At 40.0% G+C, this 72,089-nt stretch overlaps 3 protein-coding genes across 7 annotated transcripts in view; 1 reads left to right on the top strand and 2 right to left on the bottom strand.

The window, feature by feature from the left end:
* Nucleotides 1-17,774: 17,774 nt before the first annotated feature.
* zc3h4 (zinc finger CCCH-type containing 4) lies at nt 17,775-36,701 on the bottom strand. 4 transcript variants are annotated; one of them, XM_061877570.1, is made up of 14 exons: nt 36,346-36,701; nt 33,020-33,335; nt 32,834-32,941; nt 32,566-32,764; nt 32,067-32,206; nt 28,366-28,444; nt 25,172-25,296; nt 24,945-25,058; nt 24,709-24,820; nt 24,514-24,623; nt 23,981-24,441; nt 21,040-21,287; nt 20,766-20,948; nt 17,775-20,696 (listed from the first exon to the last, which is right to left on the bottom strand). In XM_061877570.1, the coding sequence occupies exons 1-14, from the start codon at nt 36,423-36,425 to the stop codon at nt 19,060-19,062; spliced, it is 3,912 nt and encodes a 1,303-aa protein (XP_061733554.1). In that variant the 5' UTR covers nt 36,426-36,701; the 3' UTR covers nt 17,775-19,059. The 4 variants fall into 4 exon arrangements, with proteins under 4 accessions (XP_061733554.1, XP_061733555.1, XP_061733552.1 ...); XM_061877571.1 differs by having other exon boundaries at nt 21,040-21,284; XM_061877568.1 differs by lacking the exon at nt 36,346-36,701 and adding an exon at nt 35,311-36,326.
* Nucleotides 36,702-37,362: 661 nt separating this feature from the next.
* On the top strand, nt 37,363-61,956 carry sae1 (SUMO1 activating enzyme subunit 1). Its single transcript, XM_061877572.1, has 9 exons — nt 37,363-37,576; nt 37,973-38,084; nt 50,183-50,356; nt 50,503-50,648; nt 50,717-50,816; nt 52,124-52,229; nt 57,130-57,274; nt 57,375-57,444; nt 61,719-61,956. Exons 1-9 carry the CDS (start codon nt 37,476-37,478, stop codon nt 61,809-61,811), a joined length of 1,047 nt encoding a protein of 348 aa, XP_061733556.1. The 5' UTR covers nt 37,363-37,475; the 3' UTR covers nt 61,812-61,956.
* A 6,479-nt stretch (nt 61,957-68,435) lies between these two features.
* Nucleotides 68,436-72,089, bottom strand: part of LOC133536890 (uncharacterized) — an 11,923-nt gene continuing 8,269 nt past the window's right edge. For both annotated transcript variants that reach the window (XM_061877563.1, XM_061877564.1), the window contains one exon: nt 68,436-69,403. In XM_061877563.1, the coding sequence (XP_061733547.1) occupies nt 69,302-69,403 (102 nt within the window). In that variant the 3' untranslated portion in view covers nt 68,436-69,301. The remainder of the gene's footprint in view (nt 69,404-72,089) is intronic.

Below are 72,089 nucleotides of genomic sequence, written 5' to 3'. Positions count from 1 at the left end.
CCATCCAGACCCACACCTCCCGCCACCTAAACAGTTTTTTCCCCTCGGCCATCAGACACAAGAACAAGATCTGATAGCTCACTTACAGTTCATCTTATTACCTATTCTGTCTTATATGTCATCTATGTTGCACGATTGCACCAAGAAAAATTCCTAGTCTGTGAACCCGTTCTCAAACAATGGCAATTAAAACTATTGTGATTCTGATTCATTTACACCAGGTGGCGGTTAGCTACATTTGTAACCACAGCTGCCCTGGGGTAGGCTGATTGAAGCGAGGCCCCTCCGACCACCACCTATCATTCATTCACCGGGGGCAAGGGTGAAGTGTCCTGCCCAAGGACACAGCAGCAGTAATTTAGATGTCAAGAGGCAGGGAGCGAACTTGCAACCCTCAGGTTTCTGGTACAGCCGCTCCACCCACTACTCCATACAGCCCCCAGATGTTTTGTAATGGGGTATCACCTCATTTACCCTTAGAAAATCAAAAAAGAATCTTGTAGTATTTACTACTTTGTTAGCTAGAAGACTCAGTGTTAAATTGCCACACCCGCTGGATTGAACATGTTCTGTATTTTCTCAAACTGGAAAATATTAGCTGACATTGAATTGTTCTGCAAAGTTTTAAGAACCGTAGGGTGCTTTTCTGACATAGGTAGGAAAAACTGATATTTCCAAATTACAATACGAAGGTCCTGCAGTCCTGGGTTCAAATCCAGGCTCGGGATCTTTCTGTGTGGAGTTTGCATGTTCTCCCCGTGAATGCGTGGGTTCCCTCCGGGTACACCCGCTTCCTCCCACTTCCAAAGACATGCACCTGGGGATAGGTTGATTGGCAACACTAAAATTGGCCCTAGTGTGTGAATGTGTTTGTGAATGTTGTCTGTCTATCTGTGTTGGCCCTGCGATGAGGTGGCGACTTGTCCAGGGTGTACCCTGCCTTCCGCCCGATTGTAGCTGAGATAGGCGCCAGCGCCCCCCGCGACCCCGAAAGGGAATAAGCGGTAGAAAATGGATGGATGGGATGGATGAGTCACAATTGAAATATAGGTGGTTGTATGTGCTTGTGGGTCGCTATGTCACTCTAGGGACATTCAGGAATGTAGCTGTCGGTGGTTTTATGTTGTTATCTGTCTGTGGTTTCTTACTTTCTTTATTATTAATTATATTGTTTATTATTTTAATTAGTATTTTGAATGTTTTAATTTTGTTTGTTGGGGGGTGAAGGAGGAAACACCACATATGATGTATTTTTGACAACTTGTTCCAATCAAGTGTCTGAAAATCCATCCATCCATTTTCTACCGCTTATTCCCTTTTGGGGTCGCGGGGGGCGCTGGCGCCTATCTCAGCTACAATCGGGCGGAAGGCGGGGTACACCCTGGACAAGTCGCCACCTCATCGCAGGGCCAACACAGATAATTTGTAATGTAATCTGTGATATTTCTACTCAAATAAATTTTTTTCTGGCAGATTGAAACAAAGTATCAGTTTATAGTCCTCAATTAAGGAATGACTATTACCTTTCTAGAATAAATACAGAAGGTTAAAACATTGTCATGTCTGTAATGTACAGAATATCAGAAGCATTTATTCAGTTAGAAATATCAAAAATTACATTACCAAACATCTTCGACAATCAGACTATGATCATAACAATCCACATTTTGTGTTATTGTGCCAAATTGGTATCTAAACATGGTGTAGCTCATCTCCTCCTATTGCCAATGCTTCTGCATTATGAATATAAATTCAATAATCCTGCAAAATCTGGCAAAACACAACAGCTATTTTTAAATTGTCATTAAAACATATTTGTCTTTTTTGTGTAGAGCTGTTTAAAAAGTATAATGTTAAAAAAAAAAAAAAAACATTATTAAAAATAAGTAATTGTCCAGTCATGGTAATAAACAACTTGAAAATTATCCGTCTATGGTACACTAAATTATATCTACCTGCAATGATTTTTGAGTTAACTATGAACAAACAGATTCATCGCGATTCAATATTTTTTAAACATTGACAGCCCTAATCAAAAAATATTTAGGGGGAATTATTGACGGAGTAACTTTTATTCTTCAATGAATTTTAAAAAATGACTTTTCTCAAAAAATACTGGTATTATATGGGTATATGTTGTATCGGCTGATGCAGTTCTGTTGTAGTTGTAAAAAAAAAGGCATATATATATATATATATATATATAAATATATATATATATATATATATTATACATATAAATAAAGGTAGCTATATATATATATATATATATAAATATATATATATATTAAATATACATACTGTATTTACACACACACACACACACACATATATATATATATATATATTTATATATATATACACACACACATACATACATATATATATACGTATATATACACACACACACTTATATATAAAATTATATACACACGTACACACACACACACATATATATATATATGCATATACACACACATATATATAAAATTCTATACAGGTGCTGTTTATATTATTAGAATATCATGAAAAAGTTGATTTATTTCAGTAATTATATTCAGAACGTGAAACTTACATATTATATCAATTAATTACACACATAGTGATATATTTGAAATGTTTATTTCTTTAAATTTTGATGATTAGTACTGACAATTACTGAAAATCCCAAATTCAGTATCTCAGAAGATTAGAATATTAGTTACGACTAGTACCAAAAAATATTTTTTAGAATAGTGGGCTAACTGAAAAGTATGAACATGGAAAGTTTCAGCATGTACGGCAATCAATACATGGTTGCAGCTCCTTTTGCCTGAATTACTGCAGCAATACGGCGTGGCATGGAGTTGACCAGTCTGTTGCACTCCTCGGGTGTTATGAGAGCCCAGGTTGCTTTAATAGTGGCCTTCAGCTCTTCAGCATTGTTGGGTCTGGCATCTCGCATCTTCCGCTTCGCAATACTCCATAGGTTTTCTATGGGGTCAGGTGAGTTTGCAGGCCAATCAAGAACAGGGATACCATGGTCCTTAAACTAGGTACTGGTAGATTTGGCACTGTGTGCAGGTGCCAAGTCATGTTGGAAAATGAAATCTTCACCTCCATAAAATTGGTCCGCGGCAGGCAGCATAAAGTGTTCTAAAACCTCAGGAAACACAGTGGACCAACACCAGCAGATGACATGGCACCCCAGACCATTACCGATTGTGGAAATTTGACACTGGACTTCAGGCAACATGGATTCTGTGCCCCTCCTGTCTTCCTCCAGACTCAGAGACCTTGATTTCCAAAGGAGATACACAATTTACTTTCATCTGAAAACATACCTTTGGACCACTCAGCAGCAGTCCAGTCCTTTTTGTCTTGAGCCCAGGCGAGACGCTTTTGACGTTGTCTCTTATTCAAGAGTGGCTTTACGCAAGGAATGCGACGTCTGAAGCCCATATCTTGCATATGTCGGTGCGTGGTGGTTCTTGAAGCACTGACTCCAGCTGCAGTCCACTCTTTGTGGATCCCCCCCACATTTTTGAATTGGTTTTGTTTGACAATCCTCTCCAGGGCGCGGTTATCCCTCTTTCTTGTACACTTTTTTCTACCACATCTTTGTCTTCCCTTCGCCTCTCTATTAATGTGCGTGGACACAGAGCTCTGGGAACATCCAACCTCTTTGGCAATGACCTTTTGTGTCTTGCCCTCCTTCTTTAAAGTATCAATGGTCATCTTTTGGACAGTTGTCAAGTCAGCAGTCTTCCCCATGATTGTGTGTCATACAGAATCAAAACGAGATACCATTTAAAGGCTTTTCCAGGTGTTCTGAGTTAGTTAGCTAATTAGAGTGTGGCACCAGGTGTCTTCAATATCTGACCTTTTCACCATATTCAAATTTTCTGAGATGTTGAATTTAGGGTTTTCATTGGTTGTCAGCTATAATCATCTCCTTTTTGGCAAAAAACACTTGAAATGTATCAGTCTGTTTGGAATAAATGTATACATTCTACAAGTTTGACTTTCTAAATGGAATTCATGAAATAAATAAACTTTTTCATGATATTCTGATAATATGACCAGCACCTGTATATATTGACAAATACGGGCGCCGATTATCAGTCGATGTCTGGTTTAAACCCCATCGGGACTGTGCAAGGAGAGGTGGCACTTTCCTGACTTTCGCACTACATTTTTATTGCAATTTTGTGGACTATTTTTAATTTGCACTGCAACCACACAACTTCCCTTTTGTGAGATAAATGTTAAAAAGTAGCTCCTATGTCTGTGACAAAGGATATATTTCCTTTATGAGGTCATGAAAAGTTCCTTTTTCCTCAAAAGAGTAGCAAAACAGCGACGGGGATGATGGATTTGGACCATCATGCTCTAGGGACACATTTGACAGTTATGGCAACACTAAAAAGTCACTTTGGGAACCATGGGGCACGGTTTGGACAAAGACTGTGCTGAGTGACAAAGATAAAATTACACCTTGGAAAAAAAAAAGAAGCTCCCATAAACGTGGACAGAGTTTCCACAAGTTTGTTTTTCTTCAAGTGAGACAACAAAGAACGATGTCAGCGAGCATGCAGGATGTCATGAACGCGTCATTACGGACATGCACCGAGTGAGAAGCAGTAAATACAGTTGTGTTCAAAATAATAGCAGTCCCACATCAATAGCAAGATAAATCACTGTTTTTGTCAGAATTTCAACTTCTACACTGCAAGTAAGTTTCTAGAAGGTTTAGTAAAGGTATAGAAAACCAACAGACCCAACAGGCATGTCGTGCATGCTGCTGATTCTGTGAAACAGAATCGTCTACTGAAAATGGGGTGTTCAAAAAAATAGCAGTGCGTAGTTCAATTTAAAAAAAGGTGTTAAGTTGCCCTTATTTAAGGATCACGGCAACTGACACTGCAAATGCAGACTGTGCTTTTGTCCTTGAAAGAGTAAAATGGGTCGTTTAAGACACTGTTTAGAAGAAGAGCGTTCTTTGATTCAGAATTTAATAAAATAGGGGAAAACGTATAAAAAAGTGGAGAAAAGGATAGGTTGTTCAGCTAAAATGATATCAAACGCTTTAAAATGTCAGCCAAAACCAAAAAGGCGAGGAAGAAAAAGAAAAACGACAATTGGAATGAATGGGAGAATAACCAAAATGGCAAAGGCTCAGCCAATGATCAGCTACAGGAGGATCAAAGAAGATCTAAGAAGGCCTGTGAGTACTGTAACAGTCAGACGGTGTCTTTGTGAAGCCAAGCTACCAGCAAGAAGTCCAAGCAAAGCCCCATTGTTAAAAAAAGGACGTGTGCTAAAGCGGTTACAATTTGCCAAAGAACACATTGACTGGCCTAAAAAGGAATGGTGTAATATTTTGTGGACTGATGAGAGTAAGATTGTTCTTTTTGGGTCTGAGGGCCACAGACAATTTGTCAGACGTCCTGCAAACACTGAATTCAAGCCCCAGTACACAGTGAAGACGGTGAAGCATGGTGGTGTAAGCATCATGATATGGGGATGTTTCTCGTACTATGGTTTTGGTCCTATTCATCGCGTACTAGGGATCACGGATCAGTTTGAGTACATCAGAATACTGGAAGAAGTCATGTTGCCGTATGCTGAAGAGGAAATGCCCTTGAAATGGGTGTTTCAACAAGACAATGACCCCAAACACACCTGCAAGCCAGCAAAATCATGGTTCTAGACAAACAGAATTCAAGTAATGGAGAGGCCAGCACAACCCCCGGACCTTAATCCCATTGAAAACTTGTGGGCTGACATAACAAATGCTGTTCATAAGGCAAAACCAAAAAATGCAGAGGAATTGTGGAAGGCAATACAATTGTTCTGGGCTGCAATAGCTGTTGACCGGTGCCAGAAGTTGGTGGACTGCATGTGCCACAGATGTGAAGCAGTTGTCAAAAAATGTGGTTATGCAACTAAATTGTAATTAATAATTCTAAGGGAAGTTGAATCTGCAAGCCTTTCTTAGTTTATACAGTACATTTAGGTTTTGTAAAGAAAGATGTAAACACTGCTATTTTTATGTTTTATATCTCTTGACTTTCTTTAAAGTATTGTCAAATTAAATTAATTTTTCCAATTTGCTGGTTTTGAAATAGAGTGTGCTGTCTCCCTAATGCATTTGTGTTCATGAAAATACAATGTATTTGAAGAATTTTGAGGTTTACTTGTGAAAATAATTCTGGCTCCCGTCCGCCATCTTTCCCGCCCCACCGTTCCCACCCCACCCCCCTTCCATGGCTTCGTCCGCGAGGGTCGTTGGGAGGGTCACAGCCCTCCTGTGACAAACATTCCAAAATAGACGAGAGGAGGAAAAGACGAGGGGAAGCCGACGCCTCTCTTCTCGGCCGGCATCCATTCCTCTCTATGGACGACTTCAATTGGCCAAGAGGGGAGCGGTGGGGCGGTCAAGATGGGGTGAAAGGTCACAGTTAAACGATTTCGATGTGTGTTTGTGTGACTGACAGTCCACAAGTGAGCCGGGAACCGTCATAACTGGAAGACAAACAATCATAACTCTGGAACGCCTCCAGCTCTGTGTGTGTGCGGAAGAGAGATATGAGAATAACAAGCATGTTCCTCGGAGCAGGAGGAGCTCAAATCCTGTGTCGGCGTTGTGTGTCTGGGAACATTCCAGGCCGAGGTGGTTTCAAGTTGGCACTTCACAACAGGAAGTGGAGATGTTGCTGTTGGCGTCGCAGAGGACGCCACGTTAAAGTGAGTCTTGGAGTTGTGTAGAAAGTGCACACAGCCTGGAGGAAGCTGTTCGCACGTATTACATAAACAACTTTGGATACTTTTTTGGGGGGAAGAATGTCCACAACTGCATGAAACTGTCCAGTCTGGTTTATATAGCTGGGAAGCGTAAACCCTTAGAAGTGACCCTCCTCTCTATCCACCAATCAACACGCAGCTCTGTGTGTAGCTCCGCCCCTTTAGGTAACACAATGGAAAAACAACAGTGTGTAGTTGAGCAACCTTATATCAGCTCACTTCACAAAATATGTCAAAAATAAATAAACTCCATGTTGAGAAGCAAATGTAGACCGGATGCTGTGACTTTGACAGGAAAGTGCATCAAGTTTTGGCTTCTATGATGCATCAAAGAGGAGAAAGGGGTGTGTATGAAGCCATTGTCTAACATCCCCACAGTGACGCCTTTTGGAGAAGACATGGAAGTGGGCCTTCTCCCAGGAGAATGAGAAGTCTCTGCCAGACAGGACAATCACATTGATCACTTCCAGTTCAGCAGACTACTCATGAGGCCACGCCCCCTCACATGGAAAATGTTTGATTTCCAGAATCTGACATAAGGATACCAGTGTTTGACATAGTTGTACCTCCATTTAAGAGTGCCCCAACTTAAGAATGTTTAAAGATATTGAATTGTCTCACAGCTAATTGTTATGCTCATTGCTCATGCTTATTTGAGGTACAAGCATCCCCGCCATTAAGCCTTGTTCACACTGCAGGATAATTCAGATTTTTTTATCACATATGACCTGTTTTTGACCTGATTTTCACAATTCAATGTGAACAGTGCAATTCCAAATTTTCTAAATTTGACCCAGGCCTCTTTCGTATGTCAGGGTCTGCCCTTAGTGTAACTGAACGTGGTGCGCTGACACTGCATTTTTTTTACTGCCACACCTTGGAATTTTTTTTTTTTTTTTTACTGGAAAACAAATTAAGGTAATATATTGTAGGCACCAGAAGAAATCAAAGTCAGACGCTATTTTTAACTTTGATTACCAATCTTATTATAACAAACGGCACAATTCCAACAGGTTTTACCTCCCGTGCACACACTTTCATCTCCGTGAGTCTGCGCTTCCTCGGACACACAAAAACGCTTCCTCATTCTCCGCCAATCATTTTTTAGGAACAGTGTGTTTGCAAACATAGGAAAAACTGACATCAAATCCAAACCACACGAACACAAAACATTAACATTAGCTGGTTGTTACAGTATGAATTTATATACAGTACAGGCCAAAAGTTTGGACAGACCTTCTCATTTAATGCGTTTTCTTTATTTTCATGACTATTTACATTGTAGTTTGTCACTGAAGTCATCAAAACTATGACACCTGTGAAGTGAAAACCCTTTAAGGTGACTACCTCTTGAAGCTCATCGAGATAATGCCAAGAGTGTCCATCCATCCGTCCGTCCGTCCGTCTTCTTCCGCTTATCTGAGGTTGGGTCGCGGGGGCAGCAGCCTACGCAGGGAAGCCCAGACTTCCCTCTCCCCAGCCACTTCATCCAGCTCTTCGCGGGGGATCCCGAAGCATTCCCAGGCCAGCCGGGAGACATTGTCTTCCCAATGTGTCCTGGGTCTTCCCCGTGGCCTCCTACCGGTTGGACCTGCCCTAAACACCTCCCTAGGGAGGCGTTCGGGTGGCATCCTGAACAGATGCCCTAACCTCCTCATCTGGCTCCTCTCGATGTGGAGGAGCAGCGGCTTTACTTTGAGCTCCTCCCTGATGGCAGAGCTTCTCATCCTATCTCTAAGGGAGAGTCCCGCCACCCAGCGGAGGATACTCATTTCGGCCGCTTGTACCCGTGATCTTGTCCTTTCGGTCATAACCCAAAGCTCATGACCATAGGTGAGGATGGGAGCCTAGATCGACAGGTAAATTGAGAACTCTGCCTTCCGGCTCAGCTCCTTCTTCACCACAACGGATCGATAAAACGTCCGCATTACTGAAGACGCAAACCGATCCGCCTGTCGATCTCACGATCTACTCTTCCGTCACTCGTGAACAAGACTCTTAGGTACTTGAACTCCTCCACTTGGGGCAGGGTCTCCTCCCCAACCCGGAGATGGCACTCCACCCTTTTCCGGGCGAGAACCATGGACTCGGACTTGGAGGTGCTGATTCTCATTCCGGTTGCTTCACACTCGGCTGCGAACCGATCCAGTGAGAGCTGAAGATCCCGGTCAGATGAAGCCATCAGGACCACATCATCTGCAAAAAGCGGGATTAGGTCTCTGCCAACAGTGTTCAAAACAGTATTCAGAGCAAAGTACCAAAGATTGTCACACACACTAGGTGTGGCGAAATTTGTCCTCTGCATTCGACCCATCCCCTTGTTCACCCCCTGGGAGGTGAAGGGAGCAGTGGGCAGCAGCGCTGCCGTGCCCGACAATCATTTTTGGTGATTTAACCCCCAATTCCAACCCTTGATGCTGAGTGCCAAGCAGGGAGGTAATGGGTCCCATTTTTATAGTCTTTGGTATGACTTGGCCAGGGTTTGAACTCACAACCTACCGATCTCAGGGCGGACACTCTAACCACTAGGCCACTAAGGGTGGCTATTTTGAAGAAACTAGAATATAAAACGTTTTTTCAGTTATTTCACCTTTTTTTGTTAAGTACATAACTCCATGTGTTCATTCATAGTTTTGATGCCTTCAGTGACAATCTACAATGTAAATAATCATGAAAATAAAGAAAACACATTGAATGAGAAGGTTTGTCCAAACTTTTGGCCTGATCTGTATACAGCCTGTTATGTGTGCACTATTGACAAGTGATGTACCGAAAACTTCCATCCACCGAAAAAAGACTGATCACCGAAAACCGCGCTATCAAAACAGGATGTAAACAAAAACACACGCCGATGTCTGGAGCGTTGTCAGCATGTCTGTGATGTGGAGGTGATTTTTATATATGTATATATATTGCAGATATAGCTGCAGAGAGCAATCCACAAAATGTGCAAATATTAAAAGGACAGTGGCAGCTTTTAAAAAGAGAAACTAGATCAACAGTGCCAAGTGTGACGTCATGCTGGCTTCAGCTTCTTTAGTTGGGGACATGGAAGGACAGATGTACAGTCTCTAAACACGAGTACATTTTATAACAACAGCAGAAGAAGATGCTAGATTTGTTGCCAGTTGTTTTTAATAATAATAAAGTCAAAAGTCTGTAAACACTTGAAAATATATCAACAAAGTACAACAGCAACGATTGAAAATATAGCAAAACGATTAAAAAGAAAGTGTTAATACTAATTCATAATAACAGATTTGTTGTAAATGTATGAATATATTTTTTGAGTCTTAAAAAAAAAAAATCAAACCATTGCAAATTACCTGATGACATGGTGACCACACCCATAACCACGCCCCCACCGCCACAGGTATCTTGGCAGTTTCGGGGAAACCCTGTATGTGGATATAAATCCGATACGTATGCGATGCGACTGCAGTCCGAATGCTTTGGTCAAATTTATCAGACCAATACATCATCGAAAAGCAGTAAACGTCGTAATTCTTCACCAAAATAGACGGCTGCAAAATAAATAGTTGACAAGTGAGCAGATAACAGGTGAAAATAACGTATCAGAACGTCGACGCAAAAGTCCCACAAACTGCAAGAGATAAAATGCTTGCCCTTTTTGTTTACAATCTTCTATGCGCAACAATTCTGTGAATAGTTTGACTTGGTATGCAAAAATCCCTTAAACAAACCAAGAATGCGCCAGGACTTAGACCTATTAGACTTGAAGCCATGTTTATTTTTGTCAACACTGCGGCACATTTGACATCATGACATCATGTCTGCACGCGTGCCAGTTTGTGTTCACATGAAGACATCGCATTTTTTTGTTAATGTGAACGACTACATATAAAGATCGGATTTGACCCAACATTGGAATTGGACAGCCTACCCTGCACTGTGAACATAGCCTTAAATGGTGTCACAACTCGCACAAAGACTCGCCCAAAAACATAAAAACTTACATGCTCGCTTTAGATTTTAGCTAGAGATCTACATTACTTTGTCTTTTCAACCATGGAAATGAGGAAAGTGAGTGTGAAGGACAGTGCTGAGATGTGGAAGATATTGATTCAAAGAAATCATCAAAAACAGGACTGAGAAAATAGCTAGGCTAACTTGGTAGAGCAGTTGGATGGTACATGTTGGGTCGTGGTGTGCCAAATCACTATTAAATTTTCAAACACAGTGTTACTGTTCAAACTGTGTGTAACATTACAGTGGCCAAAAATATTGAATACACATGTTAAATAAAGCCTCCGCCTTGTTTTTCGTGATTATTTAGGCCTACTACGCTACTGTATTTTAATGTTGGTGAATACGGTGGTACTTGGACAGCAAAGTGTTTTCTGAGGTGGTACTTGGTGAAAGGCATCTGAGAACCACTGATCTAAACGACTGATATGTATTTACCCAAACGGAAAAGCTGCTGAAGGTGTGTTTGACAGAGAAGTCGTTAAGTACCTTTCACAATTGAATCAATATAAAACCTATTCAGGTACCTAAGAAACGACACTCAACAATACCAATTTTCAGCACTTTTGTGTAAATGTTATACTAATGATAATGTGGTCTAGTTGTCTTGTGTTTTCACTTCAGAGTTTCATTTTCAAATATGTCACTACAACTCTATACAGAAGGTGGTGGTATGCATTATAACTCTACTTCTCAACACGGGCTATACGTACCTGGTCTGCCAGAGAATAAGAAGACTATGTAGAAGAGCGAGCATTCAAACACTTAGATAGACTAGTGATAAATTTAGCAAGTTTTCAGGTGTTAATTGGGATTTGGGAGACCAGCCATTTTTTCCAATGACAAAAGATCTAACCTTTACCGACATAGCCCTCTATTTAGGCAACAGAAGAAAGTTCATTTGCATTTTTTAACATATTCTTTCTGCTTTTCATCTTTTCAGCTCACTTTTTGTCTCTTTTTAGTTTCCATAAAAAAATAGTTTATGACAATATTTATTTTTTGTTAAGTGAGGTAATTATACTTCTTTGTTCTCTTTGCTCAATGATTCTCATTTATTTCCCCCGCACCGCCACGGAAGAGGAAAATATTTCACACTCTCTCTCCGCTTGGCTTATAAATAGTATAATTTGTCTATAAAATTGTCATAATTGCAACTCTGCAAAACATTGTATCGTTATTTATATTAAAAAAGAGGAAATATAGATCAACTTAGAGCAAACAACTTTATTAACATAAATGGACTCTGATGCGTCATCTATGTTGCTGCTCCTCGATCTTAGCGCTGCTTTCGATACCGTCGACCATAATATTTTATTAGAGCGTATCAAAACACGAATTGGTATGTCAGACTCAGCCCTGTCTTGGTTTAACTCTTATCTTACTGATAGGATGCAGTGCGTCTCCCATAACAGTGTGACCTCGGACTATGTTAAGGTAACGTGTGGAGTTCCCCAGGGTTCGGTCCTTGGCCCTGTACTCTTCAGCATCTACATCCTGCCGCTGGGTGACGTCATACGCAAATACGGTATTAGCTTTCACTGCTATGCTGATGACACCCAACTCTACATGCCCCTAAAGCTGACCAACACGCCAGACTGTAGTCAGTTGGAAGCGTGTCTTAATGAAATCAAACATTGGATGTCCGCTAACTTTTTGCAACTTAACGCCAAAAAAACGGATATGCTGATTATCGGTCCTGCTAGACTCCGACCTCTATTTAATAATACAACTTTAACATTTGACAACCAAATAATAAAACAAGGTGACTCGGTAAAAAATCTGGGTATTATCTTCGACCCTACTCTCTCCTTTGAGTCACACATTAAAAGCGTTACTAAAACGGCCTTCTTTCATCTCCGTAATATCGCTAAAATTCGCTCCATTTTGTCCACTAAAGACGCCGAGATCATTATCCATGCGTTTGTTACGTCTCGTCTCGATTACTGTAACGCATTATTTTCGGGTCTCCCCATGTATAGCATTAAAAGATTACAGTTGGTACAAAATCCGGCTGCTAGACTTTTGACAAGAACAAGAAAGTTTGATCATATTACGCCTGTACTGGCTCACCTGCACTGGTTTCCTGTGCACTTAAGATGTGACTTTAAGGTTTTACTAATTACGTATAAAATACTACACGGTCTAGCTCCAGCCTATCTTGCCGATTGTATTGTACCATATGTCCCGGCAAGAAATCTGCGTTCAAAAGACTCCGGCTTATTAGTGATTCCTAGAGCCCAAAAAAAGTCTGCGGGCTATAGAGCGTTTTCCGTTCGGGCTCCAGTACTCTGGAATGCCCTCCCGGTAACAGTTCGAGATGCTACCTAAGTAGAAGCATTTAAGTCTCACCTTAAAACTCATCTGTATACTGTAGCCTTTAAATAGACCTCCTTTTTAGACCAGTTGATCTGCCGCTTCTTTTCTTTCTCCTATGTCCCCACATCCCTTGTGGAGGGGGTCCGGTCCGATGACCATGGATGAAGTACTGGCTGTCCAGAGTCGAGACACAGGATGGACCGCTCGCCTGTATCGGTTGGGGACATCTCTACGCTGCTGATCCCCCTCCGCTTGAGATGGTCTCCTGTGGACGGGACTCTCGCTGCTGTCTTGGATCTGCTTGAACTGAACTCTCGCGGCTGTGTTGGAGCCACTATGGATTGAACTTTCACAGTATCATGTTAGACCCGCTCGACATCCATTGCTTTCGGTCCCCTAGAGGGGGGGGGGGGGGGTTTGCCCACATCTGAGGTCCTTTCCAAGGTTTCTTCTAGTCAGCATTGTCACTGGCGTCCCACTGGATGTGAATTCTCCCTGCCCACTGGGTGTGAGTTTTCCTTGCCCTTTTGTGGGTTCTTCTGAGGATGTTGTAGTCGTAAAGATTTGTGCAGTCCTTTCAGACATTTGTGATTTGGGGCTATATAAATAAACATTGATTGATTGATTAATATTGTTTTAGTCAGTAACAGACAAATTTAAAGAGCATCAATTAACCTGAAATTTAAAAAAAAGTTTTCCTTATTGAAACAAAATGTTTTTGACCGACTTGAGCCATTTAATACTGAAACATTTAATTAAATAATCTAAATAAATAATGACAAATTCAATTAATCAGCAACATTAATTCAGGAGCACGATATGTAATACACTAACCTACGAAACAAAAATGAACAATACAATTTTTTGCTGATTTTTTAAATCAAAACGAGGAGGTCAGGATGAGTGGCTACAATGGGCACGCTTTTAAAGCATGACACTGCATGATACTGATAAAGCATATTTCCTGGTATTGCCCCTCTATTTGAGAAGCACTGACTGACAAAAACAGTTGGACAGTAAGTGTCTAACCAAACATCTGTCAACCAACCAATGAATGACTTTCTGGAAAACATGCTCCTTTTAATCTTAACAGAACATTCAGTGTCTTGCTTTGTCCGGCAATAAAATGTTGACGTAATCCTCCGCTGAACTGCAGTCCTACCTCTAAACTCTAACAGTTGTCTTCAAAGTGGCAGAAAAAGAGGTGACATTTTGACTTTTTTATGACTTGAGAATGTGAACATTAAGATTGTTAAAAAAGCTTTTTGTCTTCCTAAACTCAATTATGTGTGTCAGATACAGTATATAGGCATGCATTTACACACGCACGCACGCACGCACACACACACATGCCAACAAACTGATGTCACTGCGCAACAGGCCACAATCAACAGACATGTTCTCTGTTAACCCTCTCCTAGAGGCAACCACTAAACACTCACTGACCACTTCATTGGGCACACAATGATGTAATGCTCAGTTTTGATTGACAGACACAGCATGATGCAGTACTTAACACAACTGTTCTTGTGCCTGGTGGCAAGAGATAAGCTGTACATTTCCTTTCAGCCTCCATTTATACACCACATTGGTGGGTTCCCAATCTGAAAGTGCCCACCAATTTAGGAGGAACTCTACAGTTTCTGTTGCGGCACATACGAAAAAAAGTATTGTAGACAGCAGCTCTCATGCACTGCAAAAATGTGTAAAAACAAAACATAAACTGAACACATTTGACTTTGCTGTGCGACAACTGCACTGGAGACACAAGAAGACACTGTTCCCAATCCAATGGTGCACTGCAGTGCCTTAAGCCCTGCTAAAATGTTCTGAGAAACTCATCGTGCTCAGGAAGTTGTCTGTCTGAACAATGACAACAAAGTCAAAGCAGATTAAATATAGTTCAACTGCGGAGAAAAAGGCACAATGTTTACGATGACGACACTCAAAAAGAAGTGAGATTTGGCTGCTTTGAGAAGCCACACACTGCCAACACCTAAGATTCCTCGAAGGTGAGCAGCTTCAGGAGTCACACTGGGTTTGTATTAGAAAGTCAATCACTTGTGGTGTAAATGAACAACCCAGAAAAGTAAAACTACCTTCCTGGATCACATGACCCACTCCCTAAATGGAATTTGCAACTATTTATACACCGGATCACCTGACTCCCCCTGCAAGGCCGCGAGCATGGAGTTCTTTCATCAATCGCCAAATCCCTAGCAAAGGTCTTAAGAGGATCACACGTTCTAAATATATGTACGCACCCGACAGGTAGCCTCGGCTAAGGAGATTATGAATCGAAGATGTAGCAGGCAGACATATGCGTCCATATAGCTCTAAATTCACCGCATACATGCCCATGAGTTGATTTAGCTGAGAAAGTAATCAAACGAGCAAATGAAGAAACTCTTAGAATGAGTTTCCCATACATTCATTTACTTGTGCATATCGCCATAAATACATTTGGATCGCCACAAGTTTTGATTTGGATCGCAACAAATTGAATTGCCAAGTATAAACTTGGATTTCCACGAATGGATTTGGATTACCACAAATAAAAAGTTGAAATGCCACAAATATATATTTGGATCACCACAAATATATAATTGGATCACCATATATAGATTTGGATCGCCACAAATACAATTTGGATTACCAAAAATAAAAAATTTGAATTGCTACAAATAAAAATTTGAATTGCCACAACTAAATGTGGATTGCCGCAGCTATTGATTTGGATCGTCAAACAAAGCTTTAAATCGCCGCGTTTACAGTGCATCTGAACTTCGGGAGATATTCACAACTCTTCACTTTTTCTATATTTTGATATGTTACAGCCTTATTCCAAACATTAATACATTTTTGTGCTCAAAATTCTACACACAATACCGTATAATGAAAATGTAAAAACGTTTTGTCTTTAATTTGGGAGGGGGGGGGCGGGGAATTTTTGCAAATGTATTGAAGATAAAACGCTGACTTATCCCCTACTCATAAGTTTTCCTAAGTACATACATAAGGGAAATTTTGGGGACAAAAATGATATCAATCTAGTTTGAAATAAGGCTGTAACATAGAATGTGGAAAAAGTAAAGTGCTGAGAATACTTTCTGGATGCACTGTAGATTTGGATTGCCACATATATAAATTTGGATCGCCAAATTTAGATTTGTATGGCCATAAATACATTTAGATTTTCACAAATACAGATTTGGATCGGCACAAATGATAGATTTGGATCACCCCAAATAAATTTGGATTTTAATAAATGAATTAATCAGAAATATAGATTTGGATCGCCACATTTGGAATTGTTATAACCTGTTAGGCATGCATTATGTCTGCACTTCTAAGCACAGCCCATATGCACCTTGTCTGCCAGAGAATAAGAAAAGCAGGAGGGATCGGTGTTGCCAACTTAGTGCCTTATGAAATACTGAAGAGTATTTAGACCCCTCTCGATATTACGAATGTAAATATAACGTTAAATGTATTTAGATTTTGTTGGTACCGACCCTTATGTATACTACAGAAGTCTTTCTTGGGTCATTCATTTACTATTTACTATGTATTTAAATACATGTGGTCATGAAAGGTGAAGTATTAATTGACATGCAGTGCACCTCCACAAGTACAGGGCATGTGTGAGGTGTGGCAGCGTGCACCTCAGCCTATGACTAGCGGGAGTCATGACTAGCGATGGTGCTTCGAGAGGGCCTGGCTAAACTCTTTTGTCATGTGCAAAGTGCAGTCCGGGTGCTATTTGAGGAACATGATCATATTATAGGAACAAAACCACCACCATTAAAAACAGCAAACACAGAAAAAAAAATGTAAAGCCTTTTTAGAAATTAGATTTACATGCAATAGCCAATTATGCTAATTAGACAATGTCATAACATTTTTGCGAGTCCTGTGGGAAACGATGAGAAAGATGCAAAAATACAATGACTTTAAATTATTAACTGAACATGATCTTTGCAGAGGCAGACTTTTTGGTATATGTAATTTGATATTATTTAAAATATGATAGGAGGCTACCCAGTGAGATACATAGTGGTCATCTGAGAAATTTCCTTCCATATTATCTTTACATTACAAAGGCGTTTGACTTTTTGGCTCCTCTCTGATTGTGCCCAAAGGTACCTGCTGTAGTGGCCAGTGGGTGCATCTATAGTATGGTGATTTCCATAAGGGAGGAAATCTCTGAGGTGCAGGATGAATACTCACCAGTCCTACTGGAGCCAGCGTGGCAGGATGGGAGGAGAACAGGAAGTGTCAAGTGAGGGATCACAGCGAGTAAGAGAAACAAGGCGCACGCCGCTGGAGACAAAAGATCGAAAGGCAAAGTCAGCCAATCACAGGCAAGCGTGACGTCCTCGCCTGTTGACACGACACTAATGAAGTACACAACACAAGATCTCCAGAGAAGTTTACGTTGTTAACCTCAGCATCAGCACATCCTCTGGAGCCATGATGTTTCTGTAGTCGTACGCCACAGTTGACCAAAGATTATTTGGTACTTGGCTAAATAGGGTGATCACATCATCACATAACACTGTTGGTCAACTAAAACCACAAAGATATATTTGGAAAAAAATACCTTTTAAACAACTGGGGCACACCTCACTGCGAATCAAATGCCACATGCATTAAAGAGTAAAAAAACTGTGTTGAATCTGTTGGAATTATTTATATCTTTATTTAAATACTCACCTACAGTGTACAGTTAGAAAAGTCCACCCCTCCATAGACAAACTGGTCAAACTGATATTATTGCAAAAGAAAACCATGAAGCAGATTTACAAAGCCTGGAGAAGAAAAAAAATCAACAATAACATGGTTGACACGCCTGAGACTCTGCCTTTTGTTTGAATGACAGAACAAAAAATAAATGTTTCCTCTCTCCCCTGCTGACGCCATTACATCTGAACAATTACAACATTTTTACAAATGGCAAGTATAGAAGTATAGAGTATAAAAATAAATTAAAATTACCTTTTTTTTTTTTTTTACAAAGCCCTGTCTTCTGCAGGTCATTCCAGAGCGTCGCTTACATGAACGGTTTGCTCCAAGCCGCCACAGATGCAGATGCTGTGTCTCACTTAACGCACTTCCATAATTAGCATGTTGAGTGTTAAAGTCCATTCACTTGTGCACTCAAAACGCTAGTATGGAAGAGCACCAATTGAGAGACGGCCAGACATAATTGTGTTCTTGCTGCTCAGCGGCGGTAAAACTACGTTTGTGATTGTCACACTGCCAGCGAAAACGCCGCAGACAAGATGGTTTCCACTCGGGAGTAACAGGAATAAAAGTGGCTGAAAGCTGACGTGTGGACGCTCCTGTCAGACCTCAGCCACCTCGACTAAGCACCTGTGACGCTCCTTGGTGAGGAAAAGAAACAAAAAGGTTTCCTTTCTCAGCTACATACCAAATGGGCAAGTAGGATGGGGGGTGGGGGGATTGAGGGAAAGAAAGATGAAAGATCAGTTGTTGAGGCCTTCTTTTGAAAGCACTGACATGGAGGAATGACACGTAAACTGCTGATGTGACAAACATTAAAAGATTTAGCATTCATGGACAGTGCATGGAAGTAGAAAAATAAATATTAAAAAAAGGAAATGAAGATTTAGATATATAAAGTAAAGAGTGACTAATAGTAACTAATTATTGAAGTCATATGATAGTAAAGATTGGGGTTTTCAAAAGTACTGACATGAGGCCAACAGTTTGACGATTCTCCAAAATAAAATCTAAACTGTGGAAGTGAGACGTGAGGTAATGACCTGATGCTAAAACGCAAGTTGTGCTGTTAGAAGTGTATACAATAACTGATTAAAATACACTCTTCACTATCCCACATCTCCGAGGTCTTTCACACCCTGGTGTGTGTGTGTGCGCGCATGTTGGATCAACAACATGTAGTCCAGTCACATGTCCTCTGCCCACAGAGACACATGCGGGTCACTGGCAAAAGGGCGAGGCCGTGGGGTCGAAGCCTTTGAAAACGTCCTTCAAAGAGCCGTTGTCTATCTCGGCAGTGCTCTGCTCCGCCTGGGCCGGGCTGTTGCCTCCGAACGGGCTGCCTGTGCCGCCGGATTTGCTCGCCTGCTTCACAACGCCAAATAGAGTCGACACCGGGAGGTTGTGGACTCCCGCGGGAGCCTGGTCTGCGGGTGCTCCGGGAGCACCTTGACCACTGGCAGGTCCTACCTGGGCGGTGGAGTTGGGCGAAGGGGCAGGTTTGGGTCGGGGTCTGTTATAGCTGTTATACCTGTCAGTGCCTTGCTCTCCGCTTTTTTCCGGCTCAGGCTGGTCCAACGCAGATTTCCGAACAAACAAGGGCTCCTTGGATTTGGGTTTACTAACTACGGAGTCTCCGAGTCGGGACTCTGTGCTGGCCGAGTTGGGAGAGTTGTTGGGGCCACTGGCGGTACCAGGGCTTCCTGGTTTGTTAGTCCTTGGGTCATATAGACTGATGTTGCTCAGTACATTGGCTCCCCCTGGTGCTCCAGGTGCAACACTGCGCCCTGCTCCACCAGATGAGAGGAGCCTTGGGTCATAGGGGGCAATAGTCTGTGGGGGGGGACTGGATGTGGACACTGCAGAGGTTAAAGGGGGAGGGGGGACAGGTTCAGAAGGCTGTTTGAGGGCCGACTTTTGCGGCTGAAGGCGAGGGTCTACAGCTGATTTACGTGCAATGCGGGGATCAACTAGCTTTTCTGTGGGTACGGGGGGAGCAGGAGGAGGTTGTCCCAGCAGTGCCAGAGGGGGGACCGGGAGGGGAGGTGAGGAGGACTGAGAAGGATTAGAGTTGACAGTTTTCAGTATACGAGACAACAGCTCAAAGTCTGGGAGGGAGGACGACGAGGAGGGAGGGGGGTCCAAGGAGGAAGTGAGCAGTACAGGGGGGGATTGTGAGTGGAGCTGCGGTTGGCTGCGGGACAGACGCGGGTCAAGGGAAGGTACTGGAGGAATACCTGGTGGAAGTGGTAGGAGGTCCTGTTTGGGGAGGGGAAGAGGAAGGAGGTCCTCTGGGGACCAAGTGATGGTTTTGGAGAAACCCGGCATGTGTAGAACAATGTCCTTCTTGATGTGGCTGAACTGCTGCAGCTGTGAGCGAGGGTCTCTCAGAGCCATGCCCATGAGGGGGTCCAGTGGAATCGGTACCGGCTTGTCCCGAAGAACTCGCTCTGTCTCCTCTTCCTCTGCCGGCGCTGTGAGAGGCGGTGGTTTGTAGACCAGTGGTGCTTCTTGCTTGGAACCGATAGCCGGGTGGGGGACGGAGCCTGCAGAGGCAGCAGCCAGACGAGCTAACCGAGGATCTGCCGGTGGCCCAGACGAAGACAAAGGGGGTGTGAGGTGGGTGGAGTCAGCGATTTGAGCAGACTCAGCAGCACGGGCCAGACGTGGGTCGCGAGCCAAGCGGGGGTCTGCTGGGCGAGCCGGAGGGTTACCAAGGGACCCCTTCTGGAGGCGGGGGTCACTTGGAGCCTCCGACTTTTGAGGAGCCTGGGTCTGTTGTCGGAGGGTCTTCAGGATGGATGTCACGCTGCCACCACCATCCTCATCTTCACTGGAATACCAGTTCCCTGAGTCACCTGCACAACAAACACTAATGAGTGGTTTTCAAAAATGGCCGAAAAGACGGCGGACATGTCAACATTTACCTTCTGTGTCTCTGCTTTTGTCTGTGCCTCCATCCGCCATGCGGCGAGCTCGATCCTTCTCCTGTTGCTTCTGTTGGATCCTCATGAAGAGGACGCGCTGTGCTGGAGGCAGGAGGTCCGAGACAGATATTCCTCCTTGGTTGGCTCCATTAGCAGCATCTTCTTGGTTGCTAAATTTGCTTCCTAAAGGTTTGTTGGGTGTGAGGGACAGAGACGTCAGACCTCAGAAAATGAAACGTCATTGTCACTATGAATTATTGGAAAACTTTCTCACCTTCTTCCATCACTCCTTCCATCTTGATACCCTCCTGCTGATTGAAGAAATTGTTGAAGTAGTTCCCTCCACCCTGAGGAGGAATAGCGACCCCATGTGGAGGGCAATCTCCAGATGCAAATCCTCCCATCATGGGTGGCCCCTGGTTCTGCATGTCAGGGGACATCATTCCTGGCGGCGTGGGGAAGCAGGGCGGGGGAGCCCCAGGTGCGGGGGTCGCTGCCTGGTTGCTACTGGGTGTCTGGCTTCTAGGAGAAAGCACAGCAGTTGGTAACTCCGTCATTGTTAAAAGGTTCTGGTCTTTCTCAGTTTCGGATAAACCAGTGTCTCCTTTCCTATCAAGACTGTTTTTGGCACGCAGATCATTTCGTACTGGCCGTCTCATCTTGTAAAAATTACATTTCATTATTCGCGCTGCATGGGTTCGCCATGTGGGGGCGTGGAGAGAAAGAGAGGGTAAAATGTGTTTCACTTCATAGTAGATATAGGAATTGATTTTTTCAAAATCTGATTAGAACTTTTTTTAATTATGTGGCTAACAAACGGACAAATAAACCGGGGCAAAGTGTGGCAAGGTAATAAAACGCGCCACGTTCATCCAGAGTGTTGCATGTCAAGACAAATGGTGCCGAGGAAAAGCAACTGCTACTCGCCCAAGCAACTTAATAAGCTACAATCACCTGGAAAAGATGAAGCCAGCTAAGATCAACGTCATTTTAGCATTATATCTGTGTTCAATTACAGAGAGTGTGTTTATATCGCACTGTAAGCTCAGCTTTTTCCCTAGTAGCACCGATGCTAATAAATGAAAAAAAATTGTAGCACATACATTTTTTTGTAGCACAGAAAAAAATTAGTAGCAATATGAAATGTCTAAAATATCACAATTTCATTAATAACACTTAAACAACATACATATGGGCACTCATATATATATATAGACACAATGCCATGATAAAAGCCTCCTGCAACGCTCACACAAAGAGAAAATCCCTAAACTGAACTGTGCTAGGACTGTCGCTAACACAAGTGTAGGGCTGGGCGATATGGATCAAAACTCATATATCGATATAGTTTGGCCTATAAACTAACCCAGAAATGGAAATATCCGTTGATGTAACTAAATAGCTTCACCATGCCTTGACTTTAAATTTTTGGTACTGATGGGGATCCCAAATACACAAAAACAACTACCAACAAGTGAGAAAAGTAGGTTTTGTATAATAAATTCCCAACTTTAGAGGTGTTCTGAGCTAAGAAAAAAGAAAAGCCTTGAAAATAATATAAGTCAAATTTATTTCCAATCTTCTTTAAAAACATTTAGTGATGCTTGGATTTTCAGTTAATAAAAACATAAAAGAACAACATGTGAAATAAAGTGCCCTGGTTTAAGAGGACATGTTTAAACATCAGTAGCAACACGAAAATAATTGACCTCCTACAATAAACACTATTATAGGACATACGCAAAAGATTTTAGCCAGGAACACCAACCTGCTTGCTGCTTCACAAGACTGTGTGACAGGCTGTTTTCTGAAAATTACTTTGAAAAAAATAAATAATTATGGTTACTTATTATTTTGACAAACAATTAATTAAATTAAATTACTAACATAATTACTCTTTAATAACAAATGTAATTACTTACTAGGGAAAGTAAGAATTGCATTACTTAAACAAAACTTTCAAATAACAGGCATATTGCAGAGGAGTACGTTTCAGTGTGTGCGTGTGTCCCTTTAAAAAGGCGGCGCCTGTTGCCTCGTGACGTCAGCGAGTTTAAGTTAAAACTGTTTTGTTTGCTTAGCAGGTTTGCAGCGGTAGTTTGTCGACTTTGACGGCAGCTCTTTTGAATCTTTCACTGGTTTATGTTACCTGAGCTTCATAAATAGGCTGAATGTGATTCCACGGCTGTATGCTCTTGTCAACAAACTGGGTATTGTTTGAATGGCAAGTTTGTCACTTCTATCATTGATTTGTTGTTCCATTTTCCCTCCGACCTTTGTAGTTACTAGCGCAGCGCAGTTTGTGTCAAGTTTTAAGGTGGTGAGAAGAATGTTCTCACCACCATTTCCTCTAACTAGGTACGTGTTTCTTCTGTGATGGGAGGGCTGAGAGCCCAAGTGTGTAAACTAGGAGGAGCACTGCTCCCCTCTATGCATGGCGCATGAGGAAGGGGTACAGCTTTTAGCACGCACTGAGTGATCACTTCCACGTCAATCACTTGCCATATGGTTATGCCGGTTTTGAGAGTATTTTAAACATGTTATACAGGTGGGCAGACATTTCACTCTAGGTTGGATGAAATTTGGATGGATTTCTTTTAGGAACAATGCGATGAAAGGGTTGAAACCCCTATTCGCAAATGTGCGACAGGTTTTTTTTTTAACTCGCACAGTTTATTTTTAGACACATTTGCGAGTAAATCTGTCGCACTGTACACATTAACAATCCCACTATTTCATTTTACACAGTACGGCATTTAAAGTATTTTATTTTTATATACCCCAATAATATTGTACCGTGGCTTTAAGTACTGTGATATTTTGATATCGTTGCATCACTATCCATGAGATACATTATTAGATAACACAATTTCTCATTGTCATTTACAACTCAAAGCTAAGATGTGGATGTTTGGTTTAGCTAGCTTAGCATATGTTGACCTTTTAAACTTAAAAACAGCTATATTAACTAATAGGTTAGTGTTTTTCATACTTTCCATCGTTCTGATTAATTTTGCTTTATCAAACTTTCCTAACATTCCACACTACAAAAAAGTAAAAAAAAGTATGTATGAATAGAGCAGACATCGTATCGGATAAATATCAGCCAATACTCAAGGCTGCAATATCGGTATTGAATGGAAAGTGAAGAAGGTAGGGAGACCCCTATCAAAACAAATAGTCAAGATGAAGCAACTTAATGAGCGTGGACTCACCTGACAGCAAGTTTTTGAGCGAGTTGTCCTGTCGGCTGCACTTTGATCTCAAAGAGGGAGGGGATCTTCTTCCCGCCACCACCTCCACCACCACCAGCAGGAGAAAGGCCCATGTGTTGCGGAGGCCCATTGGGATTTAGGGGCACTCCTTGGTAAGAAGTTTCTTCAAGGTTTTGTACAGGTGGAGCACCCATGCAGGGGTTGGGAACCGATCCAGGCTGGGATGGAGCCACGGGGGCGGTGGACACTTGATTGGCAGCAGGGACACCCCCAAAGTCACCGGCCGCAGGGCCTCCAAAATCTCCCGCTCCGCCATTCCCATCAACAGGGACCGAACGAGGAGGAGTGGGGAGGAGGCCGACACCAGGTGGAGGTTTGGGGAGAGGGTTGATTCCTTGCTTCTTCAGCTCCTCCACTTCCTTCTCGTCCTCCGCTCCAGCCTCTGCATCCTCTGCCAGCATCTAAAGATAACAACATGAAGTGATTAGGTTACATGAAATGTAATCGTCTGCTCGTGAGTGAGTGGGCGTTACTTTGCTCAGCAGCTCCTGGGTGTCTTCATTTAGGTTATCATGGGAGAACATGCATTCGTCACCGTTGACACATTTTCCTGTGGTGTGGAACAGCTTGCAGGGAAATTCACGTAAAGTTTGCATTAAGGGGAAACACAAAGTTTATGAAACATTTTTCATCAAAAAGGTTGCCTGTAAGGCATCAATAAAGGATATCATGCATGTAAGGGCAGTGGTCGGCTTTAGCACAGTATCCAGTGATGTAAAACTTGCACAGCTCCTTCTTCTTGGGCAACTCAATGTCATGACTGAAGTTGCAATGGTCCCCCTAGTGGTTGAAGAAGGAATACAATAAATCTGCTTTTTGTGGACTGGACTTTTGTGCCAAAGCTGGCAACCATATGTAATGATAAAACATATTATATTAAAAGTGTTAGATGTTTTTATCATACCCAGGTGCATCTCCCTTCAATGTAGTACTTGCAGATGGCTTTCCCTTTCTTGTCCTGGTACTTGTCATGCTGATTCCTCTTGCCCATTCCTGGTCCAATATCCCCTCCTCCATCCTGAAAAGCACACAGAAGAAAATTACATGTCAAAACAAAGAAGAGATTAGACATTTGTTGTCATTTCGGAGTAATAAATAAAGATGTGTGAGTCAAGTAGATAGAGATCATACTCCGTTGTCCATGTCTCCATTGTTGTCATCATCGCCCATGTCACCCCGTCCTCTCCCTCTGCTCCTCATTTTGCCCCTCATCATGCGTCCTTTGCCTCGGCCTCTCCCTCGACCGCCTCTGCCGCCTGGACCGCAAACAGATTCAATAGTCTTAAATAGAATAAACTTCCGCAGGATTCAGATGTAAAACAGGATAAAAGTATTTTTTCCACCACAGATTTCATAGTTTTCCTAAAAAGAATATTCATAGGTCTACAAAGCAGCAAATCCCTACGGTAAAAAAAATGTGTGGCTCCATCCTAGTTTAAGTCTCCACTGTGTTCAAGAGGTGTATTCTCTTAAAGGAGACCTATTTTGCAAAAGCCTAATCTTGCCTTTCTTCATACTTCCTTGAAACGAGCTGTTTGAAATGTTCCCCTTTCGTGATGTTTTTCCCCATTGGTGACGTCAGCGTCATATAAAAGGTCGAAATTTACCCAAAGTAATTTGTGCGAGCCCGATGGCGTGATCAATAAGCTCCTTCTTTTTCCTCTATCCTCTTGTTGTGGAACTGACTAGCTCGTACATGCACATGCACATGCACATGCATCCTCCTTTGTTGTAATTTCTAGTACAAAGTAGCGTATTGTTCAGCCCACAAAACTGCGCATCCAAAAGGGCGGCATAGCTTGGTTGGTAGAGTGGCCATGCCACCAACTTGAGGGTTCCAGGTTCGATCCCCGCTTCCGCCATCCTAGTCACTGACGTTGTGTCCTTGGGCAAGACACTTTACCCACCTGCTCCCAGTGCCGGCAAGACACTTTACCCACCTGCTCCCAGTGCCACCCACACTGGGTTAAATGTAACTTAGATATTGGGTTTCACTATGTAAAAGCGCTATATAAATATAATTCACTTCACCCTGAAGAGACAGTCAGAAAGTAGCTTGAAAATGGTCTGCAAAAAATTATCTGTGCAAAATTTGGACCTAAGGACCACCATTAAATGTTATGTAGACCATAAATAAGTATTTCGAAAAAAACAATATTATCCATTCCCGTGCAGTTACTGGACTGAATGTTTTAATTTTTAATACCTTGTCTTTGGTAATTGGCAAAAAGATTGAACCAAATCCTCTAAGAGGACTATTTGTAGTAGAACCTCTATCATCTTCTCTTAGCAAATTCAAAAAGAACTTGGTAGCATTTACTACTTTGTTGACTAGAAGACTCATTATGTTAAATTGGATGGCTGCAGCACCTCCCTGACACACTCGCTGGATTAGAGAGTTTCTCTTTTTCCTTAAATTGGAGAAAATTAGGATTACATTTAATCTTTGTTCTCTGAAATTTCAGGAAGTGGATAGATGGTTTCCTAAAATATGTAAAAGAAACTGATCCCAAATTTAACTTCTATTGAAAAGCAATTGAAAAGGAGATAATTGATGAGCCTTTTGTGTGCTTTTATGTATTGCAGCGCCATGTTGGGGACATTCAGGAGTGCAGTTGTTTGTGACTTCATATTAATATTTGCTTGCAATTATTTAATTGATGCAGTTTCCCCCCTCAAGTTTATTATTAGTTTTTTAGTTTTGTATTTTATTTTACATATAATTTTGTGGATTACTTGTTTGTGGGGGGAAAGAACATTTGACATGTGTTTAACTGTATTTATGGACTGTGAATGTCATATTAATATTTGCCTGCAATTATTTAACTGATGCATGTTTTCCCCCTTAAGTTTATTATTTGTTTTTTTATTTTTGTATTTTATTTTATATATAATTTTGTGGGTTACTTGTTTGTGGGGGGAAAGAACATTTGACATGTGTTTAACTGTATTTATGGACTGTGAATGTCATGTTAATATTTGCCTGCAATTATTTAACTGATGCATGTTTTCCCCCTTAAGTTTATTATTTGTTTTTTATTTTTGTATTTTATTTTATATATAATTTTGTGGGTTACTTGTTTGTGGGGGGAAAGAACATTTGACATGTGTTTAACTGTATTTATGGACTGTGAATGTCAAAAATTCAATAAACACATATTTACAAAGAGACTGTAACATGCATCTCTCGCATAACAGAAAGCAACACTAACATGATATAAATCTTTGGTATTCACATGACTTAAAGGGGCTGTTTGCAACATTTATACAGATGCCTAGAGGGTGCTAACTTTAAAATGTATTATGCACAGTATATCAAGCCCTCTTATGGCTTCTAGGACATAATGATATACACAACGTACGTAACAGGTGCACGCGCATTAGCTACGGGTGTTGTTAGCTAATAGCAATTTAGATAGCAAGTGTTAGCTATCATCAAATGGATATTGTACCATAGCAACAAATTGTTTGTTGCTTCTCTTGGACTGCTTTTGTATATGTGCGCGTGTTCTGTCATGCCAAATTTCATCCCCCCTACAAAAACCTTCCCCCCCATTTACTTCCGGGGTCATGATTAATACAGACGATTTGTTAACGCGATAATATAAAAAAATAGCGCTATATTATAAAAATACAGACTTTTTGTTAACGCTATATTATAAAAAATACAATTTTTTTTTTTTTTTTACAAACAGGCTATGGGATGACGCATTTACTTCCGGGGTCATGTTTCCTCACGTTTCCTCTTACGTCATCCAATAGCTTGTGTTTGTAAATTGTTTTTATAATTTTTATTTTTTATAATATAGAGTTAAGAAAACCTCTGTATTTTTATAATATAGCGTTATATTTTTATAATATAGCGTTAACAAAACTTCTGTATTAATCATGAACCTGGAAGTAAATGGGGGGGTGGGGGAGGGGTGGGGGGTTTGTAGGGGGGAAGAAATTTGGCGTGACAGCTCCCTGCGCATACTTGAGGACGAGACAGGGTGTGTGACCGACGTAAACAACAAGCATTTTATTTGGGCCAGTAAAAAATATTACATAAACTTGACAAATCTGAAAAATATAGACAACTGTAAAACAAAAGTGTTCCGTTAAACTACTAATGCGCTGTTTTTGTTATATTTTTTTGCTTTGAAAAATTTAACTATGAGCAAGTTTCCCAAAAAGCCCCTTTAACTAATTACAAGAACTGTTTTAATTAACTATGCAGAGCCTCTGAATGTTTATATCAAAAACATGTAAAACTGTGATTTGGCTTTAAAAGATACTTAAAAAAAAATTTTTGAAAAAAAGAGTACAAAACAGGTTTGATTTACCTCTTCCTCTGTCTTTGGACTTCTTGTACTGATAGTCATCATAGTCGTCGTCCCCCATGTTGTCATAGTCGTCATCAAACTGCAGAAGCACATGAACAATATTATTCCATCCAGAGTACGAGAGATACGTCCAAACAAAGTGTTCAGCTTTGGAGTTGCAGTTGGTGGAGTGTCTTATGAATATGGACACAATAATGCGATCGCTCCTCTACAGTTACATACGGGGTGCACACATGCACGTATGTGTTTTTGTGAAGGCTGTGGATGATCAGTGATCATAAAACACACTCATGCAAGCAGCGTTGCAGATGGCATTAGTTCATCCTTTGCAGTTATGTTTTACACTTTCATAACCAAAAACATTAAAAATAATCAAAATCAAATTAAAAGTGTCATTTAACTAGAATCACAGATAACGAATTGTAAACATGTGACCATGTAAACAGAAAGAGCATGCTGTTGTTGATATAATATTTTTAGAATTTATGGGGCTGATAGATGAAACGATATAAATACATATCGCGAGAGACGCGTAGTTAATATGAAAACCCTCATTTATCAATGTATCTTAAGCAACAGCCCTTACTTCCTGGAAACGGACTGACAGCAGCGCCGGCGCATGCGCACTAGCGTCGTTTGGCTTGAAACATGGCGGAAAGCAACTACACAGACTTTGCTCTGTGGAGTTCCCCTCGGAGTAAATGGAGCGCTTCATTTAACTTCATTTTCCCTCGCTTCATTTCCTCGTAATCTCAGCGTGCGTTCAGGAGCACACTGCTGCTATTAGATGACGATAGGTTTGGACAATATTAGAAACAAAAACATTTGTCCCAGGCTAAAAGTATACCGTGTAGGAAAAAATATTTTATGTTGCTTATTTTTTTCTCAACACACCGTCCTGCCACTGTGACAGAGTTAACAACGTGACGAAACATGCAGCAGGCGGTGTATCAGGAACATTGCCACGACTTGTTTATAAAGTATTAAATGTGTTTACTGGAATATGCGCTTGTCCTTTAGTTAACTGCTAACTTTTTCAGTATTCCAAACATAAATACTTGCTAAAATGTTTTGTCATCTCTTCGAAATAAACGCAGGCTGTGAAGATTGTGTATTTCATGTGAGAGGTATCACTTCTGTTTATTTTTGTTGGCCAAACTGTTGTGCAACACATGGTGTTGTTAAAGAACAGAGCTTGTTTATTAGACTTTATATTCATTAGTCAAACTGCTTCGTGTTTATATTGATATCAAAAAGTTAACAATTTTTTTACATTTTGTGGGTTTGTTGATTTCACAAATGTATTACTTTAAAAACTATGCATGTGACAGCATTGTGTTGTTTTATTGTGTATAGTTAATTCATATGACATATTTCTGTTCAAACTCTTATTGGATCTGTCCCGATACAGCAGTGGTTCTCAAAAGGGGGTACGTGTACCCCTAGGGGTACTTGAAGGTATGCCAAGGGGTATGTGAGATTTTTTTTAAATATTGTAAAAATAGCAACCATTCAAAAGTCCTTAATAAATATACTTCAACAAAATATGAATGTAAGTTCATAAACTGTGAAAAGAAATGCAACAATGCAATATTCAGTGTTGACAGCTAGATTTTTTGTGGACATGTTCCATAAATATTGATGTTGAAGATTTATTTTTTTGTGAAGAAATGTTTAGAATTAAGTTCATGAATCCAGATGGATCTCTATTACAATCCCCAAAGAGGGCACTTTAAGTTGATGATTACTTTTATGTGTAGAAATCTTTATTTATAATTGAATCACTTGTTTATTTTTAAACAAGTTTTTTTTATATCTTTTTTTCCAAATAGTTCAGGAAAGACCACTACAAATGATCAATATTTTTGTATTAAATTGTATTTTTTATACAATTTAATAAATCAGAAACTGATGACATAGTGCTGTATTTTACTTCTTTATCTCTTTTTTTCAAACAAAATGCGTTGCTCCGATTAGGGGGTACTTGAATTTAAAAAAATTTCACAGAGGGTACATCACTGAAAAAAGGTTGAGAACCACTGCGATACAGCATGTACATAGACATACATTTAGTACATGTACATATCTTAAAAAATACCTTTCTATCAAAATATGAAAATCAAGATAAAGGCATAATGTAATAACAAAAAACTGACACGTTGATACTATTAATTAACAAAAAGACTTTAAATAAATGGATAACGTTTATTTTTTAGCCTTTTTATTAGACAATATAAATTACATGATAGCGCCACATTCACACCCCAACACTGTTTTACCCAACATAATGAATTGAAAAACCTAGATTAATAATTGTAATTTCACTATTAATAAAAAATAATCTCAATTATGATTTCGGCCATAATCTCATATATGACTATACCCTTTTTATTTACATGGACAAAAAGTGCAATTACGTTTTACGGCCATCGGGTGACATTTGGAAAATTCTTACATTTGTTTTTATTTCCTACGTCCAAAAGGTGCTAACTTAAACAATTTTCACTTTAACTTAATTATATTATTATTTTGTTTCTGCCATATTACTTTGTTTATAATGTTTGTGTTGTTTTCACATGTATATTCAATTTCTACTTGAGGTACAAGCAGTGTTCTTATAAACAAAAATGTTTGTTCTTCTAAGGAAATCATTTTGAATTTGTTGTGTTTTTCTGATAAAACTGGATTAAAAGATTTAAGTATAAATAATTTTTGAACATTTTGAGCACATTTAAAAATACAGCGATAACGATAACCGTGATCAATTTGGTCAGAATAACCGTGATAAGAAATTTCCATAGCGTTACATCCATACAGAGAACAAAGAAATTGTCGATAAAACAGGGAAAGTCTCCTCGACATTGAGGCAGTTATTTTTTTTAAAACCGACTGGAGTCAGACCAAGACGCTTGTTATCAGTAATACAACACCAGCTTAGGTTTCTCTGTTTACATTTTCACACACTGCACTATTTTGTTACACTTTAAGCATTTCTTACATATTTTTTTTATTCACCATAATCATTTTAAGAGGTTATTGTTCTAGTATTGTGTCCAATGTGATTTTAGAATTGTGTTTACATTTGTTTTCCTTGCCTGTGTTGACAAGTCTTTACGGCCTTGACAGCTAAAAGCATTATAAGAGGAAGGCTACATTTTATATAAAAAAATTTTCATTTATTATATTTTTCTCTCGGTCCTTATTCTTGATAGGTCATAGAAAATATAAATAATTATCGATATCGACCGATATAAAATACTTATATCGTGATACAGTTTTCAGCCATATCATCCAGTTTACAGAAAGGCACGTAGGAGAAAAGGAGCGCTTGATTTGCATACCCTAACAGCACAATATAGACAATCTCCCCTTGGAGCAATTTTTTTAAATAGTTATTGTTGCTATTTTTTTTAGTGTTATCAGATTTATCTGTATGACGTCATAAATCGTCATAATTCCAATAATCACCTTGCACCCCTATTAGATTTATAAGTTGTTTAATTTTATTACTAAAAGCACAATGTAAACACCTGTTTTGTATGAATTGCAACCTAAAATGACTTATTTTGGTGCTACACAGAAAATACAAGATATATATAAATGGTAGGTGAAAATACCGCTAAAGTAAAAAAGATTTCAAACAGGCAGGAAATGTTCAGAGAAGTATTATTACAATTTAGGAAGATTATGACAACACTCACGTCCATGTCCTCCCCATAACCATCTCCATCATCATCCCCCATCTTTCCACCTCGTCCTCTTCCTCTGCTGCCTCCTCTTCCTCGTCGTCCACCCCTCATTCCGCCTCGGCATCTCATGTTCCTCATGCGACCTCTGCCCCCTGCAGTAACAAGACAACTTAGTCACATCGCTTCATCAACAATAGTGCAGCTCACATGCTAACTTCGAAATGTTTTTGATTTGACGGGCTGCACTAAAAACAAATGCTTCCATTTTACTTCAAGGTTCACATTGCCCCGACGTCAACATGACAGCCGACACTTCCGCCTTGCTTTCCCCTTCCCCGTGCAAGCGTCGCCTCAGCGAGTTGGCTTCACTGCCCCGGTTTTCCATCGTCCACACCGAATCAACGCAACTTTCTCTGAACAATACTCCATGCCAATAACATCACTGATGCGGCTACCCTATCACTATAATGCAGACCAGTACCACCCACGCCGTTCGAATCCTCGCACCCACCTCGTCCGCCTCGTCCGCCCTCCTTGGACTTGCGGTACATGTGAAGTTCTTTGGTATAGTCATCGTATTCTCCATCCCCCATGTCTTCCTCTTCCTCTCCTTCGTAGTTGTCTTCTTCGTAACCGTCGTAACCACCGTAGCCCTGCTTGTCCATCTTCATGTAGCCGCCCTTCTTTGAGCCGCCGTAGCCTCCGTGCGACTGGAGAGATGGGTTGACCAATCAAGTGAAGAAGAAGGTGGACAGTGCGGCAGCGTTTACGAGACTTACGGTGGGCGGGTACTGGGGGCTGTACTCTCTGTACTTCCTCTTCTCGCTGGGAGAGTAGTCAGAGTCATCGCTGAGGTCCGAGAAGTCGTCATCGGACGACGCGTGGCGCTGTAGGAGACAATTGGGGTTGGTGAGGAGGAACCCGCTAACAATTACAAAAACTTGGGTCGTCATGACGACTCTTACTTTGTGTTTGGATTTGCGTTTCTTCTTGGCCCTCCTCTTCTCCCGCTCTCGTTCCCTCTCCTTCTCCTTCTCCTTCTTTCTCTTGCGCTTGCGACGGTGTGACCTTTCCTCGTCCGGCTCGCTGCTCGCGTGGCGCTCTTTACTCCGCGCGGGTCGCTCCGCGCCTCCATCCCCTGCCGCGCCGCCACCTGCACCTGCTTCGTCGACCACGTCATCGCCACCTCCCACTACTCCTGGGGCGGACGCGTCGCCTCCCATCACTACATCTCCCCCATCGTCTTCCAATTCGCCCTCCTCCAGCTCCCCATCCTCGTGCCTACCCCGACAGGAACGACATGAACGTTAAATTTGTGTATTTTTAAAGCAACATGTCGGACAATAATTCAAAGAGTTAAATAAACTATCAGGATATAGAGTAGATGAATAAACTTGCAGTCATTGACTTTAACAACTAGTCTTGTGTCTTCAAATATTACTTTATCAAACAAGCATTTATGTCTTATTCAATGTTTCTCATTATTGACTGAAGGGACAGACATTGAGGGACATGACAGCCACACACTACTGGCATGGATGAGGGCAGAGGGGTTAAATTAGCAACAAATTGACAATTACAAAGTTTGCTTTCCCCTGCGCTGTCTGCAGGAAGGCTTTGACTCAGCTTTTGGTGACTGCAAAAAACACTACAGAAGGCTACAAGCATGCTCTATGTCGATATCTTTGATCTTAACATCTTACTATCCATCCCTTTCACTTGTATAATGCCCTTCCTTCAAAGCACACTTTGTCACCTGATTGCCCTCCTATTGACGGTGCAGTTTCCATCCATCCATTTTTTACCGCTTATTCCCTTTGGGGTCGCTCGTGCCTATCTCAGCTACAAACGGGCGGAAGGCAGGGTACACCCTGGACAAGTCACCAACACATCGCAGGGCCAACACAGATAAAAGACAAGATTCACGTGCAGCTTGGGATTCAGTATTTTGCTCAGGGACACTTTACAACATGTGTATCTAATAGGAAGTTGCAAACTTAAGCCTGACATAACATAAAAGTTCATAACTTTATCAATTCACTTACACAAAACTGTAAGCATTAGGCACTTTTGCCACCCTGTCACCTATGTTGCCCTATTTGTCTTCCAACAGTTCTCAAACTTTTTTTTTTTAACCAAGTACCACCCCAGAAAAAACTTGGCTCTCCAAGTACCACCATAATGACCAACATTAAAATACAGTAGCGTAGTAAGCCTACATATTCATTAAAGTGAAGGCACAAGTTTTATTACTCAGTATATTTAATATGTTCGGCCACTGTAACATTACACACGGTTTGAACAGTAATACTGTGTTCGAATATTAGATTAAGTAATTATTTGGCGTACCACTAGATGGAGCCCCTTACCACATTTTGAGAATCACTGGTTGCGGATACAATCGGCCGAAATTAGTTTCCTCAAAAGGGTGGCTGACATCTCCCTTAGAGATAGGGTGAGAAGTTCAGTCACCTGAGAGAAACTCCGAGTAGAGCCGCTGCTCCTTCGCTTGGAAAGGAACCAGCTTAGGTGGTTCGGGCATCTCATGCGGATGCCTCACGAGCGTCTCCCTAGGGAGGTCCTCGTTGCACGTCCCACTGGGAGGAGACCCCGCAGCAGGCCAGGGACCAGATGGGGGGATTACATCTCCTCTCTGGCCTGGGAACGCTTCGGTATCCCCCAGGAGGAAGTTGCTAATGTTGCTCTGGAGAGGGAAATCTGGTGTTCTCTGCTAGAGCTGTTGTCCCCGCGACCCGATTTCAGATAAGCGGTTGAAGATGGATGGATGGTCTAATGACAAATAACTATTTCAAGCTAAAGCACTAGGATTTGACTCTTTTATGAAGGGGTAACTTCAAATTGACAAACTAAGGGCCTCTCTACATGTTCATGTCACCCGCAGGCCAAGAAAACCAGCTAATAAGTAGCAAGTAGTGCAAACACCTGGCTTTTCAGATCCCTGCCCAGAGACTGACAGCTGGGTTGAATAGTCAATGATTTGACAAACACACAACTGGACTAAAACGGCGCAGTGGGGAAGCTATGTTTCATAGCAATGACAGTAAACACAAGTGTTATTAACTACTCCAAATAATCAGAAATATATATTTTACAGTCAACTGAGCCCAAGATTATTCCTCTCTGCCCGACACACCATGCACATTGGTTAAAGAGGCATTAATAGCTCCAGAATGTGTCCAGAACCTAATAGCGGTTACAAAGACAAGGGCCACGATTAAAAATGGGGGATACTTACTGTGACAGGCTTTCTCCATATTTTGTAAACACAACCATTAAAAGTCCTCCCCCTAACAACTTGGGGTCACTGGAGGAGTTAGTGGGTGTTGGAAATTGGACTAAACTACACATTGCAATTTGCCAACTGGGAACTGGGGGTTAGGTCGAAACTCAGCTTGGTGTTTGACTTCTGGGATGCTTTGCAGACATTTTACACAACTTTGGTACATATTTGGGGCTAGTCTATTTGGAAGTGTTAATCAAACAACACAATCTTAAGACTAGCTAGGAGTTAGTTAACATGCCCTTCCAATGAACCTTAACGGTGACGTCATAGAAAGGACTCCAATCTTGGGAATTTAAGAGTGTTTGACTAGCAAATGGAATTGCCATATTTCTGCAAAATGTTTAATTATCATAATGTAATGTATAGTGCCAATACCGTATCCTCCAGTAAGACGTTTGTGTCGTAATTGGTTAGTAAAGATATGTTGGAAGAACTTTGAATATACGTGCGCAGCGTGGATAAATCCGTGGTATGCGACGTAACGCGCGACAAAGTCAAGGATGTTTATGAAAGCAGTTAGCTGTTAGCTTAGCGTCGAGCTAACGTGGCTAAGTGGCACACACCTATCAAAGTAGTGTGTTTGCCACACCCAAATGAAATCTACTCACACCAAATAAAATCGTTTGTTATTTAACGCAACACGTTCGACCATGTCTTATATTCGTCGAAGTTGACTGAAGTGAAAATAACGTTTCGGAGGTTCGGGCCTTCTCATATTGGTCGTCATTATCCCTCCGCGTTGAGTCGCTTAACCGTCCGAGTGGGATAACGTAATAAAATAAGGGAAAACGTTATTGTCAGACGTTATTTGGCCTCCCAGTTGGCGACGTCGTGTCAGGACAGTTCGTTACCTCGTTACCGTTTTCCAGAAAAAGGCGAATTTAATCCCTCTGACAAAAAAAAGGAAAAATGCATCCCGGGCTTTTGTGTTAAAAGCACAGGACAAATGAATAGTTTCATTGAAATATGATTGTAGAATTACTCGACCTTTCGTCAGTCAGGAGACTGTTGTGTTCGTGGTTGGAAGTTGGGGAGTTTGGATGGACAGTCATGCTTTCCACCGCCATTTCCTCTTAACCGTTAGCTAACATGAAGGTGCCAAAAATTCAAACTCGACACTGCAAACTACTGGCTTATGCGTCACTTCACAGAGATCTACTAGGTTTTGGATTTAGTTGAATTTCAGTTCATAGTAGGCAGTGCTCCATAACAGTTGTAAGAGAAATTTGCTGAAATTGAGTCCAGACGTTCTCCGTCCTACTGAAGCGATGTGAAATGACGACTGAAACACTTAAAATGGCTGACTGTCTTCATCGCGGAAAAATGGGCCGGGCTTTTCCGATCATGACGTCACCACATCTACGGTCTCATGTGCCTCTCACGGACATTACCGAGTGAAACTGAAAAAATAAATCCTTTATTTTGTCTCACAGGCAAACAAAATTGACGGCCAACACAGTACATGTCGATACACGGTTAATAATCATGCATACCCTAATAGAGTTAATGAGATCACGTATATTCAATAAAACTGAAACTGTTAACAAAATATTCGTAGTTGCATAATTTCTCTCTGCGATATAACAACGTGAATAGCTTAATTAGGCACTTTGAAATACCACAGCCAAACAATGACATACAAATATATGATCATTATCCAAAATAATCATTTTGTTTGGACTAAAATCCTGAAATTGTTCGTAAGTCTACGCTCAGGGATAAATACACCTGGTAACGTTAACATAGAAGGCACCCGCTTAGTAAATCAACGTTTATAATGTTTTGTAAAAAGTAAAGTAATAATACATTTAGAAATGGGCATTTCATAGATTTTAGTAATTTATCTTTTATATTATTCGTATTTTTTATGCACGTCAATTATAGTTTTTTTAAGATGAAAGAAAATACATCTCAAATACAAGTGGATCTGGCTAAAATGGCTTTACGGTTCAGTGTAATGTAATGTAAAAAAACAACAACTTTGTATTTAAAAAAACAGTACCTCCCTCTGGCGTCATCACTCTGCGCCGATTCGCGGCTTTTGAAACAATTGCCAGTGTCGCTTCGCCAAACTTTCAGGTTTATCGTAACTCTTTCTTTCATTGGCGGGAGGTGAAATGATCGACATGATCGAAAAGGAGGATCCGGTCATTACAGAGGAAGAGGCTGCTCAGTATGATCGTCAAATCCGTCTGTGGGGCTTGGATGCCCAGAAGAGGTAACACGTTAGTTTGTCATGCTAATGCTAAGCGGTACACAGCCACTCTAGTCTTTCTTGATGATGGATGGTTTTTTGAGCAACGTTTGTTTTTTGATCGTAACATTCCAAGTAAGCAAACGTGGATACACTACATATTTTCTGGCAAAGGGTGTTTTATTATAGCCATGTGGCTTTTATTTTGAAAACCACACGGCCACTCTAGTCTTCCTTGATGATGGATGGATTTTTGAGCAACGTTTCTTTTTTGATCGTAACATTCCAAGTAAGCAAACGTGGATAGACTACATATTATCTGGCAAAGGGTGTTTTATTATAGCCATGTGGCATTTATTTTGAAAACCTGTGCGAAAACAAACGTATTGACAGGTAAAATCGTTTGTATTTCCCCTGCAGACTGCGAGGATCTCGGGTTCTCTTGGTTGGTTTAGGAGGTCTGGGTGCTGAAGTGGCCAAAAACCTAATCCTGGCTGGGGTGAAAGGACTCACTATGTTGGATCACGAAAAGGTACGCACATTCACAATAACCAACATGTCTTTGAAATGGTACTACATTTGTGTTATTAACTATTTTTGTGTAAGGTAATGCACAATTTAAGATTGTTTATTGTCATATGCACAGTTAAACAGACAGTTTGCTGTACAATGAAAATCTTACTTTGCAAGTCAATCAATCAATCAATGTTTATTTATATAGCCCCAAATCACAAATGTCTCAAAGGACTGCACAAATCATTACGACTACAACATCCTCGGAAGAACCCACAAAAGGGCAAGGAAAACTCACACCCAGTGGGCAGGGAGAATTCACATTCAGTGGGACGCCAGCGACAATGCTGACTATGAGAAACCTTGGAGAGGACCTCAGATGTGGGCAACCCCCCCCCTCTAGGGGACCGAAAGCAATGGATGTCGAGCGGGTCTAACATGATACTGTGAAAGTTCAATCCATAGTGGCTCCAAGACAGCAGTGAGAGTCCCGTCCACAGGAAACCATCTCAAGCGGATCAGCAGCGTAGAGATGTCCCCAACCGATACAGGCGAGCGGTCCATCCTGGGTCCCGACGAGCGGTCCATCCTGGGTCTCGACTCTGGACAGTCAGTACTTCATCCATGGTCATCGGACCGGACCCCCTCCACAAGGGAGGGGGGGACATAGGAGAAAGAAAAGAAGCGGCAGATCAACTGGTCTAAAAAGGAGGTCTATTTAAAGGCTAGAGTATACAGATGAGTTTTAAGATGAGACTTAAATGCTTCTACTGAGGTAGCATCTCGAACTGTTACCGGGAGGGCATTCCAGAGTACTGGAGCCCGAACGGAAAACGCTCTATAGCCCGCAGACTTTTTTTGAGCTCTAGGAATCACTAATAAGCCGGAGTCTTTTGAACGCAGATTTCTTGCCGGGACATACGGTACAATACAATCGGCAAGATAGGCTGGAGCTAGACCGTGTAGTATTTTATACGTAAGTAGTAAAACCTTAAAGTCACATCTTAAGTGCACAGGAAGCCAGTGCAGGTGAGCCAGTACAGGCGTAATATGATCAAACTTTCTTGTTCTTGTCAAAAGTCTAGCAGCCGCATTTTGTACCAACTGTAATCTTTTAATGCTAGACATTGGGAGACCCGAAAATAATACGTTACAGTAATCGAGACGAGACGTAACAAACGCATGGATAATGATCTCGGCGTCTTTAGTGGACAAAATGGAGCGAATTTTAGCGATATTACGGAGATGAAAGAAGGCCGTTTTAGTAACGCTTTTAATGTGTGACTCAAAGGAGAGAGTTGGGTCGAAGATAATACCCAGATTTTTTACAGAGTCACCTTGTTTTATTATTTGGTTGTCAAATGTTAAAGTTGTATTATTAAATAGAGGTCGGTGTCTAGCAGGACCGATAATCAGCATTTCCGTTTTTTTGGCATTAAGTTGCAAAAAGTTAGCGGACATCCATTGTTTAATTTCATTAAGACACGCTTCCAACTGACTACAGTCCGGCGTGTTGGTCAGCTTTAGGGGCATGTAAAGTTGGGTGTCATCAGCATAACAGTGAAAGCTAATACCGTATTTGCGTATGACGTCACCTAGCGGCAGCATGTAGATGCTGAAGAGTACAGGGCCAAGGACCGAACCCTGGGGAACTCCACACGTTACCTTAACATAGTCCGAGGTCACACTGTTATAGGAGACGCACTGCATCCTATCAGTAAGATAAGAGTTAAACCATGACAGGGCTGAGTCTGAAATACCAATTCGTATTTTGATACGCTCTAATAAAATATTATGATCGACGGTATCGAAAGCAGCGCTAAGATCGAGGAGCAGCAACATAGATGACGCATCAGAGTCCATCGTTAGCAATAGATCATTAGTCAGTTTTGCGAGGGCTGTCTCAGTCGAGTGATTTGCCCTGAAACCGGATTGAAAGGTTTCACATAGATTGTTAAACGCTAAGTGCTCATTTAGCTGCTCTGCAACAATTTTTTCGAGGATTTTCGAAATAAAGGGAAGGTGAGACACCGGTCGGTAGTTTACCATGAGGTCTGGATCGAGGTTAGGTCTTTTAAGGAGAGGATGAATAACCGCTTTTTTGAATGCAACGGGAACAGTGCCCGAGGAAAGTGATAAGTTTATAATATTTAGCACTGATGGACCTAATAATACAAAAAGCTCCTTGATAAGTTTCCCAGGAAGTGGGTCAAGTAAACACGTTGTTTGTTTTATTCCATTTACACGTTGTAACAATCCTTCTAATGTTATTTCATCAAAACGAGAGAAACTATTTTGGATATTTGCAGTATCCGCCGTATATACAATCGTATCTGTGTTACTATAACCCCGTTGTAGCTGGGACGCATTGTCTTTAATCTCCTTTCTAATAAGTTCAATTTTCTTATTAAAGAACTTCATAAAGTCATCTGCCGAATGGGTGGAGCTACTGGAAGGAGTCCCTTGTTGGGTTAGCGATGCTACTGTACTAAACAAAAATTTTGGATCGTTTTTATTAATGCGGATGAGATTTGAGTAATAATTAGTTTTAGCTAAGGTAAGCATGCGTTTATAAGTTATTAAACTATCACTCCATGCTTGATGGTGCACCTCAAGTTTAGTCGTGCGCCATTTGCGTTCCAGCTTTCTACATAATAATTTCTGAGCTCTAGTTTCTTCAGTAAACCATGGCGTACGCCTTTTTGGAGCCTTTTTTAACTTCAGCGGTGCTATACTATCAATGGTTTCGCGCAGGGCGTTGTTAAAGTTGTTAGTGAGGTTATCAATAGAGCCCACATACTTTGGGAACGGTGCCATTACCGAGGGCAGTAGGTCCGCAAGAGTCGTCGTTGTGGCAGCATTAATGTTGCGGCTGCTATAGCAGTTATTATTATTATTAGCTTGCCGAACATGAGTCTGAACTTCGAATTTTATAAGGTAATGATCGGACATTACTTTAGTATACGGGAGTATCATAACTTTGGAGACGGTGATACCTCTGACAAGCACTAGGTCTATCGTATTACCGCTGCGATGCGTCGGTTCATTTATTATTTGTGTAAGACCACAGCTATCAATTATAATCTGGAGCGCCACGCACGGTGGGTCCAATGGGGTATTCATATGGATATTAAAGTCCCCCATTATAATTATATTATCGGCGTGCGTCACTAGATCAGCAACAAACTCTGAGAATTCACTAATAAAGTCCGAATAGGGCCCTGGGGGGCGGTAGATAACGGCCAGGCAGAGGTGTGGCAGACTTCATAGAAAGCACCTCAAACGATTTATATTTATTATTTAAGTTAGGACTAAAGTTAAAGTTTTCGTTGTATATTAGTGCGACACCCCCTCCCCTTTTGAGGTGACGGGCAATATGCGCATTCGTATAGTTAGGAGGGGATGCCTCATTTATCGCAAAAAAGTCGTCTGGTTTAAGCCAGGTTTCGCTAAGACCGATGACGTTAAGGTTGTTGTCTCTAATGACCTCATTGACTAATAACGTTTTGGGAGACAAAGATCTGATGTTTAGAAAGCCCATATTATAGGTAGTGGGCTGTTTTAAGGAGTTGTTGATAAAATTATCCGTAGTAGCAATATTAATAATGTTGCATTTATTATGCGCAGTGTACTTAAAATAATTACGACCATATCTAGGAATTGATATGACGGGAATTTTCAGATTGTCTACTTGGCGCTGCGATAAACTGAACGCATCATAATTTGCCACCTCAGTAGAACGCATGTCTAACTCTGACGAAGTCATAGACACAGTAGAAAAAACATTTTGTGAGTTGTGTATTATTCTACGAAAATTGCTATGTGTACAGGGATCATCCAGCCTGGCGCTGGCTAGCTCTAACTTAACTGACTCCATACCCAGGCTAGCAGGCTCTGTAATTGCCTGTGACCGGGCTTGCTCTAGTGCAGTTAGTCAAATGTGGCTCAATGCGAAGTCTATGTTCCGAGACAAGAGGATAGCGCCTTCCTGGTTAGGGTGAAGGCCGTCTCTCCTCAGCAAGCCAGGTTTGCCCCAGAAAGAGGGCCAATTATCAATAAACGTAAATCCCTGTTGTCTGCAGAAGCTATCCAGCCACCTGTTAAGAGAGACTAATCTGCTATATCTCTCATCATTGCCTCTCCCAGGCAGGGGGCCAGAGACAATTACTCGATGCCTGGACATCTTTCTGGCGAGATTACAAGCCCTGGCTATGTTTCTCTTTGTAATCTCTGATTGTCTCATCCTAACGTCATTGGAGCCAACGTGTATTACTATATTCGTCCACCCTTCAACAAGTCACACAGTACTTAGCTAAAAATAAAAATGTATATACAAGGCTCAGTTAGTGACATAACATTATTGCACATTCTGATTGACAGGCAACAGTATAAATATGGAAGTGACCTTAGGTCACAGCAGCAGTTAAAGTGTCTTTAGTGATCAAAGGTGAAAAGTATCTACAGTGATGGTTCACAGTTCGGGGGTGGTCAAGGTAGCTGTCTTTTGTTCAAAAAGACAAAGTAAAAATGGGGTAGGGGGGAGCTAGCATTCACAGATGTGGGTAGAAACTGTTTGTCAGTCTCGTTGTCCTGGATTTCAGGCTCCTGTATCGTCTGCATGATGGTAGGAGACTGAAGAGACTGGGCTGGGGGTGTGTACTGTCCTTTACGATGTTGTGTGCTCTCCTGGTGGCCCTGGTAGAGTACATGTCCTGTAGTAAGGGGAAGGCTGCTCCTAAAATGTACTGAGCAGTTTTAATCACTCGCTGGAGTGCCTTCCTGTCCTTAGCAGTGCAGTTTCTAGTTTCAACAACATGTTGTTGCAATGTATTTTAATGCAGTGGTGTCCAAAGTGTGGCCCGCGGGCCATTTGCTGCCCTGAGGCCCAAAGGCCGAGGCCTTTTTTAACGGCATGCGGCACATTCGAAAAATACTTTTGAAAAAAACATTTTTAAAAATGGAATAAAAGAGCATACGGGTGAAAAGTAACTACAAAAAGTTTCTATGTTGATTTTAATAACACAAAGCTGCCACGCAGACTGTTGTTTTGAGCTGTCATTGCACAAAAAAATAATGAATCAAAATCAATGTTGTTATGAATTAATGAGTTACTCAAAGCTCAAATTATTTCACATCGAACATGGGTGTGTCTGTGTGTGTGTGTTTACCATATAAATACCAATGTTTTCTTTGACAATAAAGACATAACAAATTATAAAAACTTAAAATAGAGAAAAAGATCAAAAGTTGATCTAGAAACTAAGCTTTGAAAATACAACAAAATGATGCATGACTTATTTTCATCACTTTTACGAGTGGGGCCCTTTTGGATCCCCCAAAAATTTCAGTGGGATATTTGTAAACTATCATTGCTCAAAAATAGTAATGAATTAATGTTGTTGTAAATTATTTATCTACTTATGACTCCAATTACTTCACAACAAATATTCCACTTCAAAACAAATTGGGAGGGGATATTGCACATTTTGTGTTTTTGTCATATTTCTGAGTTTATTTTATTTTGAAAACAAATACACTTACAATATGATACATCATAATTTCATATCATTTTTCTTTACAAGTGTCCGAAAAGGAGTAGGAAGAAAAGTTTATTTGGTCCTACTCCTTTCCCACTTCAGAGCACTTACCAACACATATGTTCACTTACTGTCTTCTTTGTGTAACACAATTTATATGCAGGGGTGTCCAAAGTGCGGCCCGGGGGCCATTAGCGGCCCGCAACTAATCGTTTACCGGACCGCCACCCATTCTGAAAAAATTGCAAAATTGATAGTATTGCAAAAATAAATAAATAAACATTTAAAAAAAGTGGAATGAGGTGAAATCTAATGATAAAAAGTGGCAAAGTTGACACACAGCTGCCATGCAGGCAGTTTTTTTGTTCCTTTTGTCTTTATTTTCTTTTTTTTCCATTGCTCAAAAAAAAAAGACAACAAAATCTATGTAATAATGAATTATTACTTAAAAATTATCACTTTAAAATGGTTTATGTGGAAAAAATATTGCATATGTTGTGTGGTTGCCATATAAAAACATCAACGTTTTGACAAAAGAGCATAAAACAAACCAAATAATAGTTCAAACTTAAGAGATATATCGGAAGTTGATCTTGAAATTTAAGTGTTAAAAGTAAAAGAAAATTAATAAAAATGTATCACTTTATGAGTGGGGAACCTTTCGGATCTAAAATATATTTAGTAGGATTTTATTTAACTTTTCACTGTGATTACTCAAAAATATTAAATAATTAAAATCAATGGTGTCCTGCATTATTGATATTTGAGGGCTTTAATTGCTAAATAAAGGAACTCTCCTGAAGGAATCAATAAAGTACTATCTATCTATCTAAATACTTCATATTTCAGTTTGACTATAAAAACAAAGTTGTCTTTTACAGAAAAGGCATAAAACATTATTTGTTTTACTTTATATCAACCTCAAGTTGATATAGAGATTTACTGTAAGTATTAAATAAAAAAAAAAAATAATAATTTGACTTATTTTTAACATTTTAGTGACTGAGACCCTCTATGCTCCCCAGGAGCCCTAGGGATAAAAAAAAAAAATCCATATATTTTGTTATGGTTTGAAAACTAAAAATTAAAAATGGCCCCCGCATGCTTAAATTTTTTCGTGTGCGACCCTCTGTGGAAAAAGTTTGGACACCCCTGTTGTAATGGATCATTAAATCAGTCATGATTAACATACTAAGATGAAGAATATATTGAATATATCGTCTAGGTGTTTTTTTAAATCCTCTTTCCTTGTAATTTGTAAACACTTTTACTCCGAACAGCCTGGATCATATCAGTACAAAGTTTGACCTCTTTGCTCAATCAATTCTTTAATTTAATTCCACATACGGATATGCTGAATGTTTCAGTGTTATATACCTACATACATACATACAAATGTTTTAAGGTAAGTAATTTTTTTGTTATTAGTTGTTACACATTCATGGGTAGAAGATTATATGTTGCTTTGTGAATACAATTTAGCTATTTGTAAATGCACCAAATCATAGAATTTTTATATTTTTGATTCAATATATACATGACTTGTATGTTTTCTATAGCCAACAGTATGTATTATTCTAACTCATCTTTTTTGTAACCCGCAAAGTGCACTTTTGTAGTTATTTCCCCATATGTCTGCACAATAAGAAATATGGTAGCAATGAGTAAAAATGGTATAAAACTTAAATAAATAAAAAAACACTTTATAGTCCTGAAGTTCATCTAGAGATTTAAGCGTTTAATAAAAAATAATAATAATGCATGACTTTTTTTATTTTTTTATTATAACTGAGACACTTTCGTGTCCCTTGGACCAAACTTGAGGGGAGCCCTAAAGTTTAAGAAAAAATGAATGTTTTTTTTTTTATTTTTTATTTTTTTTTAAAATATCAAAATGGCCTTTCGTATGCTTTGATTTAAGTGTGTGCGGCCCTCACTGAAAATAGTTTGGACACCCCTGATCTAAAGATTCAAGGAACTTTAATGTCATATCAGCACCATCCATTTACATTCCACCATATATTTTATTTTGATATGCATATTTTCATTGTTTTGGTCAATTAAATCATGTTTTACTACCGTGGATCTCCCTGCAAATTCACAATGTCCACAAAGGCGACTATCTCTAGTGTTGTGCGAAATTCTGTAGCCCTGAAATATTTTTTGTTTCCCCTACCGCGGGAGCGCGCATTGGGGGCGGAGCTCTGTGCCTTGTTCAGACAGCGGCAACACTTCTGTGTTTTTAGCAATATCCATCCATCCATTTCCTACCGCTTGTCCCTTTTGGGGTCGCTGGAGCCTATCGATGTGAATGATTATAAATATTATGTATCCCTACTAACTTTTTTTCTCATTAATAAAATTAATACAAATTCTTAAGTTTTGTACAATGCCAAGTCAATACATGATTTTAGCACATAGCGTGAGGAAGTAATTATTACTATTATTATTATTTCCTTTTATTTTTTTAATATATATATTTTTTTAATATACCCGTGAAGGCAGACACGCTAAATGAATTGCACTCCTAATTATGCTTGCATAAGAGACACAGTCCTCTGCTCACAAGCTTATTAGTACATTAGCTTTGTGTGTGCTATCAAGTGTCGACATTTAATTACCCGCAAACCTTTCTGGCCCCACTATGGACTGGCCTCTCGCTATTATGTTAGATCCACTATGGACTGGACTCTCACTATTATGTTGTATCCACTATGGACTGGACTCTCACTATTATGTTAGATCAACTATGGACTGGACTCTCACTATTATGTTAGATCCATTATGAACTGGACTCTCACTATTATGTTAGATCCACTATGGACTGGACTCTCACTATTATGTTAGATCCACTATGGACTGGACTCACACTATTATGTTAGATCCACCATGGACTGGAATCTCCTTATTGTGTTAGATCAACTATGGACTGGACTCTCACTATTATGTTAGATCCACTATGGACTGGACTCTCGCTGTTATGTTGGATCCACTATGCACTGGACTCTCACCATTATGTTAGATCCACTATGGACCGGACTCTCACTATTATGTTAGATCCACTATGGACTGGACTCTCACACTATTATGTTAGATCAACTATGGACTGGACTCTCACTATTATGTTAGATCCACTATGCACTGGACTCTCACTATTATGTTAGATCCACTATGGACTTGACTCTCACTATTACGTTAGATCCACTATGGACTGGACTCTAACTATTATGTTAGATCCACTATGGACTGGACTCTCACTATTATGTTGGATCCACTATGCACTGGACTCTCACCATTATGTTAGATCCACTATGGACTGGACTCTCACACTATTATGTTGTATCAACTATGGACTGGACTCTCACTATTATGTTAGATCTATGCACAGGACTCTCACTATTATGTTAGATCCACTATGGACTTGACTCTCACTATTACGTTAGATCAACTATGGACTGGACTCTCACTATTATGTTGGATCAACTATGGACTGGACTCTCACTATTATGTTAGCTCCACTATGGACTGGACTCTCACTATTATGTTGTATCCACTATGGACCGGACTTTCACTATTAGTCCACTATGGACTGGACTCTCACACTATTATGTTAGATCAACTATGGACTGGACTCTCACTATTATGTTAGATCCACTATGCACTGGACTCTCACTATTATGTTAGATCCACTATGGACTTGACTCTCACTATTATGTTAGATCCACTATGGACTGGACTCTCACTATTATGTTAGATCCACTATGCACTGGACTCTCACAATATTATATTGGACCCACTCGACGTCCATTGCATCCGGTCTCCCTTAGAGGGGGGGTCACCCACATCTGCGGTCCTCTCCAAGGTTTCTCATACTCATTCACATTGTCGTCCCACTAGGTTGTGAGTTTTTCCTTGCCTTTATGTGGGCTCTCAACCGAGGATGGGGTTGTGGCTTGTGCAGCCCTTTGAGACACTTGTGATTTAGGGCTATATAAATAAACTGACTGATTGAAATAACGTGAGTGGGACACATTTTCTGATATAAAATACGTTTTTTTGTTTTGTTTTTAACATGGAATTGAGTCTACCATGAAGTGTTTGTTCCCATTATATTGGTGTTATTTTTCTATCCATCAGAGGATGAAATAAATAATAAACTAAATTACAGGATGTTATTAATGTAATTTCCATAAAATAGGTAGGCTGATCAACAGCTCTGCAGCATGACACGTGTACAATAAAGAAGCGCGTGCGTGCAGTGATGTGATTACAAGTACAACACGTCATGTACGGATGATCAAAAGCATTTATTCGGGTAGGAATTTTGCATGTTACACCAAAAACATTTTTGACAGTCAAAGCATGATCGTAATATTCCACATTTTGTATCATTGATATCGCTAATAACTAGGACGTGCTGTCGCTGTCTAAACAAGGAACAGAGCTCCGACTCTATGCGCGCTCCCGCGGTTGGGGGACACAAAATATTTCAGGGATACAGCATTTAACACGACACCGGCATGGACGCATTCATGACCCTGAAGAAAATCGGAGGTTATACAACTTTTCAAAGTACCATTGTTAAAAAAAATACCGCGGCCATTATTTGCTGACCCATGGAATATTACCCTGGCTTTAGAAAAAAAAATGGCGCTGTTTTTTTTTTTATAGGCGTTTCCATTATTCACGTATTCACGATTCACTCTGTAGGACTTGGCACAAGTGCGCAATGTCTAACTTTGTCCACTAGATGGGGACAGTGGCAAATGATGTACAGTACTAGAATATAATAGACTTTATTGTCATTATAGTGAAGTGAAGTGAAGTGAATTATATTTATATAGCGCTTTTCTCTAGTGACTCAAAGCGCTTTACATAGTGAAACCCAATATCTAAGTTACATTTGAACCAGTGTGGGTGGCACTGGGAGCAGGTGGGTAAAGTGTCTTGCCCAAGGACACAACGGCAGTGACTAGGATGGCGGAAACGGGAATCGAACCTGCAACCCTCAAGTTGCTGGCACGGCCGCTATACCGTTATATTTGCATATAACGAGATTAAAGACTCCAATTTAAGGTGCGGTTGTGGGAACAAATATGGGGTAAAATAAATAACAAGAGTGATAAAGGAAAAACTAACAATTGAAATAAACAGACAAGCAATCCTGTACAATATACAAAACACTGTAGAAATACAAAGTACTGTACAATATACAGAACACGACAAGAGTACCGAAGTAATAAATAACAATCAGTGTCAGACGTATTGCACCCGAAGGGTCGTATTGCACAGTAGGGTATTAGGGCAGGATATTGTACAGGGGTGGATTATTATTATTATAAGTTAGAGTTCAGCATGGTGACAGCTCTGGGAAAAAAGCTATCTCTGAGCCTGTTTGTTCTGGCTCTGATGCACCTGTAGCGCCTGCCCGATGGTAGCACGTGGAACAGGTGGTAGCCAGGGTGTGTGCTGTCTTTGGTGATGGTTTTTGCTTTCTTGAGGCAACGGGAGTTATGGAAATCCTTCAGGGAGGGCAGGGGGCAGCCGATGATTTTTTGTGCAGACTTTATGACCCTCTGAATCGCCTGTTTGTCTGCTTCAGTGCAGCTGGCGTACCACACTGTTATGCAGTACGTCAGCAGGCTCTCGAAAGCCGAGCGATAGAAGGTCACCACCAGCTGCCTCTCCAGTCTGTTCTTCCTCAGCACCCTCAGGAAGTGGAGTCTCCGCTGGGCCTTCCGGGTGACCACAGTTGTATTTTGGGTCCAGGACAGGTCAGCAGATATGAGGGTGCCGAGGAACTTGAAGGAGCTGACTCTCTCCACCTCCTCGCCGTTGATGTAGAGGGGTGCGGGGTCTGCAGTGTTTTTCCTGAAGTCAAAGATGAGTTCCTTGGTTTTTGTGGTGTTCAGTGCCAAATTATTCACTGAACACCACGCTGATCGTTTCAGGAACTCATCTCTGTATGCAGACTCATCCCCCCCTGTAATGGGACCCACCACCGTTGTGTCATCGGCAAACTTGATGATGGTGTTCTCCGAGTGGTCTGGACTACAGTCATGGGTGTAGAGGGAATACAGCAAAGGACTCAGCACACAACCCTATGGAGAGCCGATGCTGAGTGTGCGGGGGGAGGAGAGATGGGGGCCAAGTTTTACTGTCTGAGGTCGGTTGGTCAGGAAGTCCTTAATCCAAAGACAGGTGGGTGAGGGGAGGCCTAAGTCCAGCAGTTTGGTGACCAGGATGTCTGGAATGATGGTATTGAAGGCGTAGCTATAGTCAATGAAAAGCATCCTGACATAGCTCCCCCGGTGTTCCAGGTGGCTCAGTGTGGAGTGGAGAGCCATGGATAAGTGCTTGTGTTCACAGTTTAGTCCAATAACTACAGTAATTATATAACAAAATATATTGTTGGTACTTTTGTTACGTACATGTTTTTTTTTTCAGTGCCATTTAATCAAGTTTTGAAATAATAAATGTAATTTTTGCAGCACGTTGCGCAAGTTTCGCTGAAATGAAAAAACCTGCAGCACGGTTTGAGGACCTAGCTTTTTATTGCCGTTGTTTCTGCGTTCACCAGGCAAGCGAGGAGTTGTGCCGTGCTCAGTTCCTTGTGCCGGTAAGCAAGTACGGCCAGAGTCGCGCCCAGGCCTCAGTGGAGCGCGCTCAGACCCTCAACCCCATGGTGGAGGTGCGGGCCCAAATCGGGTTAATTGAGGAAATGCCTGAAAGTTTCTTTCTGCAGTTCAGCGCGGTGAGTGGACAGGAAGTAAAAGAGATGTATGAGATATTAATTAATATAATTAATTATGTGTTAATGGATGGATGGATGTTAACAAGCATCATGGAAGGACAAACGATGAAAACTGACTTTGACAATACCCTCCGTCCCGCCCTCAGGTGTGTCTAACCGGCTGCTCCAGAGACGTGATGGTGCGCGTGGACCATATCTGCACGGAGCACAACATCTTGCTCTTCTGCGGGGACATCCACGGTTACTATGGTTATATGTTCTGCAACCTGGGGCCGGAGCACAGCTACGTGGAGTGAGTGGTCACATGACCTTTCACACGCTAGACAATGTCCCTTTACAGGACTTTGCTTTGGTCCTCAGGGAGAAACCCAAAGTAGTGAAGCCCTCTGGAGACTCCAACGACGGGCCAGAGGCCAAGAGGGTCAAAGTGGATCCCAACGAGACCACCATGGTGAAAAAGGTTAGATTTTGTATGACGCTCGGTGTTTACCAGAGATTGGCAATTTGTTTGTGTAGGCGGTGGCGTGTCAATATGAAATCAATGTATAGTTTGCATCATTAGCTATGACACATGTAGTTTAAAAACAAATCTTACACATACATTTAAAGACAAATCTGTCTTTTTAGTTGTCTGCATCAACATACCTTTTACTTGTTACAATATATTGTTTTGGTGTATATTTCAATTGCTGCTGCTTATTTTATTAACACAGGCTGCACTTTTTACACCCCTGGTTTATTTACATATTATTCCGTCCTTACCAAATGTTGGATTTTTTTGTCTTTCAGATAGGTAAACAGTCCATTAAGTTAGGTATGAAAAACTTCCAACTTGAGATTGCCAGTTGGTAGTCTCCACAATGCAGTTACTTTGAAACAAAGGAAAGTGCATTCGTATACAAATGAAGTGCACATACATGTAGGAATCATGGTAAAGTGACAATACAGTTTTGTATAAACTGGGGAAAAATGCAATAGAAACATACGGGGTAAAAGTTGGCTCGTATGCCGCTAGCTTAATGCTAACATACAATGGAAAAGCCCATTGTCAGGCTAACAGAATAGCATTGTGATCGTATTAAACCTGTACAAACGTTTAACAAATGAGAATGTAACGTTACAAAATTGACATAAAACTGCAAATGCATTTATAATCACAGGCAAGTAGTCATCAATCAGTGTGGAAAACACATTTTTACCGCTAATTTTGTAACACTAGGCGTGTCTGCTGCTCTACTATCTCAAACTCAAATTTTATAACACACAACATTGTTTTGCATGGATTGATTGGCAAAACTAAATTGGCTCTAGTGTGTGAATGTGAGTGTGAATGTTCTTTGTATCTGTGTTGGCCCTGACTTGTCCGCCTGATTGTAGCTAAGATAGGCACCAGCGTCCCCCGCGACCCCAAAGGGAATAAGCGGTAGAAAATGGATGGATGGATAACATTGTTTTGTAGTACATAAATCACCTGGAAGGGGAAGTGCGCTTTCCTCTACTGCAAAATATTGAAAACAATTTTAGTAATCTTGATTTTTAATGTACATTCACTTGTGGCTGACCATTAATGTATTAATGAAACACTGGAGCAATTCTAGTTTAAAATATAGCAGCATGAGTTTTCAATTAAATGCTTTAGTTTAGAACACAAATAAATGTATGTGTAATTTTAACATGCAAAATGTGTGAATTTGCAAGAAAACAATATGTTTCATTTAGTTAAGAAGTCCATTTATGATGTGTTGTTTCTGGTGTGGACCCAAACAGACGGCCAAGTTCTGCCTACTGAAGGAGGCTCTGCATGTGGACTGGACCACAGAGAAGGCCAAAGCCGGTCTGAAGAAAAGGCCTGTGGACTACTTTCTGCTACATGGTATTTAATGACGGAACAAGATCTTTGTTTAGTTTATTTATTAATACATTTAAAAAGTCACACATTCATTGTCCTTCCGGGACCTTCCATAAAAACAACAGAAAGACCAATGGAAGTGTGCTTGAATGAAAAAAAGCAAGTGAGTAGCCAACTAATAATGATAATAATTTGTTTTCTTCAAACTCAAGCATATACTTGAGCGTACAACACGTCAAGAATAAATGCACAGATAAACAGTGCACCAAAACATGCAAACTACTATGTACACTGTGTAACCAAAATGTTAGTAAATAGAGGAGTGGGCCAAGGATGAAGCCACTGACTAGATTAGCAAATCCAGGTAATGGTGCTGATTGACGGTTACAGTCCGCTTGCATTGGGGTCAAGTGTGGTAGTGACTCACTGCATCCAGCAGATGGAGTTGTGGGGGAAAAAGCCTCCTGTTATTTGACAGTTGGCAACCATTCTGTCTTGCAGAATAATGGGGGAACATTCTATTTATAGTTTCAAATCAGTTCATGCTATTATTACCACATATTATTCAGTATGCATTTTGGTAAATATGGAAGTGCCACAGGAAGTGGTTTCAGCCGAGAGCTTGTCGTGGGTGACTGATGAGGAAGTCACTCTTCTCCGTAACAACTGCTTCCTGTCCCACACGGAGGAGCAGTCAAGTGGGACCCCCAACCTGTCCATGTTCCTCTCCAAGTCACTGGACTAGGGCTGCAACGATTAATTGATTAAATCCATTAATTTGGTTAGAATTAACTTGGGATTTATATCTTTTTGCTTAGATTAAACAATGGGTGTAACTAATAAAAATCTATAAAATCACGACCGCATAATAGAAGGTAAATCTAGTTGAGTAGAAGGTAAACGATGGCAATTAGGAGGTAATAGAAGGGAATTTAAAGTTAAAGAAGGTGGAAACAAGTTAAATGGAAGATAAAATAAGATAAATAGAATGTGAAAGAAGTAAAAAAAAAAATATGGTAAATACAAGGTGAAATAGAGTTTTTTTTTAAAAAAGGAAATAGTTGGTAAAGGTTGTAAAAAAAGTAAAATAAGGTAACTGAATGTACATAGAAGATAAATAAATGGTAAAAGAAGGAATATAGAAAGTAAAATGAGTTAAATAGAAGGTAAATAAAGGGTACAATAAGTTAAAAAGAGGAAATATAGAAGGGGAAAAAAGATAAAGGTAGATAGCGAAAATATAGAAAGTACAAGAAGACAAAACAAGGTAAAAGAAGGTAAAAGAAGATAAATAAAATTGGCGGTACAAAATATTTCGTAAATGCTTATTTGCGTACCATAGTTGTTTTCAAACAATGCCTGTAATACGGCAGGAAAGCGGCTGTTTAAACAAAACAGAAGTCATCATCATGGACCCACTAGCTGCGGAAGGAAGTTCTACAATCCGCTAAACAGTCTCAATAATTCCACGGTGACGTTTTGGTGAATTTACTGAGGAATCTGTGAACCTGAAACAATACAAAAATAATGCCATTGTAAGTTAATAATGCTAACAAAGACACGAGTAAACGTGATAGCATTTTTGCATATGCTAACGATGATAGCTTGATTGCATTACAATAGCTCGTGCATGTTTTTGGTTACATTGTCAAACTTACAAACGTTGCTTGTAGTGATGAATGAAGAATCCTTTCGAGCAGAAACGTTATGGACAAATACTTAGGGTACAAGGAACGAAACAGGAAGTACATTTTTAACCTGCATTATCTGCAGTGAGAAAACTTGTCCAAAAAATGGCGCCATATTACAAACAGTAACATACCTTTACAACATCTCATTCGATGTTTGTATGAAAACTATTGGTTGAATACTAAACATTATTGCCGCTGGTGAAGACAAATCTATAAAATAGCCGCGCTGTTTTATAAGCCGCAGGGTTCAAAGCATAGGAGAAAAGTAGCAACTTGTTGTCCCACCCTGGAAAATACAGTATTGTACTTATTACACCAAATATTTGATTGTAACAAGCATCTTAGTTGTAATTTTCATGATCTAATTTGCGTTTGAATTGCTATGTAAAATCGCTAATGCTAATCTGTAGCATGTCTATGGCATATCCAATATAAACTAGCATTGAGCTAACACATTTTAAAAAGCATTGCCTTACTTTTGAAATCTTTCTACAAGACGTACTTGCTTTGTTGGCATGGGAAAATGCAACATTACCTAGAGCACAGATGTCAAACTCAAGGCCAGAGGGCCGCATCAATTTATAAGGCCAGTGAAAGCCTGGAAATATTAGTCAATACAGTACTTTTTTTTTCTTACTAAACAGATTAGTTCTTTGCATTTGGACAGAAAAAACTAAAGGCTGTCAATTATCAAGTTACCTCATGCAAAAAATACTGCATTTATCATGTTTATACGCAGACTTATTACGCTGTAATTGTATTTGTGTCAAAATATTGGGGTCTTTTCGTAAGTTGATTTCAGTTATGCAAGCTAGTATCAACCTGTAGTTAATCACGATGAATCTGATTAGAAAATATAGTCATTAGACAGCAGCAAAAAAAAAAATACTGTGTGCAATTGCATATCTTTGAAATGGTATTATTATGTAATAATGCAACAAATATTATATTATCCTATTTTTTTGTTAAAATAAAAATAAACATTTGAATATCTGCTTGACCCATGATTTTAAAGCAAGTTATCCATCGAATTGTACACTCTAAAAATTAACTTAGATTTTACGGGGAAAAACCCCCATAGCTCATTACCCAGAATTTTAAGCGTAAAAAAATATTGTTGTATCCCTTCACAGTAATACACCGTAAAAAAGACAACCGTACATATTACCCTTAAAAACAGTGGTACTTTTTTTTTTTTTTTTCCATTTACAATAATATCTTGTTTAAAACATTGTACATTTCACGATAAAATTCAGTTAACTGAACTCCCAGTTTTTTACAGTAACATTTACTGATTGTTTTTTACAGTTTAGGTTAAAACAAGATATAATGTGTTGGTAATTGTAAAATTATGTCAAGAAGCCAATCAACCATCAATTAATCAAAGTTTACTTATATAGCCCTTAATCACAAATGTCTCAAAGGGCTGCACAAGCCACACCGACATCCTCAGCTCAGATCCCACATAAGGCCAAGAAGAAAAGAAATCCAGATGCATTTATTCATATTTTATTCACTGCTCCAAACGGCCCTTTGAGGGCAGCCTTAACTGCAATGTGGCCCTCAATGAAAACGAGTTGGACACCCTTGACCTAGAGGCAATCTGCTACAAGTACACCACCACTCTGTCTTGCACAATAATGGAGGCACATTTTATTTATAGTTTTAAATCAGTTGATGCTATTATTACCCTATACTGTTTAGCATGCATCTTGGTAAATATGGAAGTGCCACAGGAAGTGGTGTAGCCGAGAGCTTGTCGTAGGCGACCGATGAGGAAGTCACTCTTCTCCGTGACGACTGCATCCTGTCCCACACGGAGGTGCAGTCAAGTGTGACCCCCAACCTGTCCATGTTCCTCTCCAAGTCTCTGGACTAGGGCTAATATTCTGTTGCTTTGATTAGTCGTTTGATGAGTGTAACTAATAAACAGTTCTAAAATCCGGACCGCATAAAAGAAGGTAAAACAAGTTGAATAGAAGGTAAAGGGTGGTAAATAGGAGGTGATAGAAGTGAATTAAAGATAAAAGAAGGTGAAAAAAGGTAAATGTAAAGTAAAATAAAGTAAATGGAAGGTAAAAGAAGTACCGTATTTTTCGGACTATAAGTCGCAGTTTTTTTTATAGGTTGGCCGGGGGGGAGACTAGGCAAAAAAACAACAACAAATTTTTTAATTTTTTTTTATAGTTTGGCCAAGTCTCACCTCCGGCCAAACTATATAAAAAAACTGCGACTTATAATCCGAAAAATACAGTAAAAAAAAGTTCAAATACGGCAAATAAAAGGTGAAATAAGGGTAAAAAATAAATAGAAGGTAAAACAAAGTAAATAAATGGTCACGGTAATAAAATAAATGCAAAATAATGTAAATGAAGCTACTGATTCTGATCAGAGATAAATATAAGCTAAATGAAGGAATATATAAGTTAAAATAACTTAAATAGAAGAAATATAGGGGGTAAAAAAAGTCAACGGAATGAATGTAGAAAGTAAGCAAAGATAAAACAAGTTAAAAGCTGAATAAAAGGTAAATTCATTATTAAATACAAGCTAAAAGAAGTTAAATAGAAGGTAGAAGGTAAATAAAAGATAAAACGTAATATAGAAACTACAAGGTAAAGTGTGGTCACAGGTCAATTGTAAGTAAATAGTAGGTAAATAAAATGTAAAATAAGTTAAATAGATGGTCAATAAAAGGTAAAAAGAGTTAAATAAAAGGTAAATATGGAATATCTGGGGTGAAATACGGTCAAAAAAAGTAAATACAAGGTAAATAGAAGGTATAAGAAGTTATTCGAAGGTAAATACAAGGTAAAATGAGTTCAATAGAAGGTAAATAAAAGGTAAAATAAGTTAAAAGAAGGTAATCGAAGGTAAATAAAATGTAAAAGGAGTTCAATCGAGGGTAAATAATAGGTAATAAAGGGAATAGACAAGGTAAAAGAAGGTAATAAAAATACAAAAATCTTTGTTTAGTTTGACAGTTTTCCCTAAAATACGCATTGAGATAATAAAGTGTGTTTTATCCATTTGCACGACTAATGGAACAAACTCATTGATAGATTACTCGATTATTAAAATCCTTTATAGCTGTATCCTTACCCCGGACTCTCGAATCTGTCATCCGCCATTCACGTTTTTGTTATGTATTGCATGGCATTGTGGGTAGTGTAGTGCATATGAATGGTGTGTGGAGTTAAAGAGAAAGGAAACAGCGTGTTTGTCCTCCGCAGTCCTGCTGAAGTTCCGTGCAGAAAAACATCGTGCCCCCGAGCCAAAGTCCTTTGAAGAGGACAGTCAGCTCCTGAGACAGATCCGCGACGACCTCCTGGAGGCCATGGGCGTGGGCGCCAACATCCTGAACGACGACTTCATCAGGTACCTGCTGTGGCCCCCGCGCTGTACATGTCCGCTTTGGAATCTTAGAGGAAGTCAAATGAGTCACTTCCTGTTTGCTGACGTTGACATGTGTCCACAGCTACTGTTTCTCCGTGATGCCTCCTGTGTGTGCCGTGGTGGGAGGAGTCCTGGGCCAGGAAATTGTCAAGGTAAGCACACCTACACCTTCCGGGAGCTTCCCGAAGACTAGGGATACGTAGCGTTTACATTTGAACCCATACCGGTGACACATCGCTACTTTTAAAACTTAACTTGAGATGCTATTTGAAAAAAAATTGAATTAAAATACATTTTGTACAAAAAATAAAATCGACAATGCTTTTTTATTTTTTGGAAATTGTGTGACATACATTTTCGACGTAATAGTCATTTTAATATGTCAGGTTCAAACATGGATGACATCTATTAAACAAGACAAGCAGCAAAGAATGAAAGAGAGACAGAATTAAATTTGGCTCAATTGACGAGAGATGTTTGGGCTGTACTTTTGTACAGCCTCTCAGCACGCTTCCTCTTTTATTTGGACTTTCCTTGATTACATGGCAACAGCTGTTTCCAAGGGAGAGGGTCCTAAACAGCCATCGCCTTTGGTTACAGAACAGTTCAAAGAAATGTTGTAAACTGTTTTCAGAAAAGTATTTAAAACAGTTCAAAGAAGAGGTCCCTGTAGGGGAGTCAGGTCTTGCTTCCTCTTCGCTTTGTAGATCTCGGGTCAAGACACTATCTTTCTGTTGATTACAATACATGAAAGAAACAGAACACCTTCATGTTGCTTCCCATCCTACACAGTGTAGTGTTACAAGCCTTCTTCTTGGTAGGTTCAAAGGCAGCTTTTGTCTTCTCGCCGGGCGAGCTGAACTCAATGTAACACAAAGTTTTGTGATAACTTAGATACAATTATTCTAACACTTAAACAACACAAGGAAATATTTGCTTTGTAAAGTTTAATACGTGGAGATGAAAACAAATTACAGAAGAAAGTAAGAAGTTATTAACAGGAAATTAACAAGTAAATTAATAAGAGCCTAGAGAAAAGACAATATAACAACTGTTGGTGCGTCAGCAATGTCACCGTCCGAGGGTGGATCCATCTATGAATTGGTGGTGTTGATACCATGGGTCACATCAATAAATGAGCTGATGCAAGAGCTATTAGGTCGACATTTGTATTTTCTTGAAAGTATTTTTTTTTGTTTTTTGTTTTACGTAAAAACTGAGTTTACTGGACACAGGAGGACTTTGAGGGCAAAATGTACTTGTTTTTGTTTAAATATTGAGTTCTATTGATTTTGTTGCAATCAAACAATTGTCCATCCATCCATACATTTTCTACCGCTTGTCCTTTTTTTGGGGTCGCGGGGGCTACTGGAGCCTATCTCAGCTGCATTCTGGAGGAACGCGGGGTAAACCCCTGGACAAGTCGCCACCTCATCACAGGGCCAACACAGACAGACAACATTCACACTCTAGGGCCAATTTAGTGTTGCCAATCAACCTATCCCCAGGTGCATATTTTTGGAGGTGGGAAGAAGCCGGAGTACCCGGAGGGAACCCACACAATCACGGGGAGAATATGCAAACTCCACACAGAAAGATCCCGAGCCCGGGATTGAACTCAGGACCTTCGTATTGTGAGGCACATGCACTGACCCCTGTTTCACCGTGCTGCCCCTGCCCAAAAAATTATATTACATTAAGAAGTACAAGGAACTAGTTTTGTTATTGTGTTGATATTGTTACACTGTCAATAGTACTCGCCATAAATACATCGAAAAACTGACAGTTAATACTTGTGATCGGTATCGGCCAATCTCACTCATGGGCTGTGTTCGCAGGACGTTATACAACAACGGCGTTACTAACGCCGTTACTTTAACTTGTCACGACTAATCTAATCAATTAATTTTATGTACATTAAAATACTGTTATCAATCCGTTTGATGTAACGTGGCACGCTACTTTGGATGTGGTTTTATTTCAACATGCCAGTGTCAGAAGCGCAAGTTCAATGCAGGAAACCTCTTTTTACTAATGAAAGCAACAACCATCACCACACGAAAATTAACTTGCTATCAAAAAGGAAGAGGCAACATCACACAGCAAACAACACATACACACTAGTACTTCTACTACTACAAGGGAATAAATAATGAACAACAAATCAATCATTGAAGTGCACAAGGACACGAGAGCAATGGAAGCACATTTCACCTCTTTATTAACCGGCGGGAACACAAATCAGTAAAAAAGATTCAACAAAGCTGTCGTCCCACAAGAGCTAACAGACACACCTGACCTAATGCTGCTCTGCCTGGTCTCTCCCTGACATCATACGTTGTTTTTTTCAGTTAATTTTTTTTGTCCTGTCCAGCTTCTCAGGCAAATCATATAGTTGATGTAGATGACCATATCGGCTGTACAAATTTACTTTAGAAAAGAGAAGTGTGGGATACTTCTCTTGTTGCTTTATTTGTATTTGATTTTATTAAATGGATTTATACTATTATTTGGTGCAGCCGGGCTGGACCATCATACGTTACTTAACGGATTAACCAAAGAAATCAAACAAAGCACTAATATGATTCAGTTTAAAGGCCTACTGAAACCCACTACTACCGACCACGCAGTCTGATAGTTTATATATCAATGATGAAATATTAACATTGCAACACATGCCAATACGGCCGGTTTAGTTTACTAAATTGCAATTTTAAATTTCCCGCGGAGTTTTTTGTTGAAAACGTCGCGGAATTATGACACGTGCGCGTGACATCACGGACTGCAGAGGACATATTAGCGCAGCACTATTTGCAGCTAAAAGTCGTCTCTTTTCATCGCGCAATTAAACAGTATTCTGGACATCTGTGTTGCTGAATCTTTTGCAATTTGTTCAATTAATAATGGAGAAGTCAAAGTAGAAAGATGGAGTTGGGAAGCTTTAGCCTTTAGCCACACAAACACACGGTGATTCCTTGTTGAAAATTCCCGGAGGTGAAGCTTTACCATGGATCAGAGCGGTCAAGCAAACATGGATCCCGACCACTTGTCAACCGGCAGGTTTCGGTGAGAAAGTTGTGGTAAAAAGTCGCCTCTTACCGGAGATCAGCTGAGCTTGCGCCGTCCATGCAGCTGCCGTCGACTTCCCTCAGACACTGGGCTCAAGACACCCGTGGACACACCCCTCAGACTATCAGGTACTATTTAATCTCACAAAAACACTAGCAACACAATAGAAAGATAAGGGATTTCCCAGAATTATCCTAGTAAATGTGTCTAAAAACATCTGAATCCGTCCCAATGCAATCGCCTTTTTATTTTTTAAATTTTTTTATAGTCCTTCGCTATCAATATCATCATCCACGAATCTTTCATCCTCGCTCAAATTATTGGGGAAATTGTCATTTTCTGGGTCCGAATAACTCTTGCTGCTGGAGGCTCCCATTATAAACAATGTGAGGACTTGAGGAGCCCTCACCCATGTGACGTCATCGTCTGCGACTTCCGGTAAAGGCAAGGCTTTTTTATCAGCACCAAAAGGTGCTAACTTTATCGTCGATGTTCTCTACTAAATCCTTTCAGAAAAAATACGGCAATATCGCGAAATGATCAAGTCTGACATATAGAATGGACCTGCTATCCCCGTTTTAAATAAGGAAAATCTAATTTCAGTAGGCCTTTAAGAGACTGTTCGAACTACTAGTGTTCACAAAGTACACAGAACAAGAATTATGATGAACACCTTGAGCCCTTTTGCTCTTTTTTTTTCTTTTGAGATAAAGATATTTTATTAATTCACTGTTATGTTACAGAGAACAAGGAAATGGAATAAAATTGCTATGGAATGAAAAGGAGTAGGATTAAATAAGCTCTGCTTCTTCCTAGTCCTTTTCGGACATGCTGTAAAAAAACAACTGTAAATATGCGACGCATTACATTGTATCGTATGCATGTTCAAAATAAACTTAAACTGAACTGAATTTAGCAAAACAGCACGGCTCTTTAAAGGCGCACACTCTGCTTTCATGAAACGTCTTTGCACTGCCAGATATTTAATTTCTTGTTTTGGTAATGCTATTATTACTTTCCCTAGTAATTAATGACATGTATTAAAGAATAATTCTGTTTATAAATAAATTACATTTTTGGCAAAGTAATGAGTAACTTTGATTACTTTTTAAAAATAATTTTTTAAACAATGCTGACAGATGACCATATTGGAACATCCCTTTTTTTTTAGATAACATCAATAAGCTTTGTCACCCATAACGGGAAGATGAGATGTTTTGAGCCAGCGTCCTCTGCAGTGGATATTTGTGATTTGCATAATAGGGACAGAAGTAGACCCAAAACAAACGTCCACTGCAGAGGACGTTGGTTTGACCTGACAGTAGTGCTTGAATGTTTCGTGCTTCTTGTTCTCCAGGCTCTGTCTCAGAGAGACGCTCCACATCGGAACTTCTTCTTCTTCGACGGCCGCAAAGGAAACGGCATGGTGGACTACTTTGGACCGAACTGAGGACGCTCGCTCCATCAATCTCATCATTATCATCATCTTCATCTTCATCCGATTGTTTATTTATGGCATCCATCACCGACAATACTTTTCTGCTGTTTTTTTTTTTTTTTTTTACATTTAATAATAAAAGTGTTACATAAAAACACGTTACGGTGTTTTCACGAGTTTTTGTGTGATTAATGGTAAGCATTGTGACACCTCAATATTGATTCTAAAGAAAGTGTTAGGAATATGGAGACTGAAAGAAAAGAGGCCGAGACGACGACGACGTCATCCATGATTATTCAAAAAGTAAAACCTTGCTGACGTCATGTCTTTGTTTGCTTGGTGTCCTCACAGAGAGGTCGCTGCATTATTGCTGCAGCCAATCACGGGCCAGATGCTGCTCCATCTGTGACGTGATTGGCTCATCCTGCAGCAGGGAGCATCTGAGGACATCCTCACTTTGGACTGTTTGAACTGATACTCTCTAATATTTGCTCACTCCTTGACACATCTATTTTGTAATTGAGATATTGTATGAGTTAATTTGAGCAATACCTAAGGTCAAATGTAACCACGATTACATTATTGAGCATTTATTGATTCCAATGTTATTGTTGGTAAACAAGTATTCGGACTGTGGCCGTGTTTTGGGCTTTTGTCATTTAAATATGTAAGTTATACAAAAAACACGACTTCCTAAATTTTAATATATTGTAAATATTGCTTTGTATGATTAATAATAAAGTTGCTTGAACCACATTATGAACGTCAAACACGAACAACACCTCTCTCAAAAATACAAAATGCTTTGTTTCCCTTGTGGCATTAAACACTTTTCTCAACACAAACGTCATTAAAGCTCACCTTTAAGCATTCACGCACAGCACCCGCATTTCGGAACAAGGATGAAGTGATGGAAGAAATTAAAAAATATAATACATGTATTTGTGGCAGCATATAGGACACGTGTGTCATACTCAATGCCCGGAGGCCAAATCTGGCCCACCACACCCGAAAGCCTGTAAATAATGTGTTCATAAAAGGCTTAATCTTTTCTTACTAAATATATTTGATCTTTCAGCTTTGACATTAAAAATCATGTACTGCATGCATATGTGTATCTTTAAAAATTCAGTATCAAAATCAAAATATTATACTATCATGTTTCCCAGAATTATTTTTTCCTAAAATTAAAATAAACATTGTACTTAAATATCTGCTTGAATTATGATTTCAAAACAAATATTGTACACTGTAAAATTAACAATAGATTTTCTTTACCATAAAATCAACTTTGGTATTGGAGGACGGCATGGCGAAGTTGGTAGAGTGGCTCTGCCAGCAATCTGAGGGTTACTGGTTTAATCCCCACCTTCTACCATCCTAGTCACGTCCGTTGTGTCTTTGGGCAAGACACTTCACCCTTGCTCCTGATGGGTCCTGGTGAGCGCCTTGCATGGCAGCTCCCGCCATCAGTGTGTGAATGGGCGAATGTGGAAATACCTTGTCCACACTTATTCATGCTTGGTGCATTTTATCTGTTTGATATTTTCTGATTGATCAGAAAACTTTAAGGAAGTTGTCATGGAATGGAAACAAGGTAGAATTTGAACTTTTGCATTGGGCTTAAAAAATTTGGCCAGGGCCCGAAAGCTGACTGCATGCAAAGTAACTATATATATACATATATATATATATATATATATATATATATATATATGTATGTATATATATATATACACATATATATATGTATGTATGTATGTATATATATACACGTCCCATATATATATATTTAAAGCCGATACATATATATGAATACGCATAATTCTAATAATTTAATGAATATATATTTAATCATTATTTTAATGTTTTTTAAGAGTATGCGAAAGTTCAAATTCTACCTTGTTTCCATTCCATGACAACATCCTTAAAGTTTTCTGATCAATCAGAAAATATCAAGCAGCTAAAATGCACCAAGCATGAATAAGTGTGGACAAGGTATTTTGCATTTTTTCCCATCCTCCCTTGTAATGGATTTAAAATGGTTTCGTTTTTATTTTTTATGTTATTTGGATGTTTTTTTTTTAAACATCCACAAAGTTCGATGAGCAAGTTCTGTTATTTGTGACCATTTTATGGAATTGTTGTGCTGCTTGATCTTTTTTTCCCTACACCATGATTAGGGAAGGTTGTTTGCATTGGGTCATACATTTAAATGCAGTTGTGGGTCCCCTTTTGAGTTGCATTAATGGTTGTTTAATTTTCATTGGCCCCTGGATGCCAATAATGTTGATGTATTGCTTATCGAACTTGTGACGTCTAATAGGCCAAAAAGTAGACGCAGGCGGGCAGCGCTTGGACTGCAAGCTGAATTTTGGACACCCCTGCAATAGCTCATTTAAAAGCATTTAATTTATTTGTAGACTATTTAGTCAAAAGGCTTTAAACCCGTTTTAAAGTGTTCCAAGGTTAACAAATAACTAGATTATTCACAGTGGCACTGTCGAAGAACGATAAGGAGTCTGAATGTGCAGCCTCCGGGTCTCCAGACATATACTACTGTCTTCTTCACCTTTAATGTGGAGCGTTCAAAGACCCTCGATTGAAGTTAGAAACAGCTGTCACTAGTTCTTAACGGCAACTACCAGGAGATGCACTAATTATGATAACATAATAAAAATGATGTATTATTATGATTCGAAATACAGAACGGCAGCTTCATCACTTAAGTCATAATTTTTGCTCTTTAGGAACTTCTCTATTCATCTACAGATCCCTCTGTTTGTTTGATATTGTCATTACTGCCACAAGTGGTGGAAAAGTGTATTACAACTGAGTACTGCAACGGCCCGTACGGACCGCAGCTGAGATACATATATATTTTGCTGATTTACATAAATCAATGTATTTATAGTTGTAAGTCCTAAACAGTAAATGCTATATTTTTCAAACCTATTAAATCAAAGGTAAAACTCAGCACTTCAATCCCCCTGAGATCGATAGGTCGTGAGTTCAAACACCGGCCGAGTCATACCAAAGACTAAAAAAATGGGACCCATTACGTCTCTGCTTGACACTCAGCATCAAGGGTTGGAATTGGGGGTTAAATCACCAAAAATTATTCCCCGGCGCAGCCACCGCTGCTGCTCACTGCTCCCCTCACCTCCTGGGAGGGTGATCAAGGGAGATGGGTCAAATGCAGAGAATAATTTCACCACACCTTGTGCGTGTGTGTGTTTGGTATCATGGGTACTTTAACTTTAACATGCCGATTGCTTTATCGATGTATTCATTTCAAATGTATTGTGGTTGTATGTACCGTAAACAAGGCAAAAATAAACAAAAAACTGTAATTTTCCAAAAGTGGACTTTACTAAAATGTTATATCTATTTAAAATGTGCAAATAAATAATATATATAATAGAATGGAATTTAGGTTTATTGCTATTTGCAAAAGTACAGGACGATACAGGTACATTGGAATTATTGTGCGTTTCTCCCTCAGCCAACTTCTACAAAAACAAAAGCTATTTAATAGAATGGCGCTGTGAGGAAAAAAAAAAAAGAAGGGGCGTACACGAAAAATAAAAAAATTACAAAGTAAAAAAAAATAGATATTTTATATTAACAGGTAATTGAAATAAACTTTACAGATGATAGAATAAAAGTATAAGAAATAAAAAATGAGGGGAACATTGTACAAAAAAATAAAAACCTAAAGGTTTTATCGCACACCGTTTATATATCCATCCATCCATTTTCTATCTATACATATATATACATATATCCATCCATCCATATTTTACCGTGTATTCCTTTTTAGGGTCGCTGGTGCCTATCTCAGCTTCAATCGGGCAGAAGGCGGTGTACACCCTGGACAACAGGGGCGGTTCTAGGCATGCTTATATGAGGGGGCAGTCAGAAATGTGAAGGGGGCATCATGTGTGCACATCATGCTCCAGCACTTTTTTTTCTGTGCTTATAGTAACGATGCTTTCTTCATTGAAATGGGTCTTTAGCTATGTGTCCAACCCCAACCTGGAGTAGTGGATTGCACTTTGTCAGGCCTCTACCTTCAGACCTGTCCAACTTGGGTGTCCAACCTGAAGACTAAGCTCCTGCTGGTATAGTTCTTACGGTCACTGAGGCACACAAACCCCCTGACCACAATAAGGTGGCAATCCCTCAGGGGGGGGAACATTAACAGCGCTGCCATATTTCTGACAGGGGAAACAGAAGCAGGCGTCTCGCACCACAGAATACTCTAGCCATGGTCGTGTGCGGTACCAGGCAGGATTGAATGATCTTAATGTTGAACCAAATGCACGCTTTGGGTAGCCACCCAGTATTGGCTGAGATGGTGCGTTGCCATTTAAGTCACTGGGTAGCTGAGCAGGCTGCTTTGGGGGAGCGCTTGTTGGGGGGACGGAGGGAGCTGGTGCAGGAGAAACAGTGCTTGCTGGTGCTAAAGGTGCAGTATTGCTAGCTGCTGTCCCTTATGTACTAGCAGTAGCATCATTGCTACTACTACATGCAGGAGCAGGACTAGACTTTTTAAATGCTCTGAAAAATGGATGCATTACAGAGCATTAACTGTTTCTTTGTGAGCTGCTGGAAGCTGGAGCAGAAAATAAATACGCTTGAACAACAACAGAAAAAACCCGCTGTGATTACATGAAGAAAAACAACAACAGTACAGGACTGCAGCCTGGGGCGGGGCTTAACTTAGGGGTCTGTCAGACACAGGTCACTTGTCTTCAGTTTGTCACATGCAGTGGACGTGGGCACTCATCTGGGCACAAAACTCATTCACTCCAATGTATGTGTGTTGCCCACTTGTTTGTAAATTGATAAAAACGGCAGTGGGTTTTTTTTTAGGTGTCTTGGTCATATCAAATGAAACTTAGAATTAGTTTATTACAAAATGTAGATTGAAACATTAAAGGTTGACTATATAGAATTACAAGAAAAACAACAGAAAAAGAATTCCAGCAGTCGATTGCCATACCGTTGCTAAGTAAAACGGGCGGTTGCTAAGGACTCCGCTCTGAAGAGGACAACAGAGAAGGACTGCTAAGCAGGATATATACCTTATGTTTTATTTTTACCGTCATTAACAGCATCATAAATGACTTGTAGCTTGTTACAGGGACAGTGGAGGCTCTCTGCCTTCCAAACCACTGCTGCTCAGAGCCTCCGTCAACTCGTCAAGTTGTAAAAAAAAATAATAATAAATAAATAAAAAGGAACTCCGTAGCACCGAAAGTCCGCAACGATAAACGTGTTTATGACAGATAAGACTACACAAATACACCCATCCTAACAAGTATATGATAAATGTAGACAACTTTTCCTTTTCTTTTACTTTCATACTGCAAAAGTGATTGGATGTTTACTGAGGGCTGAGGGGTGTGTGTCTGCTGCGCAACCTGTGGAATGTTGAATACACGCACAGCGGAGGGAGGGATGAGAGGGGAGCCGACACTACTATATCGTGTGTGTCCCTTTTTCGGTGGATTTTTCCGCTAGTGCAGATCATTTTGTCAACTTGTAATGTCATCATTTTGTGAGTTTATTCAAATTTGCTTTCTCAAATTTAGATTTGAGGGGGCAATACATTTATTTAAGGGGGCTCTGCCCCCTCTTGCCCCTGCGTAGAGCCGGCCATGCTGGACAAGTCGCCACCTCATTGCAGGGCCAACACAGATAGACAGACAACATTCACACTCACATTAACACACTAGGGCCAATTTAGTTTGCCAATCAACCTATCCCCAGGTGCATGTTTTTGGAGGTGGGAGGAAGCCGGAGTACCCGGAGGGAACCCACGCATTCACGGGGAGAATATGCAATCTCCACACAGAAAGATCCCGAGCCCGGGATTGAACCCAGGACTACTGGACCTTCTTATTGTGAGGCAGACGCACTAACCCCTCTATCACCAAGCTGCCCATATATATATATACATATATACATATATATATATATATATATATATATATATACAAATATACTGTATATATATATATACACAAATATACTGTGTATATATATATATATATATATATATATATATATGGCTGTAAAAAATAAATGTGTTAACTCGTGATTAATAGTAAAAAAAAAAAAAAGGCATTCATGTACACACTGATTAATCATGCACTTTATTTCGACTGCATAAGCTCTTTTACGGTCAAAATTGTGTGCAGAGATTTAGACTGGTCTGCTCACAGGCAAATTCAACTCCAAACTATATCCTGAAAGAGCTTCAGATAAAACGGTTAGCAAGTTTTGTGCAAATGACGTGCATTAAAGTTAAATGTTCCTGGATGACATTCTGACAACAAAATTGCATTTGTGTACAAATATTGCAGTCTCGTCTTCACAGTGATTAGCCCTGATAAACCCAAATTCCAAAATGTGATCAACATGATTTAAAAAAAAATAAAATAATCATTACGTTTACAAATAAACAATACAATTTATATTCATATTTTTTTTACTGGATTACTTTTGAGAAAAGAAAGTAAAAACTGATAGGCGCCAGCGCCCCCCGCGACCCCGAAAGGGAATAAGCGGTAGAAAATGGATGGATGGATATTCTAGGAAATGTATCAAAAGATGACAGCACACCAGTTTATTTCATTCAATTTATTGTATAAAAGAACAAAGTACAAAATTTGAGTATAAACTTTACAACAGTAAAAAAAACAACTGCACGTCAACGGGCTGCTAACAAGAAGACGAACGCGACAAAGTGACGTGATCAAGCCAAACAGCAAAATGTACAAAGTGGTCACGTCCTTCCCAAATGCACAAACAGTAAAAAAAAGGAGCGGTGAACATGCTGCTGAAGAACCAAAACAAGAAAGCAAAGTGCACGTTAACCCGACGCTTTTGAATTAGCGACACAATCTGAGTTCAATGTGCACAGCAGGAATGTCCAGAACAAATAAATTAAACAAACAAAAAAAAGAAGCTACAAACAGGCTACCGTACAAAATAAATTAAAGTTTTGTTCCAAACTACAAAACAATCACTGAACTGACTTTATACTGTTTTTAAAACATTGTGAAATACTTTTCAGGAATTATATCATGTCTTTTTTTTTTCTTCAACTTAGCCAATACCACTAAAAAAAATCCACTGGATTTATTTTTCTCTCTCATCTCCAAAGCCGTTGATGAATATTCCAGAAATGATCTGAATGATCGTCCGAAAAAATATTTACACGCCAACAAACAGGTGTGTCACAAAGGCACGTGTCGTACGACAAAAGGAAACTTTCATGTGGATGAACAAAGACAACAGGCTCGTAACCAAGGTAACCGACAAGTTTGGACCGCTTTATCTTCCACAAACAAAAATGGTCCGCTTTCACAGTCGAGGGGGGCGGTGGGGGGAAGCACACAGGCGGGTAGAGTCGGCTGAGGTCTGAACCAGCAGACGGCTCGGCGCGTTTTGAAAAAAAGAAGCGCCAGGTCGAGGTGGCGGCCGGCGAGCTACGTCAGCCTGTAGAGGGCGCTGAGGGTCCTTGCCGCCAGGTTGAGGAAACCTCGGTAGGCGTCAATCCAGTCCTGCCAGTGGGGGGCGGCGGCCGCGTGCTGCGGACACAATTATTACAGTCAGTTAGCCTAAGATAACTAGCATGAGTAAAAGAGACGAGAAGGGCAAAATCCAAAACAGGTTGGTGTGTTGTTTACAGGCAGACGCACAGGTTTGCTAAATATAGGAGAGGGTGGGGCCCCCATGTGCACGTGAGCTTCAGACCGTCTAGCATACACACACTGCATGTCTGATGATGACAGCCAGATGACGTCATCTTTGTTTTTGTGCCTAAAGTGTGTGTGTTTGTGTGCGTGTGTATGAGGAAAGAAGGGGAGGGGGGGTGGGTCTGCAGCCAAGTCCTCACGCGATCCAGTGCAAGGAGGGGAGGGGAAGCAGGGAGATAAGAAAGTAGTCCAAAGACAGCAGAGGAGATAATAATAATAATAATAATAATAATAATAATAATAATAATAATAATGATAATAATTAAGTTCAGCTTAGACAAAATAGCGACCGTGTTCCTATTTACTGGTGAGTAAAAGTAGGCTGTGGCACATTTTGGAAGGGAAAACTCTTTTTTTTTTTAGGTTAGTGGCTGGAGTTAAAACTGGAAAACTTCAGACTGAAGACATTGTATGAGCATTTGTGAGTTTTTTTTTGCCATCAGATCCGACCCAATTGACAATAAATTGTAGAAGTGAAAATGTTTTATAGCAAGTAAACACCTTTTTATAAAAATTGTCTTAATACATGTAGAATTTGCTGGGATCGTTGCAAATCAAATGATGTAATAAATGTGTAGTATTGAATGCGACATTCCATTTTTTTCACCAAATAAAAGTATAAAACTACTTTTGGATCCCATTAAAACTTCCTATATCAGACTTACCCCCTAAGTTTGTAAACAATAACAAAAATCACCCAAAAATTATTTTGTAATAATAACAAGAAAAGGAAAAATAAATAAATAAATAAAATCGATCTAACCACCTTTGTATCGTTTATGTACCGATACTAGTATCGATAGTGTCGACATCTGGATCAATTTATTTTACATTAAAGCTTAAGCAGTAAGCTTCTTGTGTCTTGCTGCTCGGTGTGTGCACAGCATGCTTCGCCATTCCTTTTTCTTCTAGCCTTCCAGTGATAACGATAGTTGGAAGAAAGTTAGTTTATTTTCCTCCCTGGTGGGGAGGATTAGTATTCTAGAAGCTTCACACTGTGGATAAATGACACAGTTCCAGTAAAGATCGGTAGGTCATCAGCGGATCAGTTAAAGAGGAACTACACTTTTTTGGGGGGCAGGAGAATTTTGCCTATCTTTCATAATCCTTATGAGGGACAAGAACACTTTTGTATTTATTTTTTTGCATTCTAATTTGTAATAAATCGGCTTGTGCTAGGTGGGTAACAATGTAATCCATTCTGCCTCTTAATCGCTGTAAAAAAAAAACACCCAAAAAACGACAACAATACTTTATTTACATTTAGTGACCTGAATATTAAAGTATTAGCGATATTGTTATATAAGGGCTAATGCACGCAATCTATTTTTAGCTGCGCTCAAAGAAGTTAACTAGTTTATGCAGCTATATCGACATGCTGAGCTGCTGCATCGCCTCCAAGATGTTAGTTAATCCAGATTATAAATCATGCCTCTCACCTGGACAGTAGGAGGTTGTGGACATAAACCGAAAAGTTGGTCAACTTTGACATCCAACTTAGACCCGCAGATGACGAGAAAGACACGAAAAGACGCTTGTTTGAACTACTTTTTTTTTTTTAACCCTTCGTGAGGATTTGGATTCATTCTTCATCTAAACAGGAGGATATAAACATGCCATCAGTAGGCCTCCCAATGAGAGCAGACATTGTACAGTAAGTGATTGTTTTATTATGTTTGTCATTTGCTTAAATTGAGCAAAATAGGTAAATATTACATGTTATTATGACTGTGCCTGTTATTACATGACATATGTACTTACAGCGTGTACTGTTTATGGAGGTGTATGGATGTTTTTAGGTGTGCTTGTCTCACAAAGGATTGTAAATGATAGGCAAAATAAAAATAAAAAAGGCAAATATTGGCTATTTTTGGATCCAACCCTAGTCCCCACTGCCAATGGAGGTGCGTTATTACCTACAAAAAGTGTCATGCTTCAGGTTGAACGTGATGCTTAGCTTGCTAAAGTGCAACACACACCTACTATAGATTAGCGGGAACTGTGACGAGTGGCTAACTTAACTTGATGTGACCATAGCACTTTATAAAGCTGTTTTGACGGCCACAGTTTGACCCTGGAAAAGACCATTTCTACTCACATTAGGGTGTCCCAGACTAGATTATATTCCTCATGAACTCCGGTTCAGTTTTGTATTGATTTTGTCGTTGCTAAAAGTAACTGATAGGCACCACTTTCTGGCAGCCTGTTGTTTGGCTAGCAAAGCACATTGGCAGGGTTGCGTGATATCGATAGAGGTGGGTAGAGTAGCCAGAAATTGTACTCAAGAGTACTGTTACTTTAAAGATTTATTACTCAAGTAAAAGTAAGGAGTAGTCACCCAAATATTTACTTGAGTAAAAGTAAAAAGTATGTTGTGAAAAAACTACTCAAGTACTGAGTAACTGATGAGTAACCTGTTCGTTTAATGATTACGGCAACAAATAATGCACAAAAACATAAAAATAGCAATGAGCAAATTCAGAGCCAGGAATATCTCTTAAGCAACTAAAACAATATT

This window comes from Nerophis ophidion, linkage group LG18 (assembly GCF_033978795.1).
Source record: "Nerophis ophidion isolate RoL-2023_Sa linkage group LG18, RoL_Noph_v1.0, whole genome shotgun sequence".
Lineage (NCBI taxonomy): Eukaryota > Metazoa > Chordata > Actinopteri > Syngnathiformes > Syngnathidae > Nerophis > Nerophis ophidion.
Note: the sequence above shows the minus strand (reverse complement) of the source record. Positions and strands in the feature narration are given on the sequence as shown.

Bases quoted from the DNA above. Each gene is read 5' to 3' on its own strand.
- sae1 (XM_061877572.1), top strand. From the start codon at position 37,476: ATGATCGACATGATCGAAAAGGAGGATCCGGTCATTACAGAGGAAGAG. The intron at 37,577-37,972 runs GTAACACGTTAG...TTTCCCCTGCAG, and splicing joins GGCTTGGATGCCCAGAAGAG to ACTGCGAGGATCTCGGGTTC. The intron at 50,817-52,123 runs GTTAGATTTTGT...GGACCCAAACAG, and splicing joins AGACCACCATGGTGAAAAAG to ACGGCCAAGTTCTGCCTACT.
- zc3h4 (XM_061877568.1), bottom strand. From the start codon at position 35,423: ATGTGTAGTTTAGTCCAATTTCCAACACCCACTAACTCCTCCAGTGAC. The intron at 32,942-33,019 runs GTAAGAGTCGTC...TGTCTCCTACAG, and splicing joins AACGCAAATCCAAACACAAA to CGCCACGCGTCGTCCGATGA. The intron at 20,949-21,039 runs GTGAGAAAGTTT...ACAAACCTTTAG, and splicing joins GGAAGGAGTGATGGAAGAAG to GAAGCAAATTTAGCAACCAA.